A 72,089-nucleotide genomic window follows, 5' to 3' on the forward strand; every position below is an offset into this window, starting at 1 on the left:
CATCGGTGAAGAGACCACCTGTTTGACAAACAGTTCTGGAAAATTAGATCTCCATGTGTAGAACAACACGAGATCTCCGCTTCTCACGCTTTACAAAAGTCCATTAAGGGTCACTGAGCTAGCTCCTGACCCTGGCACTTGCTATGTAAGCCGAGTCACCTGCATGTGACTAGTCTTACATGAGAACCCATGTGAACCAGTTCCACAAAGTTGTTCTATGACAAGTTCCATGACAGGCACGCTCACATATACTTATCATGAACATACACACAAGTAATAATAAGAAATGAAAATAATGATTCAGAATGGAACACATACCTTAATGAAAGTTCTGACAGTCTGTCACAGAAGAACATAGGTAAAAACACTACAGTGCATGCCCATAAGCAAATACTTTCTGAAAACAAATTGAATTGCAGTCAATACATGTAAAATCAAACAAATGAAACTGAATGAAATTTAAAGGCTTCTAAATGTGAAGGAAGCTGTGGGCAGAAGGGGAGAAAAATCTTTGCCAATTATATATCTTTAACATAGGCTTAATATTTAGAATCTATAAAGAATTTAAAACATTAAACACTAAAAAAATAAATTGGTAATTGGGCAAAATAGTCAAACAGGCAGCTCTCAAAGAAAAATAAATAGCCAATAAATGCTTTAAAAAATATTCAATATCCTTAACCACTGGAAGAACTGAACCAATATTGAGAATCAATCTCACCCTAGTCAGAATGGCAATGGTGAAGAAAACAAATGAGGTTAAAATAAACTGCTAGGTCTTTAGTAAACAATGTGCTGCTAAGATTGGGGATAGGAAAAACATTCTTTTTTTTTTACCACTTTTTTTTATTAACTTGAGTATTTCTTTTTTTTTTTTATTAACTTGAGTATTTCTTATATACATTTCGAGTGTTATTCCCTTTCCGGGCAAACATCCCCCTCCCCCCTCCCCTTCCTTATGGGTGTTCCCCTCCCAACCCTCCCCCCATTGCCGCCCTCCCCCCCATAGTCTAGTTCACTGGGGGTTCAGTCTTAGCAGGACCCAGGGCTTCCCCTTCCACTGGTGCTCTTACTAGGATATTCATTGCTACCTATGGGGTCAGAGTCCAGGGTCAGTCCATGTATAGTCTTTAGGTAGTGGAGTAGTCCCTGGAAGCTCTGGTTGCTTGACATTGTTGACATATGGGGTCTCGAGCCCCTGCAAGCTCTTCCAGTTCTTTCTCTGATTCCTTCAACGGGGGACCTATTCTCAGTTCAGTGGTTTGCTGCTGGCATTCGCCTCTGTATTTGCTGTATTCTGGCTGTGTCTCTCAGGAGCGATCTACATCCGGCTCCTGTCGGTCTGCACTTCTTTGCTTCATCCATCTTATCTAATTGGGTGGCTGTATATGTATGGGCCACATGTGGGGCAGGCTCTGAATGGGTGTTCCTTCAGTCTCTGTTTTAATCTTTGCCTCTCCCTTCCCTGCCAAGGGTATTCTTTTTCCTCATTTAAAGAAGGAGTGAAGCATTCACATTTTGATCATCCGTCTTGAGTTTCGTTTGTTCTAGGGATCTAGGGTAATTCAAGCATTTGGGCTAATAGCCACTTATCAATGAGTGCATACCATGTATGTCTTTCTGTGATTGGGTTAGCTCACTCAGGATGATATTTTCCAGTTCCAACCATTTGCCTACGAATTTCATAAACTCGTTGTTTTTGATAGCTGAGTAATATTCCATTGTGTAGATGTAACACATTTTCTGTATCCATTCCTCTGTTGAAGGGCATCTGGGTTCTTTCCAGTTTCTGGCTATTATAAATAAGGCTGCAATGAACATAGTGGAGCACGTGTCTCTTTTATATGTTGAGGCATCTTTTGGGTATATGCCCAAGAGAGGTATAGCTGGATCCTCAGGCAGTTCAATGTCCAATTTTCTGAGGAACCTCCAGACTGATTTCCAGAATGGTTGTACCAGTCTGCAATCCCACCAACAATGGAGGAGTGTTCCTCTTTCTCCACATCCTCGCCAGCATCTGCTGTCACCTGAGTTTTTGATCTTAGCCATTCTCACTGGTGTGAGGTGAAATCTCAGGGTTGTTTTGATTTGCATTTCCCTTATGACTAAAGATGTTGAACATTTCTTTAGGTGTTTCTCAGCCATTCGGCATTCCTCAGCTGTGAATTCTTTGTTTAGCTCTGAACCCCATTTTTTAATAGGGTTATTTGTTTCCCTGAGGTCTAACTTCTTGAGTTCTTTGTATATTTTGGATATAAGGCCTCTATCTGTTGTAGGATTGGTAAAGATCTTTTCCCAATCTGTTGGTTGCCGTTTTGTCCTAACCACAGTGTCCTTTGCCTTACAGAAGCTTTGCAGTTTTATGAGATCCCATTTGTCGATTCTTGATCTTAGAGCATAAGCCATTGGTGTTTTGTTCAGGAAATTTTTTCCAGTGCCCATGTGTTCCAGATGCTTCCCTAGTTTTTCTTCTATTAGTTTGAGTGTGTCTGGTTTGATGTGGAGGTCCTTGATCCACTTGGACTTAAGCTTTGTACAGGGTGATAAACATGGATCGATCTGCATTCTTCTACATGTTGCCCTCCAGTTGAACCAGCACCATTTGCTGAAAATGCTATCTTTTTTCCATTGGATGGTTTTGTCTCCTTTGTCAAAAATCAAGTGCCCATAGGTGTGTGTGTTCATTTCTGGGTCTTCAATTCTATTCCATTGGTCTATCTGTCTGTCTCTGTACCAATACCATGCAGTTTTTATCACTATTGCTCTGTAATACTGCTTGAGTTCAGGGATAGTGATTTCCCCCTGAAGTCCTTTTATTGTTGAGGATAGCTTTAGCTATCCTGGGTTTTTTGTTATTCCAGATGAATTTGCAAATTGTTCTGTCTAACTCTTTGAAGAATTGGATTGGTATTTTGATGGGGATTGCATTGAATCTGTAGATTGCTTTTGGTAAAATGGCCATTTTTACTATATTAATCCTGCCAATCCATGAGCATGGGAGATCTTTCCATCTTCTGAGGTCTTCTTCAATTTCTTTCCTCAGTGTCTTGAAGTTCTTATTGTACAGATCTTTTACTTGCTTGGTTAAAGTCACACCGAGGTACTTTATATTATTTGGGTCTATTATGAAGGGTGTCGTTTCCCTAATTTCTTTCTCGGCTTGTTTCTCTTTTGTGTAGAGGAAGGCTACTGATTTATTTGAGTTAATTTTATACCCAGCCACTTTGCTGAAGTTGTTTATCAGCTTTAGTAGTTCTCTGGTGGAACTTTTGGGATCACTTAAATATACTATCATATCATCTGCAAATAGTGATATTTTGACCTCTTCTTTACCAATCTGTATCCCCTTGATTTCCTTTTGTTGTCTGATTGCTCTGGCTAGAACTTCAAGAACTATATTGAATAAGTAGGGAGAGATTGGGCAGCCTTGTCTAGTCCCTGATTTTAGTGGGATTGCTTCAAGTTTCTCTCCATTTAGTTTAATGTTAGCAACTGGTTTGCTGTATATGGCTTTTACTATGTTTATGTATGGGCCTTGAATTCCTATTCTTTCCAGGACTTTTATCATGAAGGGGTGTTGAATTTTGTCAAATGCTTTCCCAGCATCTAATGAAATGATCATGTGGTTTTGTTCTTTCAGTTTGTTTATATAATGGATCACGTTGATGGTTAGGAAAAACATTCTTTACTTTGGGTGATTTCAGTCTTTTCGTAAACCAGTCATCTAAAGACAACAAACTCTGCTTGTGGAGACAGATGGACTCGGAGATGCCATGTTGAACAAACTAAGGCAGACTAGTGTTTCTGTGTTAATTATCATTTACTGCAAGAAGCTTCTATGATAAAAGTTGAGTTATGTAAGTGTTAGTCTGACAAAACCCCAGCATAGAGAAGTATACACAGGTACAGGTCCTACCCTAACCAAGAGCTATCTGCCATTCATAGCTTCTGGGAAAGAGAAAACTCCAGGACAGGCCTCATACTCAGGAGTAGCTGACCAACACAAAATGGACTCTGTGGCTTGTTGTTGTTGTTTTGTTGTTGTTGTTGTTGTTGTTGTTGTTGGCTTTTTTAAAAAGAAAGATAGAATATGAAGTTGGCAAGAAGGGAGAGAGGGTATGGGAAGAGTTTGGGAAGGAGAAAGAATATGATCAGAATATATTATATAAAAACATTAAAAGAATAATTAAAATAACAGAAAGAGGGCTATGGGGAGGACAGGTTGTAAAGAGAAAGGGGAAGGTGGTACAAGAGAGGGTAATGGAGAAAGACAAAACATTTCATGGTTTTTCTCATATGTATAATCTCCCTTTCATGTCTGTAATACACATAGATATGCGTGTCCATATACATATATGTCATATATAATATATATACATGTATATATCACTTAATAAAAATAGCCATTAACATAGAGATTTATTGTTGGTATCAGGAATTGCCCCTAGCTGTGACACCTTTTGGTCATTTTGCCATGGCAACGGCCATACATTCCCAGAAGATCTTTTGGCTCAATCCACACCTCCACCTGGGAACCTTTAAGTCGCATTTCAAATAAAAGGCAGATTCCCTGCCCCCATTAAAATCTCACCACGTGGAACCGTGTTGGTGTTGGTTTGGCGTGCTCTTTCCCCACAGGTGCGGCCGATATTCTGATATTATTAACAATACCTATATTATTAACAATACCTGGACAATGTGTAGAGAATGAGACTTTGGAATATTATACTCTGACTTTAATGGAATGTTCTCCTCAAGCCCCAAGTCTAGTCTATGTGGAAGGGGAGGGTAAAAGATATTTAAGAACCAGAGATGGTGGATTATTCCTTCAGAGAAACAGCATTTTCCAGATACAGCAGAGCTAATGCAATATCAATTCACAGAGATCATGAATGTGTGTGTGTGTGTGTGTGTGTGTGTGTGTATGTGTGTGTGTGTGGTGTGTGTGTGGTGTGTGTGTGTGTGTGGTGTGGTGTGTGTGTGTGTGTGTGTGTGTGTGGTGTGGTGTGTGTGGGTGTATAATGCAAACTCAAACTCAAGGGTGACTATTTAGGGGGAAGAAGGAGACAAAGTAATGAATGATGAAGACCCCAATTTTGAGAATGATACCAAGAATTATATGTATCACGATGACTCATCCCTGGTCCAAATCCTATTTGATAATTTCATTTACTTGTTATCGTTCAGGGTAAAATATAAGAAAACATGAAGCATAGTCAAAAACCTGCAAGTTGTACTTTATAAATCACATTTTAGTCATACAATTTGTTCAATAAACAGGATGTTAAATTAGCAGAATAATGATTTATTTTTATTACCATGTTATTTCAAATGGGTTCATGATTACTTATAAGAATGAACAGTGTTGGAGAGATGGCTCAGAAGTTAGATCACTGGCTGCTCTTCTAGAAGTCCTGTGTTCAATTCCCAGCAACCACATGGTTGCCAACAACCTCTGTAACTGCAGTTCCAGGGAATTCTGTGTCCTGTTCTGGACTCAAAAGGCTCTGCATATAACTGGTACATAGATGACATATAAGCAAAACACCCATAATCATAAAATAAAAATGAATAAAGCCTAAAAGTCATTTTAAAAAATGAACAAAGGCAAGATGACTCAGTACATAAAAATGTTTGGCAACACAAGCATGGCAACCTGAGTTCAATACCAGGAACTACAAAAAGAGGATTGAGCATCTGTAATCCCAACACTCAGGTGGCAAGATGAGGGGCATCTCATCTTGGGCCATTTCATCTGGAGCAGAAAAAGCAGCAGAAACAACAGACTCAAGAGGACAGACTCCTCCCAACGTTGTTGTTCTCTCTTCTGATCTATCTGTACATATGTATATAGTGTGTGTGCCTTTCTCTGTCTCTCTCTGTCTTTCTGTCTCTTTCTCTCTCCTTCTCTCCTCCCTCCTGTCCTCCATCTCTCCCTTTTTCCCCTCCTTCCCTCCTTCCCTCACTCCTCCTCACTTTTAGCTGCTATAAGTTAAATAGCTCCATCTGTCATACACCCATGCAGCCACAATGTTCTGCCCTAGCACAGTCCTGAGGCAATAAAGTTAACAACCATACACTAAAGCTTGGAAGTGAGGAGCCAAAATAAACCTTTCCCCCAAGTAGACTTTTTTCAGGCATGTTGTCAGAGTGACAAGAAGCTAGTACCATACTTCTTAAAGATTTCTTTCAAAACCTTTCATTTTAGGGAGAAGTATTCTACTCCCAGGAGTCCTGATAGCCTTTCTCATTACTGATTCTATGTCTTGCCTTTTCTCCTTTAATAGTTTTTTTTTAACTTGTATACACAGGAAATGCTTTTTGCTCAGTGACTTCCACAAAGGAGGGGTAATGGGGGATTTTTTCCTTCCAAGCAGCATACTCTCAGGCCTTCCCCATTTTCATACAACAGAGGAAATGGTTGGAGTATCAATTTGAGAGGAATACAGAGCTTGCTTGGTTCATCTCTGTGGCTTTTCCAGCTTTCCTAGGGCAGCATTCTCTATACCTCCTTAAGTTCTTCCCATCAGTTGCCTCAACTCAACTCCTACATAATGTCTTCCTCATTCTGAAGTCAAGAATCAGGAAATACACTAGCTGCACATAGGAACCACATGTTCCTTCTCAACTGCATGCAATGTTTGGTTGTAAGAAGTATGGTAGCCACTTTGAATATTTATTTCTTTTTTTCCCCAAAATCATAAATGAGGAACACTTCAAAGACCACAAACCCATCTTTTGCTATTATATTTTATATATAAACATACTTATAAATTCTATGTATATATCTATGTGTATGTCTTGTGTCATCTCTCACACGTATACACATGCACATGTACATACTACATGTTACCACTCTGTGGTGGCAAGTTTCCTTCTATTTGCTTCAACACATTCTCACTGTAAATTTAGCCAATCAAAACATAATCTTATTGGAATTTGTGAATTTTGGAAACAAGCGTTCTCAAGCAATTCAGGTCTATGTCATGTGACTGGCAGTGGTTCAGTCCAATTTTTATACAAGTTTTATTTACCTAGGAATCTCCCATGATGCTATTAAGATTGGGAGTCTGTAAAGCCAGCTGGAACTTGGGTTTCTCTTGGGCTTGTTTTTCTTTCACTCTTAACCACTACGATCAAATTTACATGCTGTGTAACTGGACAAAGTATACAATATCCTCTTTCATAGAGGCTGCAGGATTCCTATAGTTCTGGTATGAAGAATGAAAGTCATGTCCTTTGAGTGTCATATCCCTGCATGTTCTCCAGGACTGGGACCTGACTGGAGTGTTGAGGGGGAATGGAGAAAAAACAAACACAGACACACAGAGAAGCTGGGCTCTGTCATGGTAAAGCCAAAGCTTAGAAGCATGGTGTGTTTGTTAGAGTAGAACAGGCAGGCAGAATTCCTGCATTAAGATGAACAAGAAGGGGCTACTGCATTCAGATCAACAAGGAGGTGGGATTTATGGTGGTCAACTGGAACAAGGGGGCAGGTTTGGTTCATCTCCATAGGATCAGTCTCTGTAGGGGAACAGTATTCAGGCTGTAAACATTGGAGGAGGGGAGCCATGTTGGACATTTTCTGCCCACACTATCAGTATCTACACTTGTGCCTTTATATGGGGAGGGCTGAAGCCAGGGTCCTGACAAGGCCGTGCCTAAGTCAACAACACACAGTTTCTCAGTACTCCACACACTCAGAACTTCCTGTTCCCTACATGGGATTTTAGGAATAAACAAGCCTACTCTTATTTTATCTCATGATGAAGGCCAATCCTGATGGTAGGATTAGCCAATTGTTAAGGATGGATAATCTGACCTATTTTTCTCCTGGGAACAAGATTCCCACTGGAGAAATTTTTGTTTTTATCTGAGATTTGTATTCTCAAATGATAGCGTGTTACATTTTCTGCTTTATACTATGTTGCCAGTGTTAGGTATCAGACCTATGTTCATATTCTAGAAAATAAATCTGAAAACATTCCCAGTACAGTGATGCAGAGACAAGCAGCACAGGTGCCTCTCAAGATCCCGTCCTGTGTTAGCTATTGCAGCCTCATTTAAGACGCACACCATATTACTTTTAAAGCAGGAGTCACTTGGTATTTAAAACTAAAATCTTACTTGATGAAGCTAACTAAAGCAGGTCATTTTGGGGAAAAACTGCTTATCTACCTACTTTAAAAATTATTTCAATTATTGCTTCTTTTGGTTTTTACATTTCTTCCTTGATTCTAACTCATATTTCCTAAGAAAATCATGTTTTAATGTGTTTCAAGAATTTTTACTTTGAGGAAGACTAAAAATATGCCCCGTTTTACACACACACACACACACACACACACACACACACACACACACACACACACACACACACACACACGATGACAAACCTAACTTAGACTCTACCACAGTTCACCTTGAAAATCCAATGAGTTCACTAGGTTTACCTACTTTACTTACAGAGCAATGAGTGAGGAGTTATGGGCAGTTGCTTAAATGATTTTAAAGCAGCAACCTTAGAAGGCTTGCACCCAGCAGGAATGATGTCTTCCTCATGGCTGTGTAGAGAAAGTCCCCCTCCCCCACCCTCTTTCAGAGACTCCAAAGTTAGATCCACCAGGGCATGCATGAATTGCACACAACTGGTTGGGGTTGATGGACACTCGGGTGAGGGTGCCATGACCCACCCTGCTCCTTCCTTTTATGAGAAAACATCAACAGTTACCAAGCCTAGCTGGGATAAGAACTCTTCATGGCGGTGGTTTGGCTTGGAGAATAGTCCTGTACAATATAATGATGTTGCTAAGCTTAGCAAATTCGTGTATTTGACCATCATTAGTCTTCTCCAGGGTTCTCACAGTAAGGTTCTCTTTCCTGTTCTTCGGTCTGTAGTCTTCTTTGGGCATTCTTAACTCTTTCCTATATGGACTATACTATTCTCTTTCCTCACGTCTCATTTGGAATTGATTTCTTCTTCACTCACTGTAGGAGTTATACTTTCTTTTTAATTGTGTGTATATGGTGTGTGTGTGTGTGTGTGTGTGTGTGTGTGTGTGTGTGTGTGTGTGTGTGTGTAAAATCATGTCACTTTGCAAGTGTAGTGGTCACAGGGTAACTTCTGGGAATGAGTTATCACTTCTACCTTGTTGAGCCAGGGGATCTCCTGTTGCCTCTGCTACTGAGCTGTTCTCCAAGATGAAAAGCCTGAGAGTTTCCATGATTTTCCTGTCTCTCCCTCTCATCTTTCTGTAGAAGGGCTGGGGTTATAGGAGTGTACAGAAACATCTGGCTTATGCAGGTGCTTAGATCAAACTCTATCAGGCATGCACAGCTAGCATTTTACCTGCTGACCTTCCAACCATCTCCTCAGTCTATAGGTACATTTCTTAATATTTAAGTAATTAAGTTGCTTTACTTCTCCAAAAGCATTTTTAATCTTTTTAGATAATGTATTTCTTAAACATACTTTTACTTTTGCCTACTGAAGACCAAGGTAGAAAAGACCAATTATTAGATAGTGATTTATTGATTTATTTAGTGATTTCCTTAAAACACTGCCTATTTGCCAAGCATGATTTACTTGTTATATACAACAGAATGATCTGGAAAAACAGCTGAAACAATCTGCTGCTGCCACTGTGATTTGTGGATTTAGAGCAGAAATTCTCAACCTGTGGATCATGACTCCTTTGAGAGTTGAACAAAACCCTTTCACAGAGGTTATATCTGATATCATACATATCAGATACTTATATTACAATTCATAACTGTTAAATCACATAAATTGCAGTTATGAAGTAGCAATGAAGTCAATTTTATGGTTGGGAGTCACCACAACACAAGAAACCATATTAAAGGGTGACAGCATTAGGAAGGTTGAGAACCACTGATTTAGAGTATAACATGAGAATACAAGCCTTTCAGGAGCTATTGCGGCTTCAATTGACCACTGCCATTTCTTTTCATGTTCACTAGTATCAGAGTGCTTATTCCAGACCTTGGCAAGACTACCTCTTTTCCTAGCACAACTGTGGGTTATTACTGTTTATCTTTTCCTTCCCAGTGTTTTAGACATTTGCTTTACTTTCTAACATGATCTGACAGTTTTTAACGGGCTACTTAACTGTACATTCCTGCTATGATCTCCATCATGTTTTTACCTTTGAATTGATCTCCTCAGTCAACTTAGGTAAGCCGTTGGTGTATGGGGTAAGCTGCAGCAAGCAGTTCCAGAGAGAGCAATTTGTTACATTCCAGGTGCCTCACTAAAGGACCACATTTATTCCTTGCACTTATTATATTGATCTCTGGAGAGAGTGGTGTTTGGTAGGGCCACAGAAATGGCCACTTCAGACAGCAGTTGCTTCAGAATGCCATGGCTGTTAACTTTCTAGTTGGAAGGATTCCAACTTCCTAGGAACTGATTCTCAGAAGACAGCAACAGAAAGCTCCCTTTTTTAAAACAAGTCTTTTTTTATATCTTAGCCCTCCTCTGTGCCAGGCAGCAGATGGCAGACCCTCAACAAATACTAAATGATATTAATGCCATGTCAGTGATGCTATTAACACAGCACGCATCTATATGTCCGAACAATCTTACTCTGGCTACAGTTATTGCCGTATCTTCCTTAAAATATATCTCTTCAAACCACAGCTTTTTATTGTTTTCTTAGAGATCTTCTGTGACCTTAAGCCAATCTTGACTACCTTGAAAAAACTAGCATTTCTCTGGCCTGGTTTGCTACCAGGCCCTCATATTCGCATTCTCTGACCACATTCTTTGTCAGACAAACTTTATAAGGTTGTGGGCCTCTGTGCCGGAGGTTTTCCATGGAGATCTCTGGTCCAGCTAGGATCAGGGATTCAGGAGAAGGGAGAACTGGGGCAGGTGTTGTTCTGCCTTTGTTTCAGGTGGGGCTTAGCCAGCATGTGACAGACCAGCCAGTGAAGGGTGCAGGAGGGCTATTGGCAGCGATTTTGGGAGAGCAGATCTCTTCCCTAAGTGGTGGTGTTACAGCTCTTATAACCGAAGCTCTCAGGTGACAGAGTGATTCTTCCACACATTTAATCCTGAACACGACTCTTAAATAGTTTTTTGGATGGGTCAGTGTCTGACAGCAGGTCCTTCCTATTGGATTGGCCTGAGAGCTTGAGAAGACCTCATCTACATATTTGGGGGCATGGTCCTGTTTCTATGACTGATCTGTCTTGAGCCTATGTAACCTGTGGTCACGTCCTCACCTGTGGAGGAGGGGCTTGGGGAATTGCTCTGATTGGTCTGTCCCAAACCTCTCTACAGGGGTCTGGGGGGTGGGGGTGGGGGCTGCAGCTAGTGAGGCTTTGATTTCCTGGGAGACTAGAATGCACCTGCCATTCCTTTTAGGGTCTCCTGGGTATTTGACCTATTTAGACTAGGAATCAGGGTACCTTTCACAGCCTACCAGCCCACATAAGGCTTCACCTATGAAAGCATCAAGCATCAATATCTTTTAACCTGACCCCAGATCAAGAATTACTTCCTATGTACTCATAGTATTTTCAATATAATTTAATACATTATATTTCCATTTTTACCTCCATTCAGACTAAGTGCTCCTCATAATTACCTGCTGTCATAGCAAAATAATCCAATCATGTTTGGTACTAAATAGCACTAAATATTTTAACACCCTTATTCAATAATTCTCAACCCTACTAATGCTACAATCCCTTAATACAGTTCATTTTGTGGTGACCAACCATAAAATTATTTTCATTGCTGCTTCATAAGTAGCACCCTGTGAAAGGGTGGTTCTCAAAGAAGTCACAACCCAAAGGTTGGGAACCACTGTCTTAAATAGGTTCTCAAATTTGTAAATTTCATTTCTACAACTAGACAATACCTCCACACTCTAAACATGAAATGTAATTCAACTCTTCCTGGGGGAAATATGCTTAGTGATCTCTTACTTTCTAATTCCCAGTTTTTAGGAAAGTATATACTCACACTGTGAATTTGTTTTCTTGTAAGTGATAAAGTATGGTGTAAACTGTACTCATAGAACTTACCTTTAATTGCATGCAGCACTCATTCACTATCCCCATTATCATTTCATGAGCGATGCAATTAATTTTCACATGCTAGAGGCCATCAGAATAAGAATGGTAGTTTTTAAAAATTCAAATACTTGTAATAATGGATTGTTTGGACTTAAAAGTAAAATCCGAGTTTTAAAAAGTACATTTTCAACTTGTTCAAATTAATGTATACCTTCAGAGTTCTAGGCTGAGCTTAGGAACAGTTTCCTTTTCACAATGGTGTGCTGTCTAGTTCTATGTCAACTTGACATGACCTAAAGTTCTCAGGAGGGAACCTAGATGGAGAAAATGCTTCCATAGGACTAGGCTTTAGGAAAGCCTGTGGAACACTTCATTAGTAGTTGGCAGTAGAAGGACCCAGTCCATTGTGAGTTGTGCCATCGCTGGGCTGGTGGTTCTGGATTCTATAGAAAACCAGGCTGAGCAAGCCAGAAGGAATGAACCAGTAACCTGCACCTCCTTCCATGGCTTCTGCATCAACTCCTGCCTCCAGGTTCCACACAGCTTTAGTTCCTGCCTTGGGTTCCTTCAATCAACTGTGACTCAGGATATGTAAGACAAACAGATCCTCGTTTCCTCTCCAAATTGCTGCAATTGTAATCCCAGCTAAAATAAGTGGTATATCAATAAATAAATGGGACTCAACAGATCAAAGTTCACTTTCATTCCATATGAATTCTAAACTCTATAAACATACCCACCAGACTGTATCTGACACAAAGCAATTGTTTTAAAATTTTGAAATTTAAAAATATTCTCTATTTTCTGTAGGAATTTTAGTTTTAGTTTAATTTCTAAAATTTTTAATAGCATCAGTGTTAGTTTTAATTTGTTTAGGATTTTCTTTCTACTCATAACAAGTAGTGACTTCAGGGTCTGGAATAACTATTATCTCTCACCTTTAATCGAGTGACAAATACAGCACAATGAAAAACAGGCCGCAGAGTTTTCTCCAGATATTTAATGAATTTGAGAATCATGTAGCCATATTCCATGAAATGTGATTACCTGTGGTGGAGGCTGAAGCCCTACTGAGGCAAACAAATGCATCACAAGATAAGTAAAAGCCTTATGCAGATGTATTTCTGTTCTTACCTGCTACAATGTAGTCTGTGATGTAATACACAGATAAATAAGACAGTCTCTTGGATTTTTCTAATTTATAGACCTTAAATAGATGAAACACAAAAAACTTCTATTTAGTTCTAAATATTATGTTTACTATAAACTTTTTTCTCCCAATATAGATGGGAAGGCCAGCCTTTGGTATAAATAACATATTTCCATGACAACACTTAAAGGATAGCATTAGTGTGCACTATCATTGGTTCGGGCTTTTGGTAAGGGAACGGCTAATGCCTCTTTACTCTCAGTAAGTGCTCTAGGCTGATGAATGAACACACTGAATTTAACACCCTGATTGTTGGCAGCTCTGACAAAACCACTATTCGCAGTCATTGTGATGGCTTTCAGGGTATCTCCTGTCCCGAAAATTGTTAAGGAACGGCTATTAATTTTTGAACTCGCCACTAGTTTCAAGGCACGCTCAGAAGGTTGGTCTGGTACCACATTGATTCGTTTAATTAGTACAGCAGCTCTCTCTCTCTCTCCTGGTCCCCCTAAGGTATCTAGAATAGATTGGAAATCCTTGACGGCAGATTCACAGGCAAACAACTCCTTGTCCTTCATAAACGCTTCCAGCTGAGGTAGAACCCGCTCTTTCCTCTCTTGCTCTGCTTGCTCCGTGAGTACTTTTTCTTTGAAGATAAAGTGGCAGCCTCCATAACTCATGGCAGACACATATGTGATTAAAGTAGTAATGTCCAGATTTACTCTTCTGCACACATCAACCTTGATCTCTGTTGGAAAGGCAACACGGGCCAGTACATTGTCTAGGTCCACTCTTGTCACCTGCAGAAGTTCTTGGCCCTCGTCATCTGACTCACTCTCGCTCAGCAGATACTCTTCGGGGTGATTTAACAGAGAGTTGACCGCGACGATGTCTCCTCTTACTGATATGCCCATATCTTTCAGCTTGTCTGCCATGGGGCTGGAGACACTGTTGTAAAATGCAAAAACAATGTGAGGGTTGCTATACTGCACTGGTTGCTGTCGACTGGCCTGGAGGAAATCTTCAGCCTGCTCAATGATGCTTTTGTCGCCATACTGGCCCCTGCCTAGCCAGATGTTATGCAGTGCTTCAGCCTTTCGACCAATGGCTTTGACCCAAGTATGACCTCCATTTGCTACGACATCCACCACAAGAGTCTGTTTTTCTCCCAAGGAATCTGTGTAACCAAAGACACGAAGAACACTAACAACTTCTTCCAGGTTCTCTGCCGATTCCACAATGGCTTTCAAGTGTGTTAGATTCGTGCTTTGTAAATGGGACTCCTTAATAGCTACCTTCCCAGACTCTATTTTCTGTAAGAATTTCAGTTCTGACTTCAGTTTGCTGCACAGCTTCGCACCACCTTCTATGCCACCTTTTTTTGACCGAGAAAGTGATTCTGCTCTTTTGATCAGTTCCTTGGCCATGGCAATTCTTTCAGAGAGCATGGAGTATGCAGACATGCTGACAGCATTATTCCTTTCATAAAAACAAGGCAAATGTCAATGTCTGTTACTGTTAGGATGATGACTCGAAAGTCCACACTAGCGACAATGTTTATGAAGACTATGAACCTGGGCGTCAGTGTATGGGATTGTGGGAGAGCCTTCCTTCCTTCTGACAGCTAAACAATGCTGTACAGTTGAGCTCTTCCTGAAGTGTGCTGGATTCTGACGCTTGTTTACACCTTTACCTCTTCAGACTACAGAATCCACAGCATGTCCTGTGTCAGGAAAAAAACAAAATGAAATAAAAAAGGAGTTTGGCAATGTGCTTTGTATCTTTATCAATAATTAGTCTTATTTTACTATTTAATTTACTTCTGAAAAATTTTAAGATTCCAAATATCAAGGTTAAAGGTTTAAAATAGCTGCCCATACACTCCTTCAACTGAGTAACCCCAACATCCATCCCTGCCAAAAGTCCTTGTCCCCAGGAGCCTAGACTGCCCCCTTCCTCAATTCAATTCCACCACTCCAGCCAACTCCACAAATGATATTGCCTACATCTGGTCATTTTTGCAGGCAGATATCAGATGGTGTTGCCATAAAAATAAAAAAGGGTTTCTTTTATCCTGAGCTAGCCGGCACCATAGGTAGGGCCAAATGGCATCTGCAGGATATTTTCATCTCAGACAGCAAAGCGTCTCACCAGCTAAGCTCCATCCCATCTCACACTGCTGACGGCTACTTTCTGAGCCTGGCAGAAATCTCTCTACCCATCTAGTTCCCAAGGCAGGTTGCTGCCATGCCAATTTCATACAGAGACCACCTATCTCGAGGTTCTCTTACTGTGGACTCAATGCCACATGAAAGAACATACCACACAATAACCTCTGATCCAATAGATAAGATATAATTTGCCCATCTAAATAGCACAAAATCCTGTACACACCCATCCCTTAAAACCAGTCATAACAACCTATATCTATGCCCAGAGAAGAATCTTAACATCTGCAGCCAAGTTATCCCAGCTCCTCCTCTTGCTCTAGCCCTTCTCTCCTTCCTAAAACTTTTCTCCCGCCCATCCTTCCTTCTCGTCCAAAGACACGCCTCGTTCTATCCTGTACCTGCCTTCTTGTATAATGACATCAACCTCCAAGATGGTACGTCCAACTACAAGTAAACCCACTCCCCAAGGACCCACACTAACAACTCCACCATCCCTGCAACTTGCCTAAGGAGCAAGTGTCCTGCCTGCCTTCCAGCACCTTGTCCCATATACCTCTTTCACGTAGGGAGCTAGCAACTCCTACCACTAACCCCATGCATTCCCTGAGAAAGCCCTTGTCTCCATTCCTCCCTGGATATCCTAGATTTCCTCTACTAGCTCAACTATACCCATCCTAGCCAGCTCTAGACATCTCCAGTGTGCACTTCTCGTCTCTCCTCTAGGCAGACACCAGACTAATGCCTCCAACTATACCCATCCCCACAAATGATCACCTCTGTCTAGGGACCGGCATTAGACCCAAACCAACCACTCTACCTATTCCTGAGACTCACCTAGGGATCATGAATCCCTGTCTTCTGGACCCCTCTCAGGGCAGGGATCCAAGACTCACATCAATTCCACCAGCACTTAGTGTCTGAGAAAAAGTACTGAGTACCTCCCACAGACACTTGAAATTTGACTGCATCTCTAATACTATTCTCTATCAGCACAGAGACTGTGATAACATGCACAAGACCTACATAAAATCAAACCAACAAAAAACAAACAAACCAAAACAACAATAAATGTGGCATGGAGAAGGGGAAGAGGGCACAAAGTTCCAACCCTTAGCAAGAAGCTATTTGCAATTCATTTCTGCTGGGAGAGGGAATATCTGTTTTCCTCAGTGCAGTGACCTTATGCTTAGGAAGAGTTGACCAACACAAAACGCACCCTGTGTTTTCTGCGTGCTTTGTTTTTGTTGTTTTGAGAGACCATGAAGTTTGATGGGAGTGGAAGGACGGCATATCTGCAAAGGGAAAGACTATGATTAAAACATATTGTATGAAAAAAGTTTTAATTTAAATAAAAAAAGGTTCAACAATGAAAAAAGATATTGAAGATACCATAAGTTAGAAAGACCATCAAGGGTTGGTGGGATTAATATTGTGAAAGTGACTATCCTATCAAAGAGCAAACTACTTATATTCAACATACTCCCCATCAGTTTGCCAAAACAATTCTTACAGAACTTAATAAAACAATCTTAAATTTCATATGGAACTGCAAAAAGCCCAGGATAGCAAAACAATCCTGAACAACAAAGAATGGCTGGAGGTACCATCTCAGATTTCAATAATTATACTACAGACCTACAGTAATGATAACAGCATAGTAGTATCTAAAATAAAATAAACAAACAACAACCAGAAACCTCATTGATCAATGGAAAATAAGCCATTTGAATTTTGACAAAGAAGTCAAGAGTACACACTGGAGAAAATAAAGCAGCAAATGGTGCTGGTCAAACTGAACGGCTAATATAGGAGAATGAAACCACATCCTCACTTCTCACCTTACACATAGCTCAACTCCAAGTAGATCAAGGACCTCAATCTAAGACCTGATATCCTAACTCTGATAGAGGTTAAAAAAAAGGTATAAAACATACTGGAAGTCATTGGCGTAGGAAAGGACTTTCTGAACAAGACCTTTATAGTGCAGACGTTAAGAACAATTAACAAGTGAAACCTGAAACTAAAAAAATTTCTACACAGCAAAAACAAAAACAAAAACAAAAAAAAACCTGCCAGAGTAAAGAGTCAGTCCACAAAAGGGGAAAAACATTTACCATCTACACACCTGACAGGGTTAATGTCTAGAATGTATAAAGAACTGAAAACATCCATAGAGAGCAGAACATTACTAAGGGGCCACAGAGAAGGGCTTTAAGGGAGGAAAGAGAACACACTGGTAAAAAGGGTTAAATGGAACAGGAATGGTTACACTTCGGTGAGAGTAAAGTGTATGGTAAAGGAGGAAGTGTGGGAAGGGAACTAACACTAACGGCCTCTCAACACACATAAACACCACAAGAATTAAGGTGGAACTACCTTACAATAGAGCAAAACAATGTCCCTATTAGACATGAGGCTGAAAAAATAAAAATCCCAGTGTCAGAAATGGATTATCTTTTGGAGTTGCTGGCCAGTGAGGCTCTGTAAATATCCAAACATAATGGGGTACTGCCAGGACTTGATGGTTAAGACCCTATTGCTAAAAACACCAGCAATTTGAGTAATAGGACATGGAGAAATTGAGCTCGCACAGACCTAGAAGATTCATCCCTACTGGCTAATTTTCATCGTTCTGAAAAATATTGTGCAGGCTAACAGGAGAAAAGCAACTTTCAATAATACCCAGTTATGAATCCTCGGAGTTACAACTATGACTGGCCTGGCAAGACATAGCCATCAGTACAACACAGCAGAAATATTATGGGAGTAACCAGCTACTTTATGGTTAGATTTAGTGCCACCCCACAGCATGAAACCCATACTAGGCATCAGTATTAGGCTCAGAACCTATGCTAGGCAAGTCATAGGCACTAGGGGAAAACTTATAACTTTATGGTGCTAGACAAAGAGTGGAAAACTGACTTATTATCATACCCATAGATCAATGTATTTCTCAACCCTCATCTGAGAGGTTTCAATTACAGTAGATGGTTATTAACACAATTATCAATACCCACAACTGGCCAAGGTGCAGAGACTAAAAGACTACATATAACTCTTAGTCCTAAAAGGGACATATGTGACATACATGTTACTCTCACAAGGCTCAGGGATCAATGTGAAAAGAAGATAAGACCCAGAGGTGGTAGATAACTACAGTGAAACCTCTTCTGGATGCAACACGCACCACCTAGGCAAGCCTGAGCCAGGATGGAAAGAGGAGCTGGGCCCAGAATCCCCCAGGTAACTATTGACAATTTGAGCTGCTGGGAGAAGGAAAGACAGCTTTCTCTAGTAGTGTAGCCTCTATTATGTCACCCACTCTTCAGGGGAAAACCACACATTCGAGACTATTTACCCAAATACAAAGCCGTCTTGAAGGAGGGGTACAGTAGGTATAGGACTAATTGGGGCATCCAGAGTGAGTATGAACCAAACACATGATATGAAATTCTCAAAGAACTATTTTTTAATGTAAAAACAACTGCTTAACATTAAAAATCCACCAACTGTCCAAACAAGGGTCTCTCCTAAATTAATCATACTAGGATTTCACCTCTTACTCCTTCAATTGATGATCTTTGTTTTCTTGTTTTGTTTTTTGGGGGGGGGGGCTGTTGTTTGTTTGGTTTTGAGACAGTGTTTCCACACATAACCCCTGCTGTCCTGGAACATGTAGAACAGGCTAGTCTTGAGCTCACAGAAATCACCTTCCGCTGCCTCCCAAATACTGGGATTATAGGTGTGCATTACCACCCCAGATAGACAGTCTTTTAAGGAGTTGCCTCTTGATTTCCACAGACTTTAGATACCAAGCAATCAAGACTGTCTGATTTCTACATGCGATGCCAATTTGGCAATGTTTTAAAGTAACAAAAGGGACAACCAACTGGCCTCCTGTTCCCATTCTGAAGGAAAAGGTGGAAGGATTCAGAACACACCAGATGGTTAGCCTGGCTGTTGGACTATGACAAGGTGCAAGCCATGGGTGAAGTGCTTCTGCGTGAGTATGGGTCCCATCCCAGTGTGTCCAACTGCACAGCTGGGCCTGATCGATCCAACAGGTCCGGATCAAACAGGCTCCAGCTGGCCTAGTGCATAGAGGCCAGAGTAGGCAAGACTGACCCTTCCTGTCTGGACACCTGGCCTACGCCCTCCCTTTCCACCTCCCTCTATTCCCCACTCACTCCCTCAGTCCCCGGATCCTCACCAGCAGCGCCAGACCCCTTGCGCACAAGGCGAGGGGACACAGAGGCAGTGTGCAGGGACAGCTCTCGAGCCAGCCCTCACCTTGTTCTGCTGAGCCGTACTCTGCCTGCTGAGTCCCGCCTCCGGCATTACGTGGTTCCGGCCGGGTGAGCTTGAGTCCCAGGAGGCACTGCGGCGGCCATGTTTGTTGAGGGCAACCGGCTTCTGCCAGCAGGGGTGGAACAAGGACTGAGTCTCAATCCGAGTACTAAATGATAAAATTTATTTGGGTCTCAGGTTTGGGTATTTTTAACAAAATAAAATTTGAGAGCCATCAGGTTCCAAACGCCATTCGGAAGCACTTTTAGTTGCATCATCCTGGCCTTTACATAGAAGGAACCTTTAAATGTGCTGTCCTACCGAGGTGGGCAGAGAACTGCATAGCTTCAGGGGCTGTGGGTATTCAGCATCTCATATTCTAAACATCAGTATCCAAAGTTACCCGGGGGTTGCGGGGGTGGAAAGTTTGAGAAAGCAAAACTAATTTTAAATATTAGACTTCAATTGTGTGTTTCTTGTATCCTGCCCCTTGTCCCAAGCACTGCTGCTTTAAGAGTTGAAGTAACTCAGATCAGACACAATACTAAAATCTTAAGACAGGAGCAATATCTCATTCGGTGCTTTAAATATATTAAAAATAGCGCTGTAGCCAGCGTTGTTCTAAATACATTACACACTAATTTATTTAGTTCTAAAAGGTAGGTAGATGTATTTTGCCTCTGAAGCACAGACAAGTTATTTAAACCCAATCAAACCCTGTAAATGCCTCCAGCAAAGCCTAAAACTCCTGCCAGGGTTTATCAAGCACAAATTCCAGAAGGGCTTTGGAACTTCAAGTGTGTAGATGGGGGGGGGGGGGCGGGGGGATAAAAAATATTCCTTAAAAGACTTCATTAATAACATACCAGAATCCTCTCTCCCATCCAGAACAGCCAGACCATTCCTCATCCTTACCCAGAAATGAGTTTATATGTAGGTAAACAGGTGCACAACAAAAGATAGGCACGATTAGGAAGTGTGAGGTTTTTCTGACTAAAATGTTGCCACTAGCCTGCTTGCTCCTCCCATGCTCCTACCTTTCACTTCCCATCCCCTCCATCTTCTCCCTCCAAACAGTAAATAATTAAAAGACTCCAAAGAAATCTGACATTCGCAGTCTAAAGAAGGTAGGTAGGTACCAGACTCATTCACAAACTCAACACCTCCAAACCTTCTGTTTGGATTTGGAGAACAAAGAAGGCACATAGAACAGCATGTTTTCTTAAGAAGTACCTTGTAACTGGAACCTTCAAATAACTGGTTACTTTAGCCCTCAAATAAGAAGCTTCTTCATTTAAGGGCTTAAGGCACAGATAGGAAACAGCAATTCAAAGGCAGCATCTCATATTCTAAATACCAATGGACTAGAAAGTATAGTGAAGGGTTGAAAAACAGCAAAAAGCAAGGAACAGATATTCCATTAAAAGAAATTTTAGGTCTATAATCAACAAAAGTAAGTGAAAAGTAAGTGAAAAAAATATACTAAAAATTACGAAGAAAAATTTTAATAAGGACCTACTTGGGTGTTCACCCCAATAACTGTTAAGGCAGCACATTGGCAGCACATTTCAAGTTAAAACCTGGGTGATCCAGAGAACATTAGCGTGGCCCCTATAAGATGATGACACACAAATTTGGGAAGTAAAAACTCACCAAAGGCAAATAAAATCATTGTGAAACAAAAGACAATTCCGAAGGCCACAGAGAGGAAAGTATTTTGTCACAGAAAAGAACTGTAACTAATAAAACACTCATTGGACTGGTTGCCAGGAAATTAAAATTCTAATTTGAGGAAAGTACCAACCCCTCCCATTGAGTATCAGTTTTTATTCTTCTTGAGGCAAAGGTTAGGGTTGGGGAATTGAAAAGCTTGCAAACACTGACAGGAAAGTGGGTGAGCTGAAGTACCAAGAGTCAGTAATTTCTATCTATGGCAAGCAACTGAAAATATAAAATTTCCTTAAAGAGCTTAGTGCTCCATTATAAAGCAGACCTCCTCACTCTGCCCATCTACTTTCTCTTCCCCAATATATGTAAACTTCAAGAACATCCATGTTTCTCTGCTAGTAACTTTGCAAAGCAAAATTTATGGTTAGGAATTTGAGACAAAAGCCTTCCAGATACAAATTGAACCAAATGCTGGCAGAAGCTATAAACAATGGGAACATTATAATACACAATATAAAAAGAAACTAAAATCCAGAACCTAAAATGATTTGAGTTTAAGAATGTTTAGGGAGACAATGGGTTTCTACATCAAAGAATGAGTTTCTGAAAAAACTAGGACAGAAAGGGAACAGATTAGTTTCAAGGTCAGTGAAAAGAATTACTTTGTTCAGTCTTGTGAACAAAGGAGTGGAGTTGTAGGCAGCTTTCCATTTAAGGGAGGCACAGGATAGCTGATCCTGAATCTAATGTTCCTGCAGCACTATTGCACTTCCCTTGTCTTAAAGCTATATTTACTTTCCTCTCTGCTTTATAAGTGTTGACATTGACATTCTTCTGGGTTTCTTGTTGAGTTTCTTCCATGTAGCCCATTGTCCTGGAACACTGCAGACCAGGGTGGCATTGAACTCAGATCTACCTACCTCTGTTTTCCAAGGCCTGTACAGCCACCACCCAGCATCCTCTGTTGCGTTTTGTTTGTTCTAACATTGGCCATCAGAGATCTACCAAATTAAATAGCAGCTAAAAGAAAACCTCACCCTTTCCAACAATACACAAATTTACCAAAGTTGGGGCTAGAAAGATGGCTCAGTGGTTAAGAGCACTGACTGCTCTTCCAGAGGTCCTGAGTTCAATTCCCAGCAACCACATAGTGGCTTAACGACCATCTGTAATGGGATCTGATGCCCTCTTCTGGTGTGTCTGAAGACAGCTACAGTGTACACATATATAAAAAAAAGTAAGTCTTTAAGAAGTATATCTCATATCACCAATAGCTCCTTTAAAAAAATTTTTTACACCAAAGTGGGGGAGAAACCTTAATTCAGTGGTTGTCAACTTTCCTAATAATTTTTGCTGCTACTTAGCTGTAATTTTGCTACTGTTATGATTCGTAATGTAAATAACCCTTTTCCCAAAGTCTTAGAAGATCCCTATGAAAGGGTCATTTAAACCCCTAAGGGGGTTGCAACCTATGGGTTGAGAACCTCTGTTCTAATTTCTTTGCAGTCAGATTAAAAAAAACAAAACAAACAAAAACCCTCTTACTTTGTTGGACTCAAATATACCAAGGCCGATCTAATTTTGTGTTTTATCTGCATGTGTATCTATACATATGTGCTTATCTGATGCCCTCAAAGGTAAGAGGAGGGTTTCTGCTCCTCTGAAATTGGTGCTATAGATGATTATGAGCCACCACCTGGGTATTTGGAACTAAGCCCACATTTGCTGCAAGAACGACTGCTCTTAACCAGTGAGCCAGCCCTCTAGTCCCTCAACACACATCTTAAACTAGAAGGGCACTGCAGAGGGTAAGACTCATCAGCAAAAGCACCTGTAGTGCAAATGTGAGAACTGGAGTCTGGATACATAATACCCACACGAATGTGGGGCAAGAGTGGCAGCCTTTTAGTGTCAGCACTCAAAAGGTAGACGTGATCTCCATTGCAAACTAGCTAAACTAGTTAGTCATCAGGCAAACTCTGGGTTTATGTGAGAGACCCTGTCTCAGTATATAAGGTAGAGTTAACTACAGAAGGTACCCGATATCAATCTCTAGTCTCCACATCACTGGTACCCACATAAACATGTGTGCTCATACACACACCACAGATACATAATAAATACATGAATAACTCCAGGTCAAGGTGCCACCTTCCCATTTCTTAAAATGTTACTGCCTCCTCTTAGTAAGATATGGATGTGCTGTGATAGTAGGTAGCAAAACAGTGTATCTCAAAAAATATTCTAAAATAAAGCTATTTCTAAATTTTATGTAATGATCAAAATTGTTTCAATTACGTTTGCACCATACGACTGCCTACTTCTTCATACTGACAGTGACATTCATAAACAGTCTACTCTGTACAAGTGTCTTTTATCCTAAGATGCCTGGGGGACAGCCAATTACAGAGCACCATACTTCCACAAAGGAAAGGGGTTTAAATGCCCCAACTACTTGTTTGCTTCTAAGGACCTACTTACTTACAATGAAGGTTCTTCTCTCATTAACAAGGGAGGTGCAGCTCTGACCTTAGTAGTATCACCACTATTTATATTCACCCTTAAATTAAGAAAAATTCTACCATAATCTAGGGGATCCTTTTAAATAGTTTACCTATATAAGATGCAGAAAGGAACAGGATCTAGCACACCATGATTTATCACATGTCTCCTAGGAGACCAATTCTGTCTGATACTCCATTGCTATAGTACAACTGCAGAGTGCGCCAAGGCCTTGCTGAACCACACCCAAAGGAGTTTAACACTTCCTAGACAGTCTCGTGAATTTATCAACGTGCAGACTCTTCCACTCCAAAAGCCATGATCTATAAATTAAAAACCAAAATTGTCTTTTATGGAAAAATAGGTAATTTGGTAGTGAAAGTGCAATGAGATCTAATAAGGAAAATATATAAAAATCAGACTGACTTTACCATCTACTTTGCAGTGTAATTTCCAAAAGTCAACTACGATAAAGAAGTATGTGCAAACTTTACTCTTAAAAACTAGACACTGGTTTTAACAGTTTATTATGATTATTATTTAAAAATGTGAATCCATTAAAGCATGTAGAAATAAGTCTGCACAAACAAAACATACTTTAAAAATGAATAAGTAGAATGAGTGTTCCTTGATTGTTCCGGCACATCTTCATTACGCTATAGCAGCCAAGTAATCCCTCACTTCAGTTGGGGTGAGCCTCCTAAAGCCAGCTTCATTGCAGATCCCAACTTCTATGTTATCTTCTGTCATCTGCCCTTCAAAGCTTTCCTAATTCAGAAGGGAAGGAAATGGTCAAGTTTACAAGCAGTTCATTAGAAAACCATTTGAAATCTAGTTGGCGGATTCTGAGCTAACCTTAAGGGTTAAGATGGCTGTGTGAATGGCATCTTCCAGTTCTAAGTCTTCATTATATCTAAAGAAAAAAATTGAAAAATATTATAGCACTGTTTAGATTCTTCATGGTTATTTTAAATAAAAGGGCAGCAAAAACATGAAATCTTTTAAAAAAGCCTAACCCTCCTAAGAACCCTAAGTTGTAAAAGCATTCCCAAATCATCTCAATGAGACAGCTATCCTCAAATAATAACGTGAATGACACTTGCTACTGAACCTTTAACACCATGAAAAACTTCATTATAAAAACGCACTTTTATGTTTTAGCAATAGTACAATAAAAGTCAAACTGTTGCTAAAATCATGACGTTATCAGTTATGACACAGCATTCTGAAGACTCATTAATAGGTAAAGTTAATGTGCTTTATCATCAAGACTGAGGTTACAAATTGATTAAAAGTCTAAGACCTTTAATGACCTTAACATGAATATTACATGAAAATGATACAGAGAAGCGTCATGTGTTATACTTTAGCTATAAAAGATTCTGTCCAAAACAGCAGAGATTTCTGGAGGACAGCGACCACACTGAATTCAGAGTATCACCACAAATAATGGCGAGTGGCTTGGGGTCCACACTGACAGCAAATGTTACACAGTGCTTTATCCTTACTTTAGCAAACACATACATCATGTGATCTGCTCAATACCAACTACTGGTCTCAATTTTTGTTTGTTTGAAACAGGCCCTAATTTTGTAGCATAGTCAGGACCAGAGCCCACTGCGTAACCCAGGCTGGCCTTAACTTATAGCAATCCTCCTGCCTTCTCCTCACAATTGCTGGGATTGCAAGCCTGAATCTCCACATCCAGCAACCTCAACTTTTAATTTTCATAAGTCACTACTAAACATTCTTCTACTCTGCATATAAGTTTTTTAATATGATGGGGGAAATAAACAAGCATCTGAGAAACAACCAATGACTGGCATGCTGTCACACCACTCAGGAAACAGAAGAGGTGGACCCTGTGAGTCAGACCACAACATGGTTTACATGGTGAGTTTAAGAGCCAGGGGTTTTAAAAAAAAAAAAGCCAGGGGTACATGAACAAATTCTGTCAACTACTCCAACAACCCAAAATATATTTAAAAAGAATGAAACAAGGTTGAGCAATATCCTTAAGAAATAAATAATATTGCCACTACACTGAAGACTAAGAAAGCAAGATATTAAGATGTTATCTCTTTTATCTCTAGCAAAACTCAAATACATAGTAATGTAATGTTAGACCTGGGAGATTAATCACTCAAAGAGTTCTGAAGCTCATTAAGATCAGTCTGCACTGGAACCTGATCCTGGGAAGCCTACCTTTTCTCAAGGAAAGTTTTCCCATTCACGTAGTTCTTTCCCATTGCTGTGGCCTTCCAGGCAAAGTAAGCTCCCTAATCAGGAGAGACAGAGACCTTTTAAAACATTCACACAACTGTATTACTCTGGTATATGTGTTTAACTCTCTAATTGGTCTCTCACTTCTAAAGTGGTGATTATTTATTGAAACTGAATGGCAATTACACAGAATAAGTTTTGTTTCAAGGATGTAGAACAAACAACAAGAGTCATGAATAAACATAAGTTAATGACTGTGGGAGTAGTTTACTTTGGTATTTACACACGTATACACACATACATATACACATACAAAACTCATCAAACAGGTAACAATGAGTTAGTGCAATTACTATATAATTTTAAAGCAAGATAAGTGGAAAGAGGAATTAAAGTAAAATATCAAAAGTAATTCAGTCCAGCTTAATGGAGTGAATGCATCTAAACCGTATCACATTATCCTGAAACCTAGGGACCCCTCATCATCTTTACTGAATAGAGATGGATTTTAATTGAAAGTATCAGAAACTTTGAGTATTTTAATGGGGTCATGAAAAATTTGGCAAAGGTGAAAGGTCTCTAAATATTTAAGAATCCAAAGAGTCTTCAGGCAGCTCTCTCCCACACTACCTAAGAGACATGTCCAAAGCTTTGCCTTGTGCATGTGCACTCTGCACTGTGTACGCCATCATGCCACACAGCACCAGTCAACACTGATTTGGGTGCTGCTTTTATAGAAACACACTGACTTGATTACAAGAAATAAAAGACAATGTTGTCCTATCATCGTTCCTCAGCTTAGATGCCACTGCTAGATTTTATTTTTAATTTAAAAATTGTTATTTGGATTGTTGACTTGCATTTCAACAAAAAATTACTAAATGAATCTTGGATTGGGGTTTGAATTTGCATTCATGTTTTAAAAGACCCTAGGCATTTTTCTAACATGTCTGAAGCTAGTATTTATGTGAAGTGGTATCCTTAGCACTGACAAATCAAATCAAAATATCAACTCTGAAAAAATGTTGAAGCTCCAAAATCCTGCAGATTCAAATATTCTATAAAGACTTAATTCTTTCTGTAAAAATAAACAAGCTCAGGCTGGAGAGATGGCTCAGCGGTTAAGAGCACTGACTGCTCTTCCAGAGGTCCTGAGTTCAATTCCCAGCAACCACATGGTGGCTCACAACCATCTGTAATGGGATCCGATGCCCTCTTCTGATGTGTCTGAAGACAGCTACAGTGTACTCACATACATAAAATAAATATTAAAAAAATAAATAAATAAACAAGCTCAAACCTGCTTGTTTTAAAAAAGAGGTATATGTACATCAAAGAATTGTTTTCAGATAGGTTTGTGACTGTCAGTATCTTACTTGTGTACCTGTTTTATATTTACCATGGTTACAATTACTTTCCCAGGTGAAAAGGGGTGGCAAGTGGAATGTTTAAAAAGCCCTACATTTAACAGCCCACATCTAGGAAACCCAAATATGCATGTTGAGGAAAGCTTACCAGGTGGGTATATCCTTTTAGAGTCAGTATAGAAAAGGACAGACAGCAAAGGTGAACATAGTCCCAGGGTCTGCCTCCCTTGACTGACTGGGAAGGCAAGACCGCAGGCCAGCCACTTAGTTTCAGAAGCTCACGGGTAGCCTCAGAATTCAATTATTTTTGCTTTGCCATTTTAACTTATAAGATAAATTAATATAAGGCTTATATCAAGAGAACTTGTAATTATCTAATAAATCATACCCAGATCCAGATATCAGCTTTCTGCTTTAGAAAGAATAGCTCAATCAAAACACCAGTTAAATATCCACCTGGTAAATTGTTGCAAGAGGCATATTCAAGGCAGTCCCAGTTGTCACCAAACTGATGGCAAACACTGTTAACACTGGCCTCCTGTTATACATCTAACTGAAGCGTTTGCCAAGGTAACAGAGTCACAAAGTAACAGAGTTCAAGACACCTAATGAAATTTGATAACTACAACACTAGTACATATGGATTCTAGTACAAGCTAATGAACATGACCAAAAAAGGGTGAAAACTAGTGTATCATACAGCTTATCAAAGACAGCACTATAAAAACGATGAATGAGCAAACAAATGTGCACTATTTATACTTTGTTAAAAATGGGGAGGGGCTTGAGAAATGGCTTAGTGCTAGGAGCACATCCTGCTCTTAGAGAGGACCTGAGTGCTAGTCTCAGCAGGATCTGACTCCTCTGTCCTCCACAGGCACCTGCAGTCAGGCACATGCACACAACCACATGCACGTATGAATACACATAACTCAAGATTAAAACAAGAGAAGGAAAGTACTGCTAAATATTAAGGTTTTATGGTTTCCACTTTTATTACATATGTAAAAGACAATTCTGATAAATATTTCAAATATATGTAATCATACTTACAGATGGATCTGACTGAAATAAATATGGTCGTCCCTCATTCCACCCACAAATAAGTAAAGAAACACCAAATGGACGAACACCACTAGAAAGAAAACAAAAATGATTTGGAATAAAAAAGAGAATTAATTACACAAGAAAATTACACAAGAAAATTAATTACAAACTAAACTGAGTTAGACTTCTTAACTGTAACTTCAAAATGAACCAATACAAAATGAATTATCTTTATTACTGTTAGGAACTGCAGTAAACTCAAATCAAATGGTTTAGTTCCTAAAAGTTCACCAGAAATTAATATTCAATGCAGCATAATTACAAAATTAAATGTTCAAGAAGTGATACATGGTGGAAGACACTAGGTCACTGATTCCATCCTAGGAAAGGTTAATGTTTTTTCTCAGAATGGGTTTGGTTTTATAGAAGTGAATTAGTTTCTATGGAGTGGACCACCCTACTGTGGGCCTCTTACTGTGTGATCTCTGGCTCTATAATAACTGTGACCCATGTCCTTGGGCCTGCAGATCTCTCAACTAAATAAAACTGGCTCAGGTATTTTGTTAGAGCAACACAGAGAGACTAAGCACACTCTTATAAATAACGGTATTACTATGGAGAAGCACACTCTAATATTTAATAAACGCCTCTTTCCTACTAGGCTTACATAAGAGCAATTACCTTTACACTAGCTCACTCACAGTATGACTTAAGAATATTGGGTGCTGGAGAGATGCTTAAGAGGTTAAAAGCCTTGGCTGCTCTCCTGAGGTCCTGAGTTCAATTCCCAGTACCCACATGATAGTTCACAACCATCTCTAACAGCAGTCTCATGTGATCATCATGGAACTGATGTCCTCTTCTGGTGTAAGCAGACATACATGAAGACAAAACACTCACATACGTAGATAAATCTTAAACAAAAGAATATTAAAATTAAAATGTTATTGCTGTCTTCATAGCTCAGTCACTTCAGATTAAAAAACTGAGTACTGAGCACTAACGATTACAAAGAACACCAGCAAAGGGTTTCCTTACAATCAAGATGCTGATGTCTGCTGTTGGATAAGAACACACTTTTCCCTCCTTCTTTCTTCCTTTTGAGACAGTACCTAATGATGCAACCCAAATCTGCCTTGAATTTGCAGTGTTCCGAATACTAGGCTTATAGGTGTCTATAACCACACACTGCCACATTTTACCTTAAGAAATCATTTCAAGTCAAAACTAGAAACAACTGTTATCACAGTAATTTTCTTCATTTGTTTATACAGAAAGAATATGACTTCTACAAACCTGTTTTCCTTTACACTGTTTTTCTTCTTCAAATTCATAATGCATGTCCTCAAGTGACAAGCGTGACTTACCCTGACTGGGTATACTCTTGCATCACAGACGCTACTCGCTGTACCAGTTGGGCTGTGGGAATGGGTTCTTGGTAAACAAGGTAGTACTGCTGAGCAAGTTTCCGAGCTCTGTGTACAAGGACTCTAAAGCAATAGAAAAAGTAATTACTAACTCCCCCACAACTTTCTTCTAAGAGAACATTCTATACAAACTTAGCATGTGTCTTTCTTTAGCAGCCATCAGCTCAGTTAGCCTCACCCTTGACACCTGATTCCAGTGGATTTTGAAAAGAAACATTAAAAGAGAATCACTGTAGGAGACAAACAGAAAGAGAAGCAGGGACCAGAGCAGTTAGTAGCAGATTAAGGGAGCTGGAGAGATAGCTTAGCCATTAAGAGCATGGAGCACCCAAGTTCTACACCTAGCACCCTCGCCGTGGCTCACAACTATCTTAACTCTATTTTCATGGGATCCAATACCCTCTTCTGGTCCCTGGAGGCACTGCATGCACAGGATGCAGACACACATGCAGGTGAAACATCTGCACACTGTATTAGGGTAACAGATTTAGTTAACAAAGTGAGGGCTTTGTTTCTCCCTTTGTGACATCTTCCAGACTGCCCCCTTTCTTAAGGACAGTCTATTTATGCCACACTACAGCCATCCCAAACAGAGATGCACATGAATACACACATATAAGTCTGGGCAGTTTTGTTACTCAGCCTCTGTCTTTCCTGTAGTCTACCTTAAATTTTGCCCACAATTCAAAACTTCAAAGATTAAAAAAAAAGAACTACTGTTTACATAAGGCATGAAATTCTACTATTGTGATGGTTAATCTTGGTTGTCAACATAACTATAACTGGAATTAACAGGAATCCAAGCTCCTGTAAGTAATTTTTAAAAATCAGATTATTTGAAGCAGGAAGATCCACACCAAACCTGGGCTATTTTTTCTGATGGCAACCCCAATAAAGGACACAGAAGGAAACTCCTTTAGGCTCGCCTTACTCTAGCTGGATAGTGTTTATGCTGTTGCTGCTGCCTGTATTAAACACAACTTCTTCAGGACTGCAGGACAGACTGAAGAGCAGCAGCCTGCAGGTATCCCTCAAACCTCCAGCATAAGGCTGAGTCTGCTGACTGAACAACTACTGTACTTTCAGCCTTTCTGCCATCCGACAGCCAATGCTGGACTGCCCAGGCCACACCCTGTAAGCTCTCTCTCACAGTCACACACACGCACACGCATGCGCACACACACACACACACACACTCTCTCACTCACTCATAATCAATTCTGTTCCTTTAGAGAACCTGCCAATACAACTGCATAGCAATCAAATATAGGCAAGACAAGGATTTATCCTCACCCACTCTGGCACTAATTATCTGAAGCAGGCACTTTATCACTCTCATACTCAAGTCCTTCCCTTGAGTTTTTCAGCACTAGTTCTGTGTAGTGTCCATTCTACACAGTGGTGTAGAACTTTCCATGGCAGGAAAGCAAATCATGTTTTGATAACCCCACTGGCTCATAATTCAAAGTAAAACTTTACCTTGTCTTATAAAATTATTTTCATTGTAATTGTGTATGGTAAAAAGCTGCCAATCTCTTCCAACATCCTCAGTGTAACAAGTGTTACTCTCTTTTCCAGTGGGATTCAAAGGGAGCAATTCTATCAGCCTGAGTCCTGCCTGGCCACCCAGATGCCTTCTGTCCTTAGAGACCCTTATCTCTTTGAGAAAAGCAGATACAAACAAGATATTAACCCTACATGGCCCATATTTCCTCTTGTTGCCCAAACTACTGTAATAATATATTGTAGCATGAATGCATTCGATCATTTTTAAGGTGCTTTAAAACACCAAAGCCCTTCCTACCCAGTCCTTGGATAGAGGAAAAACAGGTGAAAAAGCACGTAATTAATCACCTGTCTCACAACCATGTACCACAAGATCAACCTCCATGAAGTAACCCTTATAGGCAAACAAAACTTAGCTGTAGAAGAATTAGGATGCGTGAGGGAACATCCTGAACAGTATACCAGACCTGTAATCTGGACCCATGCCGCTGTACACCAAACCGATGTGCTTGGTTATGGGCTCCACTTTGTGTACACTCCTCTCATCATACAGGATGGATTTCTGCTTTTTCTCAGTGGCTAATACCACGCCATTTGCAGCTTAAAAAGAAGGAAACAAAATTAATATTATAATGTGTTCTTCATTAGCATTCTACTTGCAGATGCATTAAACTCAAATCTGTTGTCTTCTCTAGATTATAAAACCTTTTTCTAGATTTTTACACAACACAAAAAAAAATTTTTTTCCCATTACCCAGTCTCTCAATATTTTCAGGTTTATTGGTTTTAATCTAGTTAACCCTTCTAATACAAATAAGAAATTTCTCTATAAGGGTACTAGAGCATACAATAATTCACCTTTAGATGTTTTATAATTAGCCCTTTATAAAGAAGATAAAACTCCAGAGAAAAAATAGAATCAATGAAAAAATAAAATATTAGTTTTCTGAAAATTCTACTTATAAATTATCACAATAGATTAAAATGCTATATTTGCTGTAAAATTTAAATTACTGTGCTGAATGCTATTTTCTTGAAACTTCGAAATTCTTTAATTTAACAAAAAGACCAGTAAGAATTATGTACTTAACATCTATTTCAGGAATGCTATTTTTTTTTAACTTCAAAATTCTCTAAACTAACAAAAAGACTGTTAAGGATTAAGCATGTCTGTTTCAGGTAACTATTACCAAGCATCTGAGGAGAAGGAAATATCAAATTACCTTTAATTCCCACTGAAGGGGCCCCTCCAGCTACAGCGGCCAAAGCATATTCAATCTGCACAAGTTTACCAGATGGGCTGGAAAAGAAACAAAGGCATTCTCTCTGTTACACATTATCAAATAGTACAGGCACACCTGACAGGAGGAAGACAGAGGCCAAGCCTCACTAATCAAACCTTCTGGCCTTTGAAATCTACCCGGAAGGTGTTTGGAAACTAAGCTTACCAGACTTGGATACATTCAGATGGGCACTAATTCTCTTTCCTAATGTTTTCCCCATCTCTGGTTAGCAAAGCATTCCTAACTCCTGCCTCTGTTTCACCACTCACTGACCTTGACTTCAGGCAAGTGTACTGAGTAATCAATCAAGCAGCTTCTGTACTCTTGAATCCCAGTACCCCACTGCCTCTTTCAACAAAATCCCCAGAAACACATTTTGTAGAACTCACACCAATAGACACCAATTTCTTTTGTTCATTTACCATTCTTAGCCAAATGTAAGCGGCAAGAAAACTCTTCACTTCCGTATCTCTGGCAGCTTGCACCACTCATAGTTTTAAGACTAAAAACAATTTCTTCCTAAATAGCTAATCCTTATGTTTTTTTTTAAAGTCTTTTATAATAAAGAAATCTGTTTGTGAAAGCATTCAGATGTTTGTTATAAAAGATTCAAGGTCTGAGGATGTAGCTCCTGTGCTTGCCTAGAATGCATGACACGGCATAAATAAGGTATGGGAGTGCATACCAGAATCCCATCATAGGGGAACTGGGGCCAGAAGGATAAGCTGAAAGTTATCCTTCGTTCCTGGCCATTTTAAGCCAGCCTGGGTTACCAATAAATCTGTCACAAAAATTAATAATAATAATTAAAAACAATCAGTCCCTCATGAGCTATGTCCATTTGTCTCAGCTATAAGGAAACCACTTAGGACCATATTTATTATGTTTACAAATATAAGTGGCCACCATGCATAATTTAGTCTCTGTCAACTACATAATGAAATCATTTGCTAAGGAATTTAATGGAATTCATTCAAAGACTTCAAAACACTAACATTAACTCATTTCTTACTTTAAAATTGTAAAGGGCAATTCTCAAAAGAAAGACAATATATCATAACAAAAAGTATATTAATTGTTGTTTTCAAAACCAACAAGGTTTGAGTATAGACTTAACTACTCGCGGACAACCTTGAAAAGGTTGAAATGTCAATTGTCAATGAGCTGTGGTTAGCTCATCATACATAGGTGGTAATGGAAAACCACTACTAGTTACAGTTATAGTCAACAAGTAGATCCTGGCTGCCTTCAGCTATCAGTCCTTAAGAAAATGGTTAAAACAGTCCTTTGTCTAAGTTCCTCCATGATTATTTTTTCTTAAACAGGGAACAATGGTTCCCCTTAACTGCACTTTGAGAAAATATATTTAGCCCTTTAATTCTTCCTCCTAAACATATGGGTCTAAATTCGTATTAAAGCAATTTTTTAATACATCAAGCCAAACATCGAGCTTATCAGTTTACGTGGCCACGGAAACTTGACAGGAAACTAGTTCCTTCATTTCGTTTGTACTTCTTAAGCTTTTATAGGAGCATAGGTGAAACCGAAAGCAGGCTGAGCTTCAAAGCACATTGTTGCAAAAACGGAGACTAAAACTCAGATTTAACAGTAAATAAGGATTTCGCAAAAGAAAAAAGACATCTCACGGGTCCCATCAGGAGTCAGGGTTTTCCGAAGCTCTCGCTCAGGCCTAGCTTGGCCAGTAAGGAAATCCTGGGCCTGAATGGACCAGCTGAAAACAGGCTATCTCAAAGCACCTTTTTTCTATTCTAGAGAGGGAGAGCCAGTGCTTGGCTTGGGGCCTCCAGTCCCTCAGCCTCCAATCCCGTCGCCCCAACCAGGGACCAGGCCTGGCGCTGAAAATGACTCTGCAAAGCTACGAGTCCAGCTCCATCAGCACGCGCTCCTGCGCAAACACAAGCCAGATCCAACACAGGGACCATGTCTAGGGCGCTCCTGTGATCTGCGACACATGGAACCTAGGGTCCCCCGGGGTACCTGAATGTAGTCAGCGAGAAGCTGTAACCGCGTTCTGCCATCTTTACCCGGAAAGTCGGAATACAGCCACGCACATGCGCAGTAAGTCTGTTTCCTTTAATTTTTTTCTCTTTGCTCTGATTGGAGGAGAGTCAGAAGTGCCCAGGGGCAACTGGAAGTTGGAGTTTTTAGATCACACCCAGCCTTTGACCTGTGCGCATGCGCAGGGAACCTGCGCATGCTCTGATCAGGAAGGCGGGGAAGTGGGCGGGCTTATGCATGCTCTCCGCCCACGTCCCGCTCTTGTGAGGAACATGGCTCCTTCGCTGCTGCTGCTGTCGCTCCCGTGGCCAGTGCGTTCCGGACCGCTACATAGGTGCTGGGAGCTGCTGCAACGGCAACTGAAGCAGACATGGAGTGGCTTTGCCAGTCCTCAGTGGGGTAAGGAGAGAAGTCGTGGAAAGAGGGTTGGTGAGGACTTCCGGGTTGTAGGACAGAAACAGCGCATGCTTTTTGGTTGTTTCGTTAATTTTTTTTTTTTTTTTTTTTTTTTTTTTTTTTTTTGGAGACTGTCTCCGTAGCCTAGGGTGGTCTAGAACTCACTGTATAACCCAGGCTCGCTTCGAGCTCCTGATATCTTGGGAGCTAAAATTTAAGTTTTCCTGTTATTTGCAACGTATCCCAGAAGTGATAATGCCCAGACAGTCTGAACAGAGATATATTTTAGTATTATAGCTCAAGCGTAGTATAATCAATAATTATCTCCATGTGCTACCTGAGATAATCAGTTCAATCCACTCGTTGTCTAATAGGTTGAGAAAACTCCAAGGTCAGTCCAGCAGTATAAACGACTGTTTTGTGTAGCAATATTTCAGGTTAGCTGAGAAAGAATGCCACTATAGAAAGCTTTTACTCGTTTTTGTTTTTGTTTTGGCGGGTGGGCGGGGAGTGAGAACATTCCTCTCCATTGTCCAGTCTGCTTATAAGCTGCTGATCTCCTGCCTCAACCTTATTCTGGGATTTCAGGGGTATGCTTGTACACTTTAACTAGTAGTAAGAAAGTTCTCAAAATTGAGCGAACATTTCCAAGTCTGAAGACAAAAGAAAGGGTAAAGAAGTGATCTTAGCAATTTAGAAAAAAAAAAGTGAAACACTTGATAGTCTCATAAATAGTAAATCTTTTCTTAGCACATAGGAAAAGATTAAATATGAAGGAAGAATTTAGTGACTTTAGGGACCTACCAGGTTAAAAAAAAACTGAGCTAACTAGATCAGGATAGTATGGTACAGTTGATGGCCATTGTAGTCATCACAGAGATGGTCAAAGTGCATATAGGGAATCTCAAGATTAGATCACCTGTACACTACTTATTACTAAACCACAGTATCCCATATTACAGATGTGAGAAATGCTTGGTAGACTGGTTGCTTTGGTAGATTGCACTAATAAAGCACTCCACTTGAATTATTTTAAGTTGCCTTTTGTATGAGCTTTAGTATATTTTAAAAGCTGGGGCTTATTATTAATGTTGTTGTGTTTAACATTCAAAACTATGTCAGGCCAGCTATATGGCTCAAAAGGACCTTGTTGCTTAACCTCAAGACCTGGGTTCTCGCTCCATGACCAACATGATATAAGGAGAGAACTAACTCTGAAGACTGTCCTCTGACCTTCACATGTGCATATATACACAGAACACATATAATGTATAATTTTTTTGTGTCTAGTGACACTGCACATGACTGTTAAAGAAAATAGTATCTGTATTCATTTAGGAACTCAAAGTTGATTCAGTATCTCTGTTTTGTTTTATAGCACCAGCACTAGCAGTCCAGAGCCCATCCACCCTCACGGAGCTAGCATATGATACCAGTAAAAATAAAGAGAATTCCAGCTTTTTAGATAGTATCTTTTGGATGGCAGCTCCCAAAAACAGACGCACCATCGAAGTTAACCGATGTAGGAGAAGAAACCCTCACAAGCTTATTAAAATTAAGGTAATGTGTGTGTGGGTGTAGGTGTATGCTTGTGCATGCACATACACACTTTTCCTCAAGTCTAACACTGAGTAACCTGATGTTATATTTGTGTAGCCCAGGAAACCAGCCTTATAATAGTCTTCGCATCTCATCTGTCTCACCCTGGATTGAGAAGCAATCTAACTTTCCCTTAATGTTTGAAGTTACTCTTAATGGATCATCCCATTGTGCTGATGGGCTCTTTGTCGGTTATTTATTATTTGAAGTTAGAGGACTGATAGAGCTCTTAATTGAAAAGTCAAATGAGGTCTTTACAAACAATTCTTCTGAAAAGTCTCCAAACGTCTTGACTGTGCTTTTAGTATTTAATGTGGAATTCAATAGACACACATAATGAAAATATTCTACTCAAGCTGAAGAATTCAATAGACACATGTAATGAAAATATTCTACTCAAGCTGGAGACTAGACAACATGATTTGAGAGTTGTTTATCCATAGGGTATATGAATAAAAATATACTAGATTGGTAAACTTGAGTTCTAGTCCTAATTTTCTTACTGATTTAAACTCAATGTTATTATTATTTTTTTTCAGTTTTCCTGTTAAAATGAAGTTGAACTAGATAATATATAGTTTCACGTAGCATAAACAGTATCAGCTACAGTGTCAGCATGTTAGAGTTCTTGCTGGTGATTATGTATTACGATGCCTGTTATTAATGTTTTTCCTTTGTTTTAAAGAACAATATAGACATTTGCCCTGAATGTGGTCACCTGAAGCAGAAACACGTCCTTTGTGGCTATTGCTATGAGAAAGTAAGCCAAGAGACAACTAAAATCAGACAACAGATATGGGCTCAAGAAGGGGGACCTTTCAAAGCTCCTTCCATCGAGACTGTGGTACTGTACACAGGAGAGAAACCATCAGAAAAGGATCAGGGCAAGAGGATTGTTGAACGAAACATAAAGAGACCATCGTGGTTCACCCAGAATTGAGCTAAAACCTTTAAAAAGATAATTTAATAGTAAGGCAGTCTTCACTTTAATGTTGTGCCTGCTTTCAAATTATCATCGTATTTTGAAATGGATTTTGTTAGCTGTTATTTTTAAATGAGGTAATTTGAAGACTGTATCATGAATAAACTAAGCACGTTTATGTAAGGGCTCAATGGATTAATTTGTGTATTTCTATAATGCTGAGGTTTTTTGTTTTTTGTTTTTTTTTGATATTCTTTTATTTACATTTTAAGTGTTATTCCCTTTCCCAGTATCCCACCTATAAACCCCCTATCCCATCTCCCCTACTTCTATGAGGGTGTTCCCTGACCAAACACCCTCACTTCCAACCTGCCGTCCCTGACATTCCCCTACACCGGGGAGGCAGGGGGCGGTGGTTGAGCCTTGGCAAGACCAAGGACTTCTCCCATTGGTGCCCAACAAAGTCATCCTCTGCTAGATGTGCAGCTGGAGCCAGGGGTTTGTCATGTGTATTCTCTGGATTGTGGACTAGTCCCTGGGAGCTATAGTTGGCTGGTATTGTTGTTCTTATGGGGTTGCAAGCCCCTTCACATCCTTCAATCCTTTCTCTAATTCCTCCAGTGGGAACCCCATTCTCAGTTCAATGGTTAACTATAAGAGTCCACCTCTGGGATTATTTCTGTCTTTCTGTATCTGTTGAGGCCTGTTTTGTGACCGATTATATGGTCAATTTTGGAGAAGATATCTTGAGGTGATGAGACGAAGATATATTCTTTTGTTTTAGGATGAAATGTTCTATAGATATCTGTTAAATCCATTTGTTTCATAACTTCTGTTACCTTCACTGTGTCTCTGTTTACTTTCTGTTTCCATGATCTGTACATTGCTGACAGTGGGGCGTTGAAGTCTTCAACTATTATTATTGTGTGATGTGCAATATGTGCTTTGAGCTTTAGTAAGATTTCTTTTATGAATGTAGGTGCCCTTGCATTTAGAACATAGATATTCAGGATTGAGAGCTCATCTTGGTAGATTTTTCCTTTGATTAATAGGAAGTGTTCCTTATCTTTTTTGATAACTTTTGGTTGAAAGTTGATTTTATTGGATATTACAATGGCTACTCCAGCTTGTTTCTTGGAACCATTTGCTTGGAAAATTGTTTTATAGCCTTTTACTCTGAGGTAGTGTCTCTCTTTGTCACTGAGGTGGGTTTCCTGTATGCACCAAAATGCTGGGTCCTCTTTACGTATCCTCCTGTTAGTCTATGTCTTTTTATTGGGGAGTTGAGTCCATTGATGTTAAGAGATATTAAGGAATAGGAATTGTTGTTTCCTGTTATTTTTGTTGTTAGAGGTGGAATTATGTTTGTATGGCTCTCTTCTTTTGGGTTGGTTGCAAGATCACTTTCTTGCTTTTACTATGGTGTAGTTTCCCTCCTTGTGTTGGAGTTTTCCATCTAATATCATCTGTAGGGCTGTATTTGTGGAAAGATGTTGTACAAATTTAGTTTTGTCATGGATTATCTTGGTTTCTCTATCTATTTTAATTCAGAGTTTTGCTGAATATAGTAGCCTGAGCTGGCATTTGTGTTCTCTTAGGGTCTGTATGGCATCTGCCTAGGATCTTCTGGCTTTCATAGTCTCTGGTGAGAAATCTGGTGTAATTTTGATAGGTCTGCCTTTATATGTTACTTGACCTTTTTCTCTTACTGCTTTTAATATTCTTTCCTTGCTTTGTGTATTTTTTGTTTTGACTTAAGTGACAGGAGGAATTTCTTTTCTGGTTCAATCTATTTGGAGTTCTGTAGGCTTCTTGTATGTTTATGGGCATCTCTTTGTTTAGGTTAGGAAAGTTTTCTTCTATAATTTTGTTGAAGCTATTTACTGGCCCTTTAAGTTGGAAATCTTCAATCTCTTCTATACCTATTATCCTTAGGTTTGATCTTCTCATTGTGTCCTGGATTTCCTGAGTGTTTTGGGTTAGGAGTTTTGCATTTTACATTTTCTTTGATAGTTGTGTCAATGTTTTCTATGGTATCTTCTGCCCCTGAGATTCTCTCTTCCATTTCTTGTATTCTGTTGGTGATGTTTGCATCTGTGGCTCCTGATCTCTTCCCTAGGTTTTCTATCTCCAGGGTTGTCTCCTTTTGTTATTTCTTTATTGTTTCTATTTCCATTTTTAGATCCTGGATGGTTTTATTCAATTCCTTCACCTGTTTGCTTGTGTTTTCCTGTAATTCTTTATGGGATTTTTGTGTTTCCTCTTTAAAAGTTTCTACTTGTTTACCTGTGTTGTCTTGTATTTCTTTAAGGAAGTTATTTATGTCTTTCTTAAAGTTCTCTATCATCATCATGAGATGTGATTTTAAATCCAAATCTCGATCTTACAGTGTGTTGGAATATCCACTATATGCTTTGGTGGGCAAACTGGGCTCTGATGATACCAAGTAGTCTTTGTTTCTGTTGCTTGGGTTCCTGTGCTTGCCTCACCATCTGATTGTCTCTGGTGTTAGCTGGTCTTGCTGTCTTTGACAGTGGCTTGACCCTACTGTAAGCCTGCATGTCAGCACTCCTGGAGACCAGCTTTCTCCCAGTGAGACTGGGTACGGAGATTTGTGTTACAGATTCAGCTCCTGGTGCAGGCAGAAACAGGAAGGATCCTGTCCCAGACTGCTCCTGGGTTCCTGTGTCCTGAGGGCTCTAGTCGGGTTCCTCTTCTGCCAGAAATGTGAGCAGAAGTGTTGGTTTCCCCTGAACTCTCAGGATTGTCCACACTTCTAAGAGTCCATCTCTCTACCCTATGGGATTTGGGTACAGAGAGCTATGTTACCAGGTCAGCTTTGGGCGCAGGCAAAACTGGAAGGCGCTGGTGGGTTTTAATTAAACCTAAAATTTCCAGACCAAAACAAAAAGAAATAAAATTCATAGTAAATTATATAAACTATATTTGAATTCTTGATGATTTTTAAATGATAGTTGTGTCAATGAGAAAAGAATTTAAGACTCTAAATACACTCCTGATACACTTCTTTGTATTTAGCAGTAGATGCAGAAGGACATCTTGAATATCAGGTCAGCCAAGCTACAAATAAGATTCTATCTCAAAAAAAACAAACAAAAAACAACAATAACAACAACAACAAAAGCTTTAGAACAATTTACTTTTTTTTTTTTCCCCCCGGAGCTGGGGACTGAACCCAGGGCCTTGCACTTGGTAGGCAAGCGCTCTACCACTGAGCTAAATCCCCAACCCCAGAACAATTTACTTTTTATGGAACATAGTATGCTAATTAAATAATAGAAGTAGTTTTTCCATTTTTTTATTCATCAAAATCACATTGTCATTGTAGATGCTTGTGAGATTGGAGAAAGTTTTTTAATGACAATAATTTTCAGTATATAGAGAAATATACTGTGGGTATATATTCTAGCTTCTTTACCTTTTTAGCTTACTTTATATTTAGTATTTTTATTAACTTACAGCAATAACATCTTTAACATTTTTCAGTCTGTTTCAATTCTATTTCAATCCTTGGGTCCTCCTTTAGCCCAAGCCTTGCTAGCTTTTTTTTTGTCACTCCTAATACAACTAAGATAGCTCACTGAGGTAAGAAAATTACAATTACATGAACAACAAAAATTTAAACCACAATAAGTAACTTGGAATGTATTTAAAACAAAATATATACCATGATAATTTCCGCACTTACTAATTGAAAACAATTTCAACTCTGTACTTTTTTTTTAAAGAAAAGAAATACTCAGTTTTTCTCATGTCAATCTTAACCTATAAAGTATACTTGTATCATAAGGACTAGGGGGATGCTTCTTTGAAATGAAGGTGGTGTAATGACATCATCCATGTGGGCATTCTACAGACAAAATTACCAATTTCATGGACTATATTAAACTAATCTAGGGAAGTCAAATCTTTTAAACCTAGAGATCTCTGGTAAACAGCTCTTTGAAGAGTTGACTCAGTCCAAGAAGGAGAAAAAAATAGTTACAGGTTCTTGGACAGTTAAGGCCCTCCTCCAGAAATTAATGATTATTTTTATTTTGGCAAGTTGGGCATGTGGTATATATCCAACTTTAGTTGTGTTTACATGAAGTTAAATTCTTCATGAAAGCCAAGGTTCATTGGGTCATACATTGTATGTAGTCTGTTAGTTCCTTGGTATCATGTGTTGATTGATATTGACTGCAAAATGTACTCTAAGCAAATCTTTTATTTAGGCAATTCATAAGAGTTGAGCCCTCACACATGGGTCTAATTCCCTTGGAGGAGTATGCAATTTTTAAAGGTTCCTTTTAAAACACAAATCATTTTTTCATACTTTTTATTTGCCAAACCCAAGATAAACCTTTTAAATAAATACCCGGAGTGGGGCCATTAAAGTGCCAGTTGGTGAAAATGTGGTTCCATCCTGTCAGATCTATTTTCAATGTCTACTCCCCCACTGCCACTCCTTCTATATGCAGTTGGAAATATTTTTTGGTTTTTTGTTTTTACACTTTTTATTGATTTTTTTGTGTATGAATTTCAATTTTGTACTCTAATCACACTCATCTCCCTTTCCCTTCATATGTGTCCTCCCCTCTAACAACCTATCAATACTGGATTCTTACTGGTATTTCTCTCAGAATGGGTCTGCAGAACTGGCCCCTTCATGTGCTCCAGTAATTCATAGATGGAATAGGTGTTGGGGTGGGCCAACTCAAAGCCCTAAATCTGGGCCTGGATGATAGCTAAATTGGTCAGCCTACCAGCTCTCCTGCCCTTACACTATTGAGGCCAACTGTCCCACACCCACTCCATCAGGGCTAGCTCTCATGGCCTTAGGACTGGCTCTCCTGTGTCCATGTCACCAGTGTCATTTCTACCAAGCTCCCTCCTCTACTTCATTTGCCGGTCCAGGTGCTGGTCACTCTCCCCAGTGCTGCAGCAGGCAGGGCCAGCTCTCAAATACTGCTCAAGCTTCTGGGTGTCTTCCACCTGCCGACAGTGCTGGTAGCCATCGGGGGTCTTCTTGAGTTGCTAACATAAGGAAAAGATTTGTCTCTCAATGGTTTTAAATCTGTGCTGAGGAACTCTACTGCCAACTGACTTACTGGTACACTGAATGAATAGACTGCTACAACTCTTCTTCAGCTACAGTTCTTAGGTAGCAGTATCATTTTAGGGGCTGTGTTAAGAATAACAACTCCATCTATCTCTGACAAAAGTGCTTTTTCTAACTGCTTTTCTTTACTGATTTCCACAGCAAAGGGCATCTAGATCAACCTCATGTCCTTGGGACACCGTGGTCCACTCTTCATGGAGTATCTCTTCACTTCACTGAAAATACTCCTTAGAGGGCTCATGCTTTTGTGTTACCTGCCTATGTTTCTCATGTATCCCCACTGACCTGTGTATTTGTTCATCTTTTCCAAGTTCATGAAGTCACGAGTGAGAGTTAAAGGTACAATTTAAAAGTGAATGGCAAGAAAACTAGAGGGCCAACATATTTGAGTCACCTGGACCCAGGTAGTCAAACTCAAAATAGCCTTACAGCTTCTACCTTTACACCACATTAGGAAGTGCCATAATTCAGGTAAACATCATCATGCAACCAAAGTATAGGGCAGCAGTTAATTGCAGTCTTCTCACATAATAAACTGTCAGACCTAGCCATGTTATAGAGATTGCTTGCTTCTATCACAGCCACCAGCCTATGGCTGGAGGGCAAGGTTACCTCAGGGGAAGAAAGCAAACTGTAGTATTGAATGAAGACCAGCAGCAGCAGGCAGAAATGAGACTCCCGATCTTGTGTTCAGGACTTCTCTTAATTCCACCTAGGAGTCAGGTGATAACTCTCCCAACCTCTTTTCCTCTCTACATTCTTAGGGACTTACAGATTGCTTAATTGTAAGTTCTTTGGCTTGATTGGGTCTGCTTTGTTTTGTTTTTTGTTTGTCAGGATAAATGAGCTCAGGATATACACACTGCTTCTCTAATACTAGGACTTACTGGCTAACAAGAAACACCTTGATACTATCTGAATTCCATAGTTCTAATCAGGAGCAACTCCCTTTCCGCTCCCACATGATAGTTGACCATATCTGTAGTCTTTGTGGGTTGTTACAGCTGTTGAGGTCAGGAGCTACTGGATTCTGTTGAGTAGAAGTCATTTTGCCTTATCAATAAAATTAATATTAAAATTAATTCTATCTTGAATTTTTCCTGTGACAATGTTTTGTCCAGCAGGCCTCCCCGTGCCATCCTATCTTTTCCATATTGTAAACTCAGTGATAAATTTTATGTCTGTGCTGAAAAGTCTAATTTTCCTTTTGTCTCTAGGCTCAAATATCCAAGTAATGCAAGTCGTCTATTAAAATATCACTGAAACCTTCAACACATCATAGCCTCAACATTTCCAGTCTCTTTCCTTAGATTAGCTTCTCTGATTGCCTAATATTTTGAGGTTAGAACATTTAAAGCACTGCTAGTCACACCCACCCCTACCAGCTAAATCTGTGCCCTACTTCACCGCTTCGAAAACAGTCAAGTTACTTCAGCCAAATTCTAGTCATCACATTGTTTTTTCCTTTCCTTCTCAAGCATAACAGTGAGCAATACCTTGACTCTATACTCTGTTTCCAAAGAGGTACTTGATTTAGAGAGATAGGAAGGGTGAGGTGAGGTGAAGAGACTACACTGGGGTGGGCCCAGAAATTACCTAGAGAATGTAGGTCTGGCTGTTACCTGTACTGAGTGATAGACCACGATGGTGATGACCAAAGATATAGAGAGAATGAATAGAAATTGACACATTTCAGAAACACGCTAGGTTTTGTGACTATTTGGTGATGCAGGGTCCAGAAGGTGCAAATGCTGCTGCCAGCAGGCTAAAGAGCTCCCTATGCTCAAGTAAAACTGGGTTCTTGGGTTGGGCCAGATGGTTCAGGTAGATAATTTGAGTTCAATCTCAGAGAGCCACATGATGGAAGGAAAGAAACAACTGTCAGATGTTGTCCTCTTATAACTGATCTGGCAGAAATGAAAATATCCTAAAGACATTTTAGCTGCCAAACTATTATGACAGTAGACACCAAGAAATTGAAATTTCTCCCAGTGATCTCTTGTGGAGAAAGAAACACTGAGACTTGTTGCCAGAGGAATAAATATCTTGGTTTCCAGAAAAGATACTTTACACAATGCTAACAAGTTGTCAGACTGCCTTGCAGATTAAGGATGAGCCCCAGATGACAGGCTACAACATGGATGGGACTGCTAAAATGCATATCCCTGACCCTCTATTTAGACTTTACCCTGAAGATGTGCTGGAAGGTCTCCCTGAATCTCTTGGGCCTTTTTCCCAATATGAATAGTCCCACATTGAATAAATCTCTATTCATTTTACTTTTTAATTTGACTGTTTTAATTGACTTTTCAAGGATGGGTCACTGAACCAAGCTTCTTGAGTCATGGACTGTAAGCCCAAGTTTAGAAACACTCTGACACCCACACGTGACTTGGAAAGTACACATGTGTGATCTAAATAAATAAGTAATACATAAAATGTAATGAAATGGAGGCGAGTTCTTGACTATGCCACAGAAAAGAATTTTAGTATGATGCTAGATGTAGCAAAATTCTTAAGATCATTTAAAAATAAGGGAAAATAAAGCCAAACATGGCAGTCTACACCTTTAATCTCAGCATTCAGGAGGCAGCAGCAGGGGGATCTCTGTGAGTTTGAAGCCAGCCTAATGTATAAAGTGGAATCCAGGATAGCCAGGACTATATAGAGAGAGGCCCTATCTTAAACAAAACAAAATCAAAATGAATTATGGAAAATATGAATTTAAGCACAAATGGAAGAGAGATGTGCTTAGGTGTCATATACAGATGATACATACATGGTAGATATATAGATTTCTCCCTGAAATTCTTATATATTAAACTGATGCAATGTATAACAAAGATTAAAGATTGTGATAGAGTTTAAAAATTAAAGTTTAAAAGTTGAGTAAAGTATGTGAATTTTAGTTTATGTAATTTTTAAAAAATTTTTTCTTATACAGACCACCCATGCACGCTTAGTGTTTCATTTTGTTTTGTTTTTAAGTGGAAAATGGAGATGCATACCTTTAATCCCGGCACATGGGAAATAGGAAAGCAGACTTCTGTGAGTCTGAGGACAACCTACAGTAAGTTACAGACCAGCCAGGGCTATGTAGTGACAACAGCAGAATCACACGTGAGAGCAGAAGGACAAAGTCTAGTCCTGGTAAATATGGAAGTTGTTCAATGTAACCAACTTGTCACCAGGTTACTGGCTGGCCACCCTCAGTAAAGTACCATACCCTGGGCTCAGGGTTAGTCTCTGATACTGACTTCAACAGCATTCATAGCCGAGTCAGACTTGGTAAGTGGAAATCCATGTTATAATGTCCACGCACAACTTCCATCTCTGCCACTGTAGTCACTTGGTCTGTGGGCCTATTGGGTAATGACAGGGGTGGTCTGGAGAAGAGAGCAGTCGTCCTGTTGACTTGATGTTGGCTCCTGGAACTTTTTGATGAGCATTTACATGGCACACAAGCATCTTGACCCCCTGGGGAGACCTAGCTGTGCAATTCTTCCCCAAATGTCTTCCTCTTTAATTTTCTAATCATTCTCTTTCCAAGTTCCTGTCTATTGAGACAAACCATTAGCTACAGCCCCAAGAATCAGTAAACAGTCACACATCTGGCCATTTCTCCTTCCAAGCAAAATGTACAACCATGTTCCTGGCTCAAAATTCTGCCCACTATGAAGATTTTTGTCCACTAAGGTCCTTCACACACAGTTGTTTCAGAAGGAGGCTATAATACTTGAGCTGTCTACTTCTAGGTAGTGCCTGGATGGAGTACAGAGTTATCTGTAAAAAAGGCTTCAACTCAATACGAGTCACTTCCCAGTGCCATGTGAAGGAACAAAATGGGCTTCGCTTTTCTTTTCCCTTCCAGGTTTAATGTTATGTAATGTATTTAAATCCCTATTCAAATAAAGCTTGTTTTCAGAAATAAAAATTAAAAAAAGGCCCTAGTTTTCTTTCTCAATCAACTCATTGTAGTGCACTGGCCAATGCTTGGGTTCAGAAGGTATTTATTGTACAGGAATAGAAACCATAGACATTGTGACAACCTCTTTGTATAACTTGCTTGTGTTCCAACCCCAGGACCTGCTCAGGCCCAATCCTATATACCATTTCCATTTGATGATTCATTACTGCTGTGAGTGTCTAACTGAAACAGATAATATCCAGCTCATAATGAACACTTCTGGTCACATTGCAACATAGAGACCCATTTTCAAATGTTCTATTCCCACTAAGGACCAACAACAACCCAAAAACTGTCTATCACAAGAACAGTTGTCTACAAATGAGAGTATCACTTTGCTCCAAAGGCCTTCACTGTGATTCACATACAGGGACTTATCATAGATTCCAAACAGCATCTCCCTCTGCCAGAGACACCTAGAGTACCATAGAGACTGATAAATTACACAGACCAAGAGACAGAGCAGCATAGATATGTTGAAGAGCCTTATCCTGTTCTAGGCCCCACTCAAAACAGAAGCTTTTCCAGTCACTTAATATATGGACCCAAGTAACAGATCCAGAGACAGATGCTATCTCTGAAGTCCAAAAAGTGCCCAATAACTGTTGTGCTTCTTTGTTGGTGTTTGGAGAGGCTAGTTGCAACAACTTAGCTTTCCACATAAAAAGATTATGTACACATAACCACTGGATTCCTAGAAATCTCACTGGGCTAGAAAGCTCTTGATTTTCAGTTGTATTATTTACCACATAAAGCACATATGTTTTATCATCAAGTCTAAAGTGATTGCTACCCTCTGTTCACTTGGTCCAATCAATATAATATTGTAGTATAATACCTTGTGGAAGACACAAGCAATGAATATCCATTTGAACTGAGTTATTACAGGGCTTGAGAATTGATATACCCTTGGGAAAAAAACTGTGAAAATATACTTCAGGCCTTGCCAGCAAAAAGCAAATTGTTTCTGGTAGTCTTTATGGATGGATATAGAGAAAAAAGTATTTGCAGTCCATGGCTACATACTACATATCAAGTGATTTGTTAATCTGCTCCATTGAATAAACCACATTTAGCACATTTAGAAGGTACAATTGGAGTCATTACTTGGTTAATTTTCAACAGTCACTGCCTTTTTCCATGGTCCATCTGCCTTCTGCACAGGTCAAGTAGGCTTGAAGGAGGTGTGATGGAAAACACTGCTCCTGAATCTTTGGAGCTTTTAATGGTGGTACTGACTTCTAGAATCCCTCCAGAAATGCATATTGTTTTGAATTCACTATTTTCCATGATAAAGGTGACTTTGATGGCTTCCATTTGGCCTTTCCAAACATAATAGCCTCCGCTCTACAGCTCAGGGAATTAATGTGACAATTCTAACTTCTAAGCAAATCTCTTTCAATTACACAATTGGGCACTGGGGAAATAAAGTATCACAAGACGAGTTCAGGGTTCTATTATCCCAAATTTGAGTCAGGCATTAACCAATAATCAATCATTAATCAAGAAAATAACCAAGGGAAGAAGTCAAAATATCACCATTTGCAGATGCTATGATAGTATAGGTAAGTGACTCCTAAAGTTCCACCAGAGAACTACTTAAACTGATAAACAACTTCAGCAAAGTGTCTGGGTATAAAATTAACTCAAACAAATCAGTAGCCTTCCTCTACACAATAGAGAAACAAGCCGAGAAAGAAATTAGGGAAATGACCCCCTTCACAATAGTCCCAAATAATATAAAATATCTTCATGTGACTTTAACCAAGCAAGTGAAAGATCTATGCGACAAGGACTTCAAGTCTCTGAATAAAGAAATTGAAGATCTCAGAAAATGGAGAGATCGCCATGCTCAGGGATTGGCAGGATTAATATAGTAAAAATGGGCATTTTGCCAAAAAGCAATTTACAGATTCAGTGCAAGTCTCATCAAAATTCCTACTCAATTCTTCATAGAGATAGAAAGAACAATTTGCAAATTCATTTGGAATAACAAAAAACCCAGGATAGTGAAAACTATACTCAACAATAAAAGAACTTCTGGGGGAATCACCATTCCTGACCTCAAGCAGTATTACAGAGCCATAGTGATAAAAACTGCATGGTATTGGTACAGAGACAGGCAGATAGATCAGTGGAACAGAATTGAAGACCCAGAAATGAACCCACACACCTATGGTCACTTGATCTTTGACAAAGGAGCCAAAACCATCTAATGGAAAGAAGATAGCATTTTCAACAAATGGTGCTGGCTCAACTAGAGGTCAGCATGTAGAAGAATGCAAATCAATCCATTCTTATTGCCCTGTGCAAAGCTTAAGTCCAAGTGGATCAAGGACCTCTACATTAAACCAGATACACTCAAACTAATAGAAAAAAAAGTGGGGAAGAGCCTCAAACACATGGGCACTGGGGAAAATTTCCTGAACAAAACACCAAGGGCCTATACTCTAAGATCAAGAATGGACAAGTGGGACCTCATAAAACTGCAAAGTTTCTGTAAGGCAAGGGACATTGTCATTAGGACAAAACGGCAACTAACAGATTAGGAAAAGATCTTTACCAATCCTACAACTGATAGAGGGCTAATATCCAAAATATACAAAGAACCCAAGAAGTTAGACTCCAGAGAGCCAAATAACCTTATTAAAAAATGGCATACAGTGCTAAATAAAACATTCTCAGCTGAGGAATATTGAATGGCCGAAAAGCACCTAAAGAAATGTTCAACATCCTTAGTCATAAGGGAAATACAAATCAAAACAACCCTGAGATTCCACCTCACACCTGTCAGAATGGCTAAGATAAAAAACACAGGTGACAGCAGATGCTGGCGAAGATGAGGAGAAAGAGGAACACTCCTCCATTGTTGATGGGATTGCAAACTGGTACAACCACTCTGGAAATCAGTCTGGAGGTTCCTCAGAAAATTGGACATTGCACTGAGGACCCAGCTATACCTCTCTTGGGCATATACCAAAAAGATGCTCCAACATATAACAAAGACACGTGCTCCACTATGTTCATAGCAGCCTTATTTATAATAGCCAGAAGCTGGAAAGAACCCAGATGCCCTTCAACAGAGGAATGGATTTTAAAAATGTGGTACATCTACACAATGGAGTACTACTCAGCTATCAAAAACAATGACTTCATGAAATTCATAGGCAAATGGATGGAACTGGAAAATATCATCCTGAGTGAGGTAACCCAATCACAGAAAAACACACTTGGTATGCACTCATTAATAAGTGAATATTAGCCCAAAAGCTCAAGTTACCCAAGATGCAAACCACAGATCACAGGAAGCTCAAGAAGAAGGATGACCAAAATGCAATGCTCCCACCCCTTCTTAAAAGGGGGAACAAAATATCCATAGTAGGGGATATGGAAGCAAAGTTTAGAGCAGAGACTGAAGGAACGGCCATTCAGAGCCTGCCCCACATGTGGCCCATATACAGTCACCAAAGCCAGATAAGATGGATGAAGCTAAAAAGTGCATGTGGAAAGGGACCAGATATAGATCTCTCCTGAGAGACACATCCAGAATGTTCAATACAGAGGTCAATGCTAGCAGCAAACCACTGAACTGAGAACAGGATCCCACTGGGGGGAAATTAGAGGAAGGATTGAAAGAGCTGAAGGGGCTTACAACCCCATAAGAACAACAATACCAACAAACCAGAGCTTCCAGGTACTAAACTACTACCCAAAGACTATACATGAACTGACCCAGGGCTCCAACTCCATTTGTAGCAGAGAATAGCTTTGTTTGGGCAGCAGTGGAAGGGGAAGTCCTTGGTCCTGCCAAGGTTAGAACCCCAGTGCAGGGGAATGTCAGAGGGGGAATGGTAAGGGAGGTGGATGGGGGAGAGGGAGGGTGAGAAGATGGGGCTTATGGACAGGAAACCAGGAAAAGGAATAACATTTGAAACGTAAATAAAGAAATATATCTAATAAAAAGAAAAGAAAAGAACCTACAGACTTTGCTACCAGAAACCACATATCCTTCAAAGTGTCACATAAACAGCTCTGATAGGTGGTATGCCCAGATTGCAAATTCCCCAAAGACCAGGAGAGACCATCAAGAGTCTGCCATGTATGCAAAAGCAAATAGTCTTTAGTAAAGCTCGAACTTGGATATCTAAACCTCTCTAACACAGTGGATAAGTGTGGAAGGCCAAGAGCTGGTAAAGTCCTGTCTTTTTATCATGGTTATAGGTTGGGTAGGGTCTTTCCAACTTGGCAGTTGGTTACATGTTTGGTTGACATTTAAAGGTTATAAGTTTGGTGCAATTATATTGGCTAGCAATGCTTTTAACTGGCTATGAACAACGGGGGTCAGCTTGAGTAATCTTATCCAGAATGTTAGATTCTGTCTTGCTTGACACTAATTAGTTGTTGTTGGGGTGGAGTGGCTGTTGCTAGGGTAGAGTAGCTGTTGCTAGGGTGGTGACTAAGGGTAGAGTTGTTCTTGGAAGAAGTCATGGTTTTTCTAGTAACTGAGTTCAAACTTGGGGCAAGCTAAACATAAGATGGGATGGAGTGTAGGTACAAAAATGGAGGCTATTAGGCTAAAGCTAGAACAGTAAGGGTGGTTTCTTTAATAGGCTTTTACAGTGTGCATCTCTTTCAACATTCCTACTTTTCAAGCTCCCAGAACAGCCTAAACTCTAAGTATCTGGTGGATGTTTCTAGCCCAAAATTTTAAACATTCCCCAAATCAACATGACCATTCTACTACACCAATATCCCATGATCCTGTAACAATTTCTGGCCTGTTTGCCTTCTTGATTGTTATGATCAACACTATGGCCAAAAGCGACTTGAGGAAGATAGTGTTTATTTCAGCTCACTAGTCCATTGTTGAGGGTAGCTAATGCAGGTACTCAGGGCAGGAACCTGAAAGCAGGAACCAAAGCAAAGACTATGCAGGAAAGTGGCTTTCTAGCTTACTCTGCATAGCTTACTCAGCCTGTTGTCCTACTTCCTCCAGGACTATCTGTCTCTTTTTTTCCTTTGGCTTTCCATCCTTTATTTTCCCTTTCTTTCTACCTGTCTTGAAAACATGGATTTATTCCTGGCTTTTTAGTTTAAAGAACATAATGAGGAGCCCTGGGTGAGATGAAGGCAGATTATGGAAGGAGAGGGGAGATACACATTTTCAACAAGCCATCTGACTAAGCTTTGGAAGAGCTGATAGAGGGAGCTTAAATCCATGGGAATGGATAAGATTATCTAGACCTGAAGCTTAAGGAGAGAAAATTCTGCATACGTGGTGGAAGGAAAGCTTAGTGGGGGGTTATCATCCTGTACTGCTGCAATGCTTTTCTGGGGCAATCCCATGTGTTCAGGTGCTTCTACAAAGAGGAGTAACAGGATTTTAAAAGCATCTAGTGGAGTTTGGCTCAGCAGTTAAGAGAACTTACTGTTCTTTCAGAGGATTTTGAGTTGAATTCTTAACCCACATCACAGTTCACCATTGCTTGTAACTCCAGTTCCAGGAGGATCCTTTGGCTCTGTCCTCCAAGGTCATGGGCTCTCATGTGCATGTATCCTCTCCTTGTCCCTTTCCTCAACATATAATAAAAAATACGTATTTTTAAAAAGCAACTAGTGGTTGTAACAAATGGACTTAGTTTGTGACATTGACAAAAGCATTTTATTTCAGTGTTGGTAGCACATGACAGATTGGAGTTGGCTGAAGAATAAATGTTTACTCAGTTGGTAGAGGCATCATTCCTAGAGAGAACTTTCCCAGGATTTTCTTCTACCAGGGAGTGAAGAAACAAGATTGAATCCAGAAGAAAAGAAGATTAAAGGAGTTGCTGCGAAATGGGAGATAGGGTAGGGGACAGAGAGGGCTATCAATGCATTTTATTGTTGATGGCAATTATCTTGTAAAAAGAAGGCATGGGAACAAAGACAGTGATGGCAAACAAGAAAGAGTTTGTGTCCCAGAGAACTCAATAAGTATTATTAATTATCAGTGGAGATTTTCCTGTAAACAAGGAAAACATAGGCACAGCAAAGATGATTGGGAGCAAGAGACAGAGATAGGTGGAAGAAGAAAGACAGAGGAATAGCCCCCATCCTCTTTAGCACAATGGAAAAAGCTATGCTTACTCTCCTTGCAAGAGGAACTGTGTCCTCTGATGTAACACCTGAAGGTCAGACTAAAGGATCTAGGCCAACAGCAAGAAGCTAGAAGAAATGTTTCTCTTCCAAGAAGTCTGACTCACTATCATCCTTTTGGGGAACATGTCTTAAAGCTGAGGTCTCTGAATTTGTCCTCACTGCAGCTCCATGTATAATTTTTCTTCTCCTCCCTGGCCACTGCTCTTATATTTAGACAAGCAAGTAATTTTATCTAATGTAATGTATTAATGACTTAATGGTCAGTATCATATGCCATGTGTTCTCACAAAGATTTAATTTGTTATTTTTGTTGACATGGTATGAAGGACAGGACCATGAAAGTATATATTTGAATTTAGCACAGAATATGTTTTACAGAAGATAAAAATTATCAATTGAGAAGACACATTATTAAATTTTTGAAAATACAGTATTTGTAGTAAATTTTCTCATCTAAAATCCCATCTTTCCTATCATATGTCACTATTTAATATGTTAAATCTAATTATCAATACATACATTATTTACACTGAGTCAAATAAGTTGTTTCCTGTTTTCTATTGTATCAAACATTTTACATATATTGTGACTAATCCCTAAAATAACACTAATGAGGAAGATAGTAAAAATCATTGTGCTGTTAATTCAGTGTTTGTATAATTCAGGCACAGTGCTAAGCATTTTACATAGATTATTTTCTAAGCTTGTGCAACATATTATAGCATTTTGGCCTTTTCTTTGATATTTCCTCATGTCTTTTATCTTTCATTTGATTCCAAAAGTCAATATATTTTACTCATTTTCTAAGAGAATTTCCTTCTCTTAGAAGAAAGAGAGTGTATAAAAGTAATTTTTATTTGCCTGTAGTAACTTTTGCCTCTGAGGCTTACTACCTCAGTCGGCTAAACTAGGGCTTGACCTAGAAGCTTCTAGCCTCTGTACAATGTTTTAGCCTCTAAGTCTTGCTGCTAAATATGGTCACCCTTTCTTGTTCTTTCTGAACTCTGTTGGTTGTTTGAACTCAGCTGTTCTGGCTCAAACTCCTCTCCAAGCTGACTGACTCAATCTGGCTTCTCTCTGCCTCTCCTGAACTGCTCTACTTGACCTCAAACTAACTCTAGCAATCTGTTCTAATCTTCCAGCTCCTTCTCATTCCCTGGCTCTTTCTGTGTTTACCTGTGTCTACCTTGTTCTCTTTCTTTCTACCCCTGTCACTTTATAACTGTCCCAGTAAAACTGTCTCCTTCTCCTCCTGCCTCTGTACTGCATCTTAAATAGATTCCCTTCCCTCTCTATTCTCATGACAGTTGAGCATGTCCTATTCTGTTAAATATTTCTCTGATTCATCATTTTTTCTGCCACACAATTAGAAGTTACTTTCAAACATGGGTGCTTCCTTCTACAAACTAACTTTTCCTTCATTTTTTAGTATTAAAGGTATATACTAAGGGCATGTTTATTTTCCAGCCAAAGGGACGATAAGTGTGTGCTAAGGCTGAGCCACACCACAACTAGAAACAACTTTATTCAGTAAATAACCTAGTCTCAGGGTTCATATTGTAATCAAATATCCTGCAACAAGAGTGAGTTGAAATAAGAGAAAAATTCCCCAAAATTTAGCTCCTCAGTAGGTCAAATAAAAAGACCTGAAAGTGAGGGAAGGGGGAACTTGGGAGAGGGACAGGGATAAGAGAGGAGAATGGGGAGTAAGCAACTAAGTTCGTAATATAAAGTATGTAGCATCAACAGTAAAAAATAAATAGTTTTGGGAGAAAGGGTTTTGGAAAACTGGGTCCACCATGAGTTTACTTATTAGCTGGACTTCCTTGTCTTAAGGAAAACATAAAATAAGCCTTTGAGCCAGAGGAAGGGAGAAGCAGTCCCATGAAGGACACAGTTAGATAACTCGATGTTTCTGTGCAACCCATCCAGTTCCCAGTCATTCCCCTCAGAAGAGGCTTGGGTTGCTTTGAGTGAGATGTCTCCCGTAATCTTGGGCACTTAAATACTTGTGGCACTATTCAAGAAGTTCAGGAGGTTGGAGAACATATGTCATAGGGATGAACTTTGAGAGTTAAAAGTCTAATTCTAATTAATACTAAACCCACCTTGCAAGGGGTACTCCGTTACCCAAAGTGACTGAAGCAGTCAAACTTGAATGCTAGATCTCCACCCAGATCAGAGATTCTTGGCCAAAGTCCTATTCTATTCTATTCTATTCTATTCTATTCTATTCTATTCTATTCTATTCTATTCTATTCTATTCTATTCTATTAAATTCTACTCTAACACCAAAACCTGTTTCTGCCCACTAGGAAGACCCTCCAAACTTTCAAACATTGACAGATTTTTTAAAAGTGGATACATGGATGAATGCTGCTTTACTCTGTATCTGAGCCAGATGCATTATTCAAGGATCCAAGTAGAATGAAGCTACTCTAGGAGGTGTAGATTTGGGAACAGTAGCAGAACCATCAGTGGGGTTTAAAACTCGGGCCTAGGATGAATAGAAGTTCTATATTTCATATACTCCCTGCTTTGGAGTGAAGAGTGGAGCTGAAGTTCTTTCTAGTTATCAGTCTCAATTCTGGATCTACCTCAGTACCCCGAGCCACATCACTGCCCTAACATGCCACTTTCGCTTGGGAGACTATTTGTAGCTCAGAAAACATGGAAGAAGACAGAGTGTGTGCATATTTGCCCTGCTGAATTTTGCTTTTGCCAATAAAACGTGAGTTGTTAGGAGGCAGAGTGGGCCTCTTTTTATTCTCTCTTCAGAATTTGTTCAAATGGATCCCAAAGTCAGGAAGAAAACAGCTCAAAACAGCTCTTAGCTAACTGACAGGGTGGTAAAAATAAAAAGGGGTGGGGGGACTGAAGCAAAAGAATCCATAGATAAATATCTGAAAGGAATCAGCAGGGGAAAGACTGGAAACTCTTATCCACTTGGGCTTCATTCACCCACAGAATCATGCTCAAAACATTCCCAGTTAAAGCCAGGACATAGAGGCACAAGCCTTTAATCTTGTTATTTTCTGTGAGTTCAAGGCCAGTCTGGTCTACATACCAAGTTCAAGTATATCTAGAACTACATAGAGAAACACCATCTGAAAGAAACAGAATAAAAACAACAATAACAACAAAAATAATCCAAGTTAAACTTGGGAGAGAAGACTACATATATGGCCTACAAAAGATCTTGCAAAGCCTGCACCTTTCTCTTTTAAAGCCATACCACAAGCCAGGTTTGGAACACTTCTAAGCTCCTCCGTATTTCTCCTTCAATGAGCTATCTCCTTCCCTTAATTAATTATATAGGTTACAAAGCCTCCACGAAAACCTGAAAAGAAAGTGATAGGACAAGAAAGGCTTCCAGAGTAGCTGATCTTACAGAGACAATCAATGATTCATCTGTATTGTAGGGGTGGTGGCAATACTGGGGACCAAATTCAGAGCCTTGTTGATCCTAGGCAGGTACTCTACCAATGAGCTACATCCACAGGCCTATTTTTACTATTTGTTTTGTGACTGGGTTCCACTACATTGTCCAGGCTTTCCTTGAACTCACTCTGTAGCAGAATCACATCTTTCATTTTTTTTTCACTTGGAATGTTCTTGCTTCTCCATCAAAGATGGTTAGAATTCCAGGCCTTCACCACCCAGCCCAGCTCTCTATATATTTGTTCTAATACACTTTATGATGGAAAATTCATATTCATTAGGTCTGTAGGCCACTCCAGTAAATTAATATATCTGAGAATGGGATAGCAGTGATACAGAAAAGTTTTGAAGTATCTTTGGGTTCAACAGACCATTTGTCAGCACTTGGTGAGGTTAGTTAGGGTTGCAGAAAACTCAACAGTGACCATACAATTCCCAAACCAATGGCTTTCCAGTTTTTGTTTCCCAAATTCAGAGAAAGAAATTCACAGAGCAGAAGGTAAGTTTTAGAAAGAAGTATATTGTCATAGGAGGCTATAGAGAAAGAAACAGAGTCCCTGGGAAGATGATACCATCAAAGTGCTAGTCTGGAATGTTTTTATGAATGTGTGGTAAAGACTGGGATAAGTTGGAGAGAAAATGGGATGGCCAACCCAGTTGCCCTACCCATAAGATATGTTTACTACTTCTCTCTCTTTCAGTTGGGTCTTCATATGTATAAGTAACTTTTATTCTCCTGTTGTACTTGTTGTCTGGGAGGGGATGTTTGCTATTTCTGCTGTTCTAGACATAATCCTGGAAGGTTCTAACCTCTATACAATCTTATCTAGGCATAGAGGTTTTCAGTCTCTGAGACGCTGAGCAATAAGCTCACCCTTTCTAGCTCTTTCTGAACCCTGGCTGACTGGTTCCACTCAATTGTTCTGGCTCTAATTCTTCTCCTAGCTGACCTGTTCAATCTGGCTTTTCTCTTGGCCTCTGAATTGCTCTGCTTGGCCTCAAACTAACTTTAGGAATTTTTTCTAATCCCCTGGCTCCTCATTCTTTTGCTCTTTCTGTCTTAACCTGTGTCTAGCTTGTTTTCTCTTCAATCTGTCTTTGTAAAACTCTCCTGGTTAAAAAAAATGCCTCTTTCTCCTTCTCTGTGATGCTCTACTCTCCCTCTCAACTATACTGTGCTGCTCTCCATAAATGCTACTGTATTCCTGCACTGTACTCTTTTTATCCTGTACCTTCTGTCTCTTCCTTAGGTAGAGTCTCTTTCCTCTCTCTTCTTATGAGAGTTGGGCATATCCTATTCTGTCAAATCTTTCTCTGATTTGTCATAATTTTTGCCACTCAATTAGACATCACTTTCAAGCCTGGGTGCTTTCTTCTACAAACGAATTTTACCTTCATTGTTTGCGATTAGAAGGATGTGCTAAGGGCTAAACCTCTCTCTAATCAGAAACAGGTTCAAATGTCCTGTAACACTCATATAATTTTGGATCAAGGCTAAGAGATAACAAGGAATAAGACACCATGACTCTCTCTGGCTTTCCTGGACTCCCACAAGGACATTCTCGGGATTGCTATCTTTGGGTACCTGTCCTATCTGACTGTTTTCCAATCCCTCTTCTTATAAATGGGGGCCCTGATACCCATTTATAAGTCAGAGTGCCAATGCAAAACCAAAGTTCTCACCTAAAAGAAAGTAAGACATAATTAATTCTAAAACCAAGTATGAGTGAACCAAGCCTGGGAATACAATTTCAGTTGCCCCAAATACTGGATTCTGATGTGGTGACATGAAGATTTTATGATAATAGAATAAATAGAATCATATATCAGGACACTTTTCAAATACATCAGTGGATCTGTCAGGTAAACCAGTTACATCAAAGCAGTGAAGTCTCAGCTGCAGACTTCAGATAATATCTTGTCTTCCTTAACTTTTGCATTGGTAGAAAGTATGTATCTGTACATTCCAGAAAGATTTACCTAATGGTCACTAACATACTGGATCAAACAAAGACAGAAAAATCAATGATTATTAAGGGAGCTAAAAATAGACTAAGACAAATCTACTTCTCAACCTTTGATATCACAACTCTCCACAATTATTGACATATAAGTCAGTCAATTAATGTTATAAAATGTTTGAGGTAACTATAACTCCTTCCCAACCCCTGGAACTTCAGTCAGTAGAATTATATGTAAAAACCTAATAATTCCTGACTGTAATCTAAAGTGAATTAAGGAATAAGCTTGTGGGACTAAGCTCTGAAGCTGTCTCCAGACAGTAATATATTGAATTATATTAAAGGATACCAGCAGAATTACTTTGAGTGGTGAACCATTTGCTATTCATGTTCTTGTGTCAAGAGTGGGGAGCTGAATTCCTAAGGGTCAGTCAAATGTTTTCTTTTCTTCCTATCCGGTGTCAGAAGAGTGCACGTCCACATTGTCTGATGAGCTACACACTGTTATAGTGACTGTTTTGAAGCCATCATCACAGCATCATCACAAAATCGTCACAGCATCATCACAGAATCGTCACAGCATCACCACAACATCACCACAACATCACCACAGAATCATCACAGCATCATCACAGCATCATCACAGAATCATCACAGAATCATCACAGCATCATCACAGAATCATCACAGAATCATCACAGAATCATCACAGCATCATCACAGCATCACCACAGAATCACCACAGAATCATCACAGAATCATCAAAGAATCATCTCAGCATCATCACAGAATCATCACAGCATCATCACAGAATCATCACAGAATCATCTCAGCATCACCACAGAATCATCACAGAATCATCTCAGCATCACCACAGAATCATCACAGAATCATCTCAGCATCACCACAGAATCATCACAGCATCATCACAGCATCATCACAGAATCATCACAGCATCATCACAGAATCATCACAGAATCATCACAGCATCATCACAGCATCATCACAGCATCACCACAGAATCATCACAGCATCATCACAGAATCATCACAGCATCATCACAGAATCATCACAGCATCATCACAGAATCATCACAGCATCACCACAGCATCATCACAGCATCATCACAGAATCATCACAGAATCATCACAGCATCACCACAGAATCACCACAGAATCATCACAGAATCATCACAGAATCATCACAGAATCATCACAGAATCATCACAGCATCACCACAGAATCACCACAGAATCATCACAGAATCATCACAGCATCATCACAGAATCACCACAGCATCATCACAGAATCATCACAGAATCATCTCAGCATCACCACAGAATCATCACAGAATCATCTCAGCATCACCACAGAATCATCACAGAATCATCTCAGCATCACCACAGAATCATCACAGAATCATCACAGCATCATCACAGCATCATCACAGAATCATCACAGAATCACCACAGCATCATCACAGAATCATCACAGAATCATCACAGAATCATCACAGCATCATCACAGCATCATCACAGCATCATCACAGCATCATCACAGAATCACCACAGCATCATCACAGCATCATCACAGAATCATCACAGCATCATCACAGCATCATCACAGAATCATCACAGAATCATCACAGCATCATCACAGCATCACCACAGAATCATCACAGAATCATCACAGCATCATCACAGCATCATCTCCTCAGATTCTTAGTCAAATTCTAATAGTCAAATAAATGAGAACAAAGGCAAGTATTACACTGAATAATTTCAAACGCTTTAATTAGATACTCACCTAACTCTTCAAGGAGGTAAGCCTACTGCTGCCCCTGTGCCTTAAGTAGTTATCTACTTAGTAGATATCAAGCAGATTAGCCTGCCACTGACCCATGCTTTAAGACACAACCTTCAAGGAAGTGGATCTAGCACCTTCCCTTGGGTTATGCATTGCTGGAAGACTGTTTCCAGAATAGAGAATGTAAGAGTCTCATGGTATACTGACTGAGCTAGCCATCTGGTTCTGAGAATGTCAGTAAGTAAACAAATTTACTGTGGATAAGCCTGGCAAAACTGCTTCAGAGAAGTGATAGACTAAGGTAGAAAACAACACATTTACCAGATATACCCTTGACATGAAAGGTTACAAAGCACATGACTCCAGTCAGACTGTGAGAAAAAACATTACACAGACCCAGATTAGAGTTTCCCCAGAAAAACTAGTGTATATGTATGTTTATTTGTTTATGTGTGCATTCATGTGTAAATATGGGTACATGTGTATATTTGTATGTGCATGTTTATATGAGTATATGTGAGAGTGTGTATGTGTGTGCATGATTTGCACATGTGTGTGCATGTGTATATGTGTGAGTGTATATGTGTATGTTCATGAATATTTGTGACTGTGTGCCTGTATGTGTATGGGCTAATATATGTGGAACTATCTTTCTGTGTATGTGCAAGTTTATGTGTAAATATCTCTGTATATATGTGTGTGCGCATGTATGTGTGATTATATGTAGATATATGTGTTCTTGTATATTTATGTGTGTGAGCACATGTGGTTGGGTATACCTCTGTATTTGAACATATGTATTTGTACGTGAAGATTATCTGTGTGTGTTTGTGCATGTTTGTGTATGTGAGTGCATGTGATGGTGAGCTTTATCTATGCTAACCCAGTAGTCTATCAATTGAGCAACTTCCCTACCCAAATGGTTTTCCTGGTTTTATTTTTATTTGTTTTTATCGCTGTAAAGCTAACTGATAGGCTTGCAATGATAGCAAGTTCTCTATCACTGTGCTAGTCTCATTCTTTGGGACATACTTTGTATGACCAGAACTTCATAAACTACCCACTTCAAAGCATACCTTGTGAACCTATTTCTCTAACCAGACACATCCTCTGAAGTATTTCGTGTATATTTGTCAAGGCTTTCTAGGAGTCTTCTCAAAGAATGTGGGAAAAATGAAGCATGTCTTATTTGAGTTAGAAAATAAATTACACAGCAATGAATAATAAAAACAGGAAATACTATTTAAAATAGAAAATAACACAATATTTTGAGATTAAAAATTAAAGAATACTCTTTGGTTTGTGGTTTAGTCCTTGAGAGTTCTGGGAGGTCTGCTTGGTTGATATTGTTCTTCAGATGTGGTTGAAAAACCCTTCAGCTCCTTCAGTCCTTCCCCTAACTCCTCCATTGGGGAACCCATGCTCAGTTCAATGGGTGGTTGCAAGCATACACATCTGTATTCGCATCTGTATTCATCAGGCTCCTGTCAGCAAGTACTTCTTGGCATCAGCAATAGTGTCTGGGTTTGGTGTCTGCAGATGGGATGGATCTCTAGGTGGGGCAGTCTCTGGATGGCCTTTCCTTCAGTCTCTGCTCCACTCTTTGTCCCTGCATTTCCTTTAGACAGGAGTGATTCTGGGTTAAAATTTTTGAGATGGGTTGGAGGCCTCATCCCTCACCTGGGGACCATGCCTATCTACTGAGGGTCGTCTCTATAGGTTCTCTCTCCTCTTTGTTAGATATTTCAGCTAATGTCATCTTCGTTGTGTCCTGGGAGCTTCTTGCTTTCCTGGCATCTGGGACTTTCCAGTGGCTACCCCCATTTCTCCATCCTCTACTGCTACACACCTCTGTTCAATTTCCTGACCCATCTCCTCCCACACCTGATCCTATCTTCCTTTCCCCCTCCTTCTCCTCTTTCCCTCCCAAGTACCATCCCTCTATCTCCTGAGAATATTTTGTTCCCCCTTCTAAGTAGGACTGAAGCATCAACCAACCACAGAGTAAACGTGGAGGGACCCATGGCTCCACTTACATATGTGGCAGAGATAGCCTTATCTGGCATCAATGGGAGGGGAGGCCCTTGGTCCTGCGAAGGCTCAATGCCCAGCATAAGGGAATGCTACAGTGTTGAAGCAGGAGTAGGTGGGCAGATAAGCACCATCATAGAAGCAGGGGAAAAGGGGGAAGGCAGAGGGGGTTTGTGGAGGGGAAACAGGAAAGGAGGATAACATTTGAAATATAAATAAATAAAATAACCAATAAAAAGTCTTTTACTGCAAGAAAAATGAAGTTATCATTGGCTAATATTATTGATGAAAATGTAAATAAAATGAAGGAAATTCAAATAATAATAATAATAATAATAGTAAAACTTACATTAAAATACCAGATGTGAAAAATTAAAGAATATACAAAGATCCATTACCAAAATATTAAATTATTCATATTAAACTTATTTCTATTAATATTATTTATAACAGCATTAGTATAGAACGGGTTATGTGTCATGGTGTAGCCACAACAGGGCTGTTCTCCCCTTGGGCTTTTAACCCAAAAAGTGATGTTGCTGTAATGATAATGGTGTGAGGCTGCTGTGATGATTCTGTGGTGATGCTGTGATGATGCTGTGATGATTCTGTGATGATTCTGTGATGATTCTGTGATGATGCTGAGATGATTCTGTGATGATTCTGTGGTGATTCTGTGATGATTCTGTGATGATGCTGAGATGATTCTGTGATGATTCTGTGGTGATTCTGTGATGATTCTGTGATGATTCTGTGATGATTCTGTGGTGATGCTGTGATGATGCTGTGATGATTCTGTGGTGATGCTGTGATGATGCTGTGATGATTCTGTGATGATGCTGAGATGATTCTGTGATGATTCTGTGGTGATGCTGAGATGATTCTGTGATGATTCTGTGGTGATGCTGTGATGATGCTGTGATGATGCTGTGATGATTCTGTGATGATTCTGTGATGATTCTGTGTTGATGCTGTGGTGATTCTGTGATGATTCTGTGATGATTCTGTGATGATGCTGTGGTGATTCTGTGATGATTCTGTGATGATGCTGAGATGATTCTGTGATGATTCTGTGGTGATGCTGAGATGATTCTGTGATGATTCTGTGATGATTCTGTGATGATTCTGTGATGATGCTGAGATGATTCTGTGATGATTCTGTGGTGATGCTGAGATGATTCTGTGATGATTCTGTGGTGATGCTGAGATGATTCTGTGATGATTCTGTGGTGATGCTGAGATGATTCTGTGATGATTCTGTGGTGATGCTGAGATGATTCTGTGATGATTCTGTGGTGATGCTGAGATGATTCTGTGATGATTCTGTGGTGATGCTGTGATGATTCTGTGATGATGCTGAGATGATTCTTTGATGACTCTGTGATGATTCTGTGATGATTCTGTGGTGATTCTGTGGTGATGCTGTGATGATGCTGTGATGATGCTGTGATGATTCTGTGATGATTCTGTGGTGATGCTGTGATGATGCTGTGATGATTCTGTGATGATGCTGAGATGATGCTGTGATGATGCTGTGATGATGCTGTGGTGATGCTGTAATGATGCTGTGATGATTCTGTGATGATTCTGTGGTGATGCTGTGATGATTCTGTGGTGATTCTGTGATGATTCTGTGATGATTCTGTGGTGATGCTGTGGTGATGCTGTGATGATGCTGTGATGATTCTGTGATGATGCTGAGATGATTCTGTGATGATTCTGTGGTGATGCTGAGATGATTCTGTGATGATTCTGTGATGATTCTGTGATGATGCTGTGGTGATTCTGTGATGATTCTGTGATGATGCTGAGATGATTCTGTGATGATTCTGTGGTGATGCTGAGATGATTCTGTGATGATTCTGTGGTGATGCTGAGATGATTCTGTGATGATGCTGAGATGATTCTGTGATGATTCTGTGGTGATGCTGAGATGATTCTGTGATGATTCTGTGGTGATGCTGAGATGATTCTGTGATGATTCTGTGGTGATTCTGTGATGATTCTGTGATGATTCTGTGATGATGCTGAGATGATTCTGTGATGATTCTGTGGTGATGCTGTGATGATTCTGTGATGATTCTGTGGTGATGCTGAGATGATTCTGTGATGATTCTGTGGTGATGCTGTGATGATTCTGTGATGATGCTGTGATGATTCTTTGATGACTCTGTGATGATTCTGTGATGATTCTGTGGTGATTCTGTGGTGATGCTGTGATGATGCTGTGATGATGCTGTGATGATTCTGTGATGATTCTGTGGTGATGCTGTGATGATGCTGTGATGATTCTGTGATGATTCTGTGGTGATGCTGTGGTGATGCTGTGATGATGCTGTGATGATTCTGTGATGATGCTGTGATGATTCTGTGATTATTCTGTGGTGATGCTGAGATGATTCTGTGATGATTCTGTGATGATTCTGTGGTGATGCTGTGATGATTCTGTGGTGATGCTGAGATGATGCTGTGATGATGCTGTGATGATTCTGTGATGATGCTGTGATGATTCTGTGATGATTCTGTGATGATGCTGTGATGATTCTGTGATGATGCTGTGATGATTCTGTGATGATGCTGTGATGATGCTGTGATGATTCTGTGATGATTCTGTGATGATGCTGAGATGATTCTGTGATGATTCTGTGGTGATGCTGTGATGATTCTGTGATGATGCTGAGATGATTCTTTGATGACTCTGTGATGATTCTGTGATGATTCTGTGATGATTCTGTGGTGATGCTGTGATGATGCTGTGATGATGCTGTGATGATTCTGTGATGATTCTGTGGTGATGCTGTGATGATGATGTGATGATTCTGTGATGATGCTGAGATGATGCTGTGATGATGCTGTGATGATGCTGTGATGATTCTGTGATGATGCTGTGATGATTCTGTGATGATTCTGTGGTGATGCTGTGGTGATGCTGTGATGATGCTGTGATGATTCTGTGATGATGCTGAGATGATTCTGTGATGATTCTGTGGTGATGCTGAGATGATTCTGTGATGATTCTGTGGTGATGCTGAGATGATTCTGTGATGATTCTGTGGTGATGCTGAGATGATTCTGTGATGATTCTGTGGTGATGCTGTGATGATTCTGTGATGATGCTGAGATGATTCTTTGATGACTCTGTGATGATTCTGTGATGATTCTGTGGTGATTCTGTGGTGATGCTGTGATGATGCTGTGATGATGCTGTGATGATTCTGTGATGATTCTGTGGTGATGCTGTGATGATGCTGTGATGATTCTGTGATGATGCTGAGATGATGCTGTGATGATGCTGTGATGATGCTGTGATGATTCTGTGATGATGCTGTGATGATTCTGTGATGATTCTGTGATGATGCTGTGATGATTCTGTGGTGATTCTGTGATGATTCTGTGATGATTCTGTGGTGATGCTGTGATGATGCTGTGATGATTCTGTGGTGATGCTGAGATGATGCTGTGATGATGCTGTGATGATGCTGTGATGATTCTGTGATGATTCTGTGATGATGCTGTGATGATTCTGTGATGATGCTGTGATGATTCTGTGATGATGCTGTGATGATGCTGTGATGATTCTGTGATGATTCTGTGATGATTCTGTGATGATTCTGTGATGATTCTGTGATGATGCTGTGATGATTCTGTGGTGATGCTGTGATGATTCTGTGATGATTCTGTGGTGATGCTGTGATGATGCTGCGATGATTCTGTGATGATTCTGTGATGATTCTGTGATGATGCTGTGATGATTCTGTGGTGATGCTGTGATGATTCTGTGATGATGCTGTGATGATGCTGTGATGATTCTGTGATGATTCTGTGATGATGCTGTGATGATGCTGTGGTGATTCTGTGATGATTCTGTGATGATTCTGTGATGATGCTGTGATGATTCTGTGATGATGCTGTGATGATTCTGTGATGATGCTGTGATGATGCTGTGATGATTCTGTGATGATGCTGTGATGATTCTGTGATGATGCTGTGATGATTCTGTGATGAGGCTGTGATGATTCTGTGGTGATTCTGTGATGAGGCTGTGATGATGCTGTGATGAGGCTGTGATGATTCTGTGATGATGCTGTGATGAGGCTGTTGCCTAGCACAAAATTAAAAATTCACCCATAAAAATATCAGGGATTGTTCATAGGATCAAATCTATACAAGATCATAAGTTCAGCTACCGCTTTTAGAAAGACAAGGAACCACCCCTGCTTGTTAGCAACTACAGAATGTCCTATGGCCTCTTCAAATAGTCCCATCATATCTGCTGCCGAGACAGAAGCAAGAATAGCAGGAAACATGAGAAATCGCTGTAAGCAAGCATCAAGTTTTACCCCACGCATAAGTTGGATACCTGTTAACGATATCAGTAAAGAGCAAGGGCTTTATTTATTGATTTGTTCATTTCCTGTCTTTTTTTATATTTTATGTTTTACTGGATGTTTTTTATTTACATTTCAACTGTTATTCTTTTTCCTGGTTTCCAGTCCATAAGCCCTCCCCTTCTTCTATAAGGCTGTTCCCCCTCCCCAACCAACACCACTTTCTGCCTCCCTACCCTGACATTCCCTTTGGTGGGGATCCAGCCTTGGCAGGACCAAGGGCTCTCCTTCCATAAGTGCCCAACAAGGACATCCTCTGCTACATATGCAGGTGGAGCCATCAGTCTGTCCATGTGTAGTCTTGGGGTAATGGTTTAGTCCCTGGGAGCTCTGGTATTGTTGTTCTTATGAGGTTGCAAGCCCCTTCGGCTCCTTTAATCCTTTCTCAAATTCCTCCAACTAGGACTCCATTCTCAGTTCAATTGTTTGCTTCTAGCATTTGCCTCTGTATTTGTCATGCTCTGGGTGAGCCTCTCAGGAGACAGATATATCAGACTCCTGTCAGCATGCACTTCTTCGCTGCATGAATATTGTCAGTTTGATGGAGATATATATGTGTATATATACACACACATATATAGACTGGATCCCCAAATGGGACAGGCTCTGAATGGCCATTCCTTCAGTCTCTGCTCCAAATTTTGTCTTGATATCCCCTCCTATGAATATTTTTGCTCCCCCTTTTAAGAAAGACTGAAACACTGCCCTTTGGTCGTGCTTCTTGAGCTTTATGTGGCATGTGGATTGGATCTTGGGTAATTCTAGCTTTTGGGTTAATATCCACTTATCAGTGAGTGCATACCATGTCTGTTTGTTTTTTGTGATTGGATTACCTCACACAGGATGATATTTCTAGTTCTATCCATTTGCCTATGACTTTCATGAAGTCATTGTTTTTGATAGCTGAGTTGTACTCCATTGTGTAAATGTACCACATTTTCTGTATCCATTCCTTTCTTGAAGGGCATCTGGGTTCTTTCCCGCTTCTGGCTATTATAAATAAGGCTGCTACGAACATAGTGGCACATGTGTCTCTGTTATATGTTGGGGCATCATTTGGGTATATGGCAAGAAGTGGGAGAGCTGGGTCCTCAGCTAGTGCAATGTCCAATTATCTGAGGAACCTCCAGATTGACTTCCAGAGTGATTGTATCAGCTTGCAATCCCACCAACAATGGAGGAATGTTGCTTTTACTCCGCATCGTCACCAGCGTTTGTTGTCACCTGAGTTTTTGATCTTAGCCATTATGACTGATGTGAGGTGGAATTTCAGGGTTGTTTTGATTTACATTTCCCAGATGACTAAGGATGTCGTACATTTCTTTAGGTACTTCTCAGCCAGTCAATATTCCTCAGCTATGAATTCTTTGCTTAGCTCTGTACCCCATTTTTAATAGGGTTGTGTGGATCTCTGGAGTCTAATTTCTTGAGTTCTTTGTATATATTGGATATTAGCCCTCTATCAGATGTAGTATTGGTAAAGATCTTTTCACAATCTATTCATGCTGTTTTGTCCTAATGACAGTGTCCCTTGCCTTACAGAAGTTTTGCATTTTTATGAGGCCTCAATTGTCGATTCTTGATCTTAGAGCATAAGCCATTGGTGTTCTATTCAGTAACATTTCCCCAGTGCCCATGTGTTCGAGGATCTTTGCCTCTTTTTCTTCTATTAGTTTGAGTGTATCTGGTTTGATGTGGAGATACTTGATCCACTTTGACTTAAGCGTTGTAAAGGGTGTTAAAAAATGGGTCGATTTGCACTCTTCTACATGCTGACCTCCAGTTGAACCAGCACCATTTGTTGAAAATGTTATCTTTTTTCCACTGGATGGGTTTAGCTCCTTTTGTCAAAGATCAAGTGACCATAGGTATGTGGGCTCATTTCTGGGTCTTTAATTCTATTCCATTGATCTACCTGCCTGTCTCAGTACCAATACCATACAGGTTTTTGGCAATATTGCTATGAAATACTGCTTGAGGTCAAGAACGGTGATTCCCCCAGAAATTCTTTTATGGTTGAGGATAGATTTTGCTATTCTGGGTTTTTTATTATTCCAAATGAATTTGCAAATTGCTCTTTCTAACTCTATGAAGAAATGAGTTGAAATTTTCATAGGGATTGGATTGAATCTGTAGATTGCTTTTGGAAAAATGCTCATTTTTTACTATTTTAATCCTGCCAATCCATAAGCATGAAAGATCCTTCCATCTTCTGAGATCTTCAATTTCTTTCTTCAGAGACTTGAAGTTCTTGTCATACAGATCATTTCTTGCTTGGTTAGAGTCACAACAAGGTATTTTATGTTATTTGTGACTATTGTGAAGGGTGTCGTTTCCCTAATTTCTCTCAACCTGATTATCCTTTGAGTAGAGGAAGGCTACTGATTTCTTTGAGTTAACTTTATACCAAGCCACTATGCTGAAATTGTTTCTCAGGATTAGTAGTTCTCTGGTGGAAATTATGGGGTCAATTAAGAATTCTATCAAATCATCTGCAAATAGTGATATTTTGACTTCTTCCTTTCCAATTTGTATCCCTTTGACCCCCTTTTGTTGTCTGATTGTTTTGGCTAGGACTTCCAGTACTATATTGAATAAGTAGGGAGTGAGTAGGTAGCCTTGTCTAGTCCCAGATTGTTTCAAGTATCTCTCCATTTAGCTTGATGATGGCTACTGGTTTGCTGTATATTGCATTTACTATATTTAGGTATGGGCCTTAAATTCCTGATCTTTCCAAGACTTTTAACATGAAGGGGTATTGAATTTTGTCAAAACTTTCTCAGCATCTAATGAGATGATCATTTTATTTCTTTCCTTTAATTAATTAACATAGTGGATTACATTGATGGATTGAACTGCATCCCTGGGCTGAAGATTACTTGATCATGATGGATGATTGTTTTGATGTGTTCTTGGATTTGGTTTTCGATAACTTGAGTCAGTATTTTTGCACTGATATTCATAAGGGAAATTGATCTGAAATCCTCTTTCTTTGTTGGGTCTTTGTGTGGTTTAGGTATAAGCATAATTGTGGCTTCATAGAAGAAATTAGGTGGTTCTCCTTCTGTTTCTATTTTGTGGAATAGTTTGAACAGTATTGGTATGAGGTCTTCTATGAAGGTCTGATAGAATTCTGCACTAAATACATCTGGTTTTGGGATTTTTTTTTGATTGGGAGACTTTTAATAACTTCTATTTCTTTAGGAGTTATGGCACTGTTTACATAGTTTATCTGAACCTGATTTAACTTAGGTATCTGGTATCTGTCTAGAAAATTTTCCATTTCATCCAGATTTTCCATTTTTTTTTGAAGATAGGCTTTCGTAGTAGCATCTAATGATTTTTTAACTTCCTCAGATTCTGTTGTTATGTCTTTCTTTTCAATTCTGATTTTCTTAATTTGGATACACTCTCTGTGCTTTCTGGTTAGGCTGGCTAAGGGTTTGTCTATCTTGTTGATTTTCTCAAAGAACCAGCTCCTGGTGTCGCTGATTCTTTGTATAGTTCTTTTTGTTTCTACTTGATTGATTTCAGCCCTGACTTTGATTATTTTCTGCCTTCTACCCCTCTTGGGTGTCATTGCTTCTTTTTGTTCTAGAGCTTTTAGGTGTGCTGTCAAGCTGGAAATGTATACTCTCTCTAGTTTCTTTTGCAGGCACTCAGAGCTATGAGTTTTCCTCTTAGCACAGCTTTCATTGTGTCCCTTAAGTTTGGTATGTTGCGCCTTCATCTTCATTAAATTCTACAAAGTCTTTAATTTCTTTTATTATTTCTTCCTTGCCCCTGTTATCATTGAGTAGAGCATTGTACAACTTCCATGTATACGTGGGCTTTCTCTCATTTTTGCTGTTATTGAAGACCAGCCTTAGTCCGTGATGATCTGATAGGATGTATGGGATTATTTCTATATTTCTAGCTTCTTTTTTTTTTACAACTTAGCCTTTTATTATAATTTAGGTAAATAGTGAGATACAGAAACTTGTACATCATTTTCTGAATTTTTATTGTTTTCTTTTTCCGGTACATTTTACTATCAGAAATTTTGCATTTCTTTTTTTTTCTTTATTTACATTTCGAATGTTATTCCCTTTCCCAGTTTCCGGGCAAACATCCCCCTAGTCCCTCCCCCTTCCCCTTCTTTATGGGTGTTCCCCTCCCCACCCTTCCCCCATTGTCGCCCTCCCCCCAACAATCACGTTCACTGGGGGTTCAGTCTTAGCAGGACCAAGGGCTTCCCCTTCCACGGGTGATATTACTAACATATTCATTGCTACCTATGAGGTCAGAGTCCAGGGTCAGTCCTTGTATAGTCTTTAGGTAGTGGCTTAGTCAATGGAAGCTCTAGTTGCTTGGCATGGTTGTTCATAAGGGATCTCGAGCCCCTTCAAGCTCTTCCAGTTCTTTCTCTGATTCCTTCAACGGGGGTCCTATTCTCAGTTCAGTGGTTTGCTGCTGGCATTCGCCTCTGTATTTGCTGTATTCTGGCTGTGTCTCTCAGGAGCGATCTACATCCGGCTCCTGTCAGCCTGCACTTCTTTGCTTCATCCATCTTGTCTAATTGGATGGCTGTATAAGTATGGGACACATGTGGGGCAGGCTCTGAATGGGTGTTCCTTTTGTCTCTGTTTTAATCTTTGCCTCTCTATTCCCTGCCAAGGGTATTCTTGTTCCCCCTTTTAAAGAAGGAGTGAAGCATTCACATTTTGATCATCCGTCTTGAGTTTCATGTGTTCTATGCATCGGGGGTAATTCAAGCATTTGGGCTAATAGCCACTTATCAATGAGTGCATACCATGTGTGTTTTTCTGTGATTGGGTTACCTCACTCAGGATGATATTTTCCAGTTCCAACCATTTGTCTATGAATTTCATAAAGACATTGTTTTTGATAGCTGAGTAATATTCCATTGTGCAGATGTACCACATTTTCTGTATCCATTCCTCTGTTGAAGGGCATCTGGGTTCTTTCCAGCTTCTGGCTATTGTAAATCAGGCTGCTATGAACATAGTGGAGCACGTGTCTTTTTTATATGTTGGGGCATCTTGTGGGTATATGCCCAAGAGAGGTATAGCTGGGTCCTCAGGTAGTTCAATATCCAATTTTCTGAGGAACCTCCAGACTGATTTCCAGAATGGTTTTACCAGTCTGCAATCCCACCCACAATGGAGGAGTGTTCCTCTTTCTCCACATCCTCGCCAGCATTTGCTGTCACCTGAGTTTTTGATCTTAGCCATTCTCATTGGTGTGAGGTGAAATCTCAGGGTTGTTTTGATTTGCATTTCCCTTATGACTAAAGATGTTGAACATTTCTTTAGGTGTTTCTCAGCCGTTCGGCATTCCTCAGCTGTGAATTCTTTGTTTAGTTCTGAACCCCATTTTTTAATAGGGTTATTTGTCTCCCTGCAGTCTAACTTCTTGAGTTCTTTGTATATTTTGGATATGAGCCCTCTATCTGTTGTAGGATAGGTAAAGAACTTTTCTGAATCTGTTGGTTGCCGTTTTGTCCTAACCACAGTGTCCTTTGCCTTACAGAAGCTTTGCAGTTTTATGAGATCCCATTTGTCGATTCTTGATCTTAGAGCATAAGCCATTGGTGTTTTGTTCAGGAAATGCTCCAGTGCCCA

General features: G+C 39.7%; 3 protein-coding genes across 6 annotated transcripts; 1 reads left to right on the forward strand and 2 right to left on the reverse strand.

The window, feature by feature from the left end:
- Positions 1-13,030: 13,030 nt before the first annotated feature.
- C17h7orf25 (similar to human chromosome 7 open reading frame 25) lies at positions 13,031-19,679 on the reverse strand. Of its 4 annotated transcripts, none has more exons than NM_001014010.2 (3): positions 19,657-19,679; positions 16,583-16,658; positions 13,031-14,918 (listed from the first exon to the last, which is right to left on the reverse strand). In NM_001014010.2, exon 3 carries the CDS (start codon positions 14,656-14,658, stop codon positions 13,393-13,395), a length of 1,266 nt encoding a protein of 421 aa, NP_001014032.1. In that variant the 5' UTR covers positions 14,659-14,918; positions 16,583-16,658; positions 19,657-19,679; the 3' UTR covers positions 13,031-13,392. The 4 variants fall into 4 exon arrangements, with proteins under 4 accessions (NP_001014032.1, NP_001406412.1, NP_001406414.1 ...); NM_001419483.1 differs by having other exon boundaries at positions 19,577-19,679; NM_001419485.1 differs by lacking the exon at positions 16,583-16,658.
- Positions 19,680-24,333: 4,654 nt separating this feature from the next.
- On the reverse strand, positions 24,334-34,721 carry Psma2 (proteasome 20S subunit alpha 2). The gene is made up of 8 exons (NM_017279.2): positions 34,675-34,721; positions 32,617-32,693; positions 31,861-31,993; positions 29,828-29,950; positions 28,467-28,548; positions 26,029-26,102; positions 24,679-24,736; positions 24,334-24,591 (listed from the first exon to the last, which is right to left on the reverse strand). The coding sequence occupies exons 1-8, from the start codon at positions 34,713-34,715 to the stop codon at positions 24,475-24,477; spliced, it is 705 nt and encodes a 234-aa protein (NP_058975.1). The 5' UTR covers positions 34,716-34,721; the 3' UTR covers positions 24,334-24,474.
- A 209-nt stretch (positions 34,722-34,930) lies between these two features.
- Positions 34,931-37,797, forward strand: Mrpl32 (mitochondrial ribosomal protein L32). Its single transcript, NM_001106116.1, has 3 exons — positions 34,931-35,094; positions 36,470-36,651; positions 37,376-37,797. The coding sequence occupies exons 1-3, from the start codon at positions 34,968-34,970 to the stop codon at positions 37,628-37,630; spliced, it is 564 nt and encodes a 187-aa protein (NP_001099586.1). The 5' UTR covers positions 34,931-34,967; the 3' UTR covers positions 37,631-37,797.
- The last annotated feature ends 34,292 nt before the right edge of the window (positions 37,798-72,089 follow it).

The sequence above is a fragment of the Rattus norvegicus genome, chromosome 17, assembly GCF_036323735.1.
Source record: "Rattus norvegicus strain BN/NHsdMcwi chromosome 17, GRCr8, whole genome shotgun sequence".
NCBI classification, from domain to species: Eukaryota; Metazoa; Chordata; class Mammalia; order Rodentia; family Muridae; genus Rattus; species Rattus norvegicus.

Coding starts and splice junctions, on each gene's coding strand:
- C17h7orf25 (NM_001419485.1), bottom strand. CDS start 14,658: ATGTCTGCATACTCCATGCTCTCTGAAAGAATTGCCATGGCCAAGGAA.
- Psma2 (NM_017279.2), bottom strand. CDS start 34,715: ATGGCAGAACGCGGTTACAGCTTCTCGCTGACTACATTCAG. Junction 29,951..31,860: donor GGCATGGGTCCAGATTACAG/GTCTGGTATACT, acceptor CTATTGCTTTAG/AGTCCTTGTACACAGAGCTC. Junction 24,592..24,678: donor CAGCCATCTTAACCCTTAAG/GTTAGCTCAGAA, acceptor CTTCTGAATTAG/GAAAGCTTTGAAGGGCAGAT.
- Mrpl32 (NM_001106116.1), top strand. CDS start 34,968: ATGGCTCCTTCGCTGCTGCTGCTGTCGCTCCCGTGGCCAGTGCGTTCC. Junction 35,095..36,469: donor CTTTGCCAGTCCTCAGTGGG/GTAAGGAGAGAA, acceptor TTTGTTTTATAG/CACCAGCACTAGCAGTCCAG. Junction 36,652..37,375: donor ACAAGCTTATTAAAATTAAG/GTAATGTGTGTG, acceptor TTTGTTTTAAAG/AACAATATAGACATTTGCCC.